Here is a 69,615-nt window from a genome sequence, read left to right as displayed (position 1 = left end):
TAAATGATAATTACATATTTTTTTAAAATAAGACGAATGGTCAAACGTTGAAAAGAAGTCAACGGCGTCATACATTAAAATATGGAGGTAGTATCATTATTGTGCCAATTCACTGTTTCACTGCAAATACTGTACAATAGTAAATATCGATCTCATCTGCTCGATACCAATCAGACTATAAGACCTCCTAAAATCACGGTATATTATACTACACCTTTGGCTTTACTTAAGTCAAGCTAAGGATCCAAATTCTACCTTTACACACCCAAAACATACCGTAATGTCTTGTAACCCCAAAACTAAAACAAAGACGTAAACAGTAAAGTAGTCCCCCTCTCGAAAATATGCTAGAGTGATTTTTTGTGTTCACGAATTTTGTTAGGCCCCAAAATTTTTTTTACAGTAAATTTTATAAAACCATAGATGTTATAGTTTAAGATTCACGAAACCACACATAATTTTCAACACATGCCACATTAGCTCAGGCATTATGGTCTTATAGTTTCACAATGCCACACATTTGACCAATTATCATTTAACCCACCATTTAACTGATTGACTAGCCGAAAAAGTTAATCCCTCCATACGGATCAAAAAATACAAGCAAAAACAAGATAGATGTTACTCAATTGCAGATGAATGATTAAGCACTCGAAATTGGGGTCGACGAATTGAAATGGCCTGAAGTAATCTAGCAAACCCCAACTCTAAATTATGACGGCTACTGAATAAATATAATTAGAGATATTCTATGGTTGGCCTTAGGGCGTCCACCTCTTGAGCTTAGTCCACAATACAATTACAAGGCATAAGGCTCAAATCATACTTAGACTGATGATGTATGTGGCTTATTTTACAGATTCCCGATAGCTCGATAGAAAAATTAATTTGACATGGAACTAAAATCATATAAAAGTAGACTCCATAAGCTTTCCAACAAGTAATTATGGGCCCCGAGATTCTTTCTAGATCCACGGCTAGATTCATTTGAAGTTGATACTGTCAGGAGGCCAAACTTAATCCAAAACGTGCAATACTTCATCTCTGGGTTCTATGGACAAAAAGTAACGTGGTAATGTTGGAGTAGGGAAGGCCTTGGTTTGGTCCCAATCAATTTTTTTGATTATACATGTATTCCTTTCTCTCGATATATTTCCCTTTACCTAAGCAAGTACCTCTACAAATGAAAATACACAAAACTCGCAGTGTTGTTTAAATATATAACACGTAAATCACACATAGAAAGCGTGTACCATTGATCGATGAATACATAAAATAACCATAATCATATCCGAGCTAGTGACGTCCTCATCAGGAAGGAGTATATAGATCGGACGGTGGAGAAGCGGTGGTGCTGGTACAATGAGGATCAGGGAGTAGACGAGGTGTAAAGGTTAGGAGGTACAACATGAATCTAAAAGCGATCTAACGGTACAATATTCGCAAGATTTTTTTTGACATGTCAAATAGGCTATCCTAAAAAAAAGATCTCCTTTTGCCTATATGCATGATGTATGGTCGTGTTTCACAGACAATCCTTGGGCTCCAACAAACCTTATCTCTTGGATGACCTAATGAGAAACTGAAACTTTCGCCTCTCCTTACGAAATCCGGATTTGGTGTTGCCACCGTACGTGCTAAACCTAGCTAGCTTGCTCCAACTAGGTCGGTCGATCGTCTCAGGGTTCGAATTCGCGCTGTTGAAAAAAAGGGACGGTGCACCGGAACCAGTACTGTACGTACACACAGCCAACAAAGATGAAACAGTGCCCGTCGTACTCACACGTTAATTGGAAGGGAATGTGAGGAGGAAGAAGGAAGCTGCAGGCTGAAGGAAGCTAGCTAGCTACATCGATCGATCGCCTGGCTAGCTGGCCGGCCGGGGCCCGGGTCGTCGTACGTTGGACCGGGCGCGCGCTGCGGCGGGTGGAAGGCAACAGCTAGCGTTAGCCAACTCCTCGATCGATCGATCGATCTCTCCTCCTTTTTTGCTGGGACACGGCGCGACGCGTACGTGCGCGAGGCCGGGGCGCGAATGTTCCTGCCGGCCGCGGCCCGGGGGCGTGCGTACGGATGGCGCGGCGGGTGGCGCGTCGCTGGTAGGCTCTTTTGCGCGCGGCTGCTGTCGCGCGCGCTGGCTACAGGAGAGGGGGTGCATCATTCCTGTGAGTTGTGACTGATTGATATCGCATACTCTCGTTTTCTTTTTTCTTTTCTTTTTTTTGGGAAGGATGGCGATTGCGATGACTTAATTTCAACCCCATTAACTATTACACAATCTATTCCAAAATATAAAGGATTTTAGATGAATGTTACACATCATATACTAATACAAAACACATTCCTCCAAAATCTCTTATATTTTGGGACAGAGTGAGTATATTGATTAGGAGCTAGCTAGGGTGGTGCCCTGCGCATTTGCACAACTTAGATTTATTAAAAAGATTCTACAAATCAATATTGTATTGCATTTTAATTAATTAGATCACTGCTAAGCCCCTGGATGGGAAAGCCCATCAATATGTGTTTGATGCCTTTCCCAACCAGCACTACCCCTATAGACACCATTAGATTATAAGTGCCGGTTTTTTAGAGCACTAATTCACGTCCACAACCCCCACCCCACCCCCCCCCCCCACCCCCTAAAAAAGTTTGAACCCCAAGCCCACAAAGCAAAACACAGAACTACGTAGCTAAATTCATGGATGAATCAATCACTAAAACACATATTAATCAATAACCAAATCGAATATTCATGGACGAATTAATCACCAAATCATAAAACTTGCAAAAAAAAAAGTTCACCGCGAATCAATCACCAAAACACGGAAAGGGGATCTGGTGGCCTCCGCCGTCGAGCTCATGGATCTGGTGACCTCTAACGGAGGGGGATGAGGAGGTGTTGCCTGCTAGAGACCGCCACTTCTCCTGCCCATCGTCATCGCAAGTGAGTCAAACAACTTAGCTCAGCTCGGGCTAAGTCATTGGTGCTGGTTCCTCTCAAAAACATTGTTTTAGTGTGTCAGTTTGCATAAATAATCAACAACGAAGTATATAGTCGGTTCATATAATAAATTAAACCCGCGCTGATGTGGGGTCATGATTGCGATGCTTCTTTTCCCGTGCATAGATGGGTGTAGAGGCCGGAAACCCTTATCAATGTTAGTTTTTGTCTAACCGATACTAATAGGACGTCATAGATGTGGAGTTACGTAATAGTGTATGGACTTTTTGTTACTATTTTTTTCTTGATTTCAGTAATGTAGTTATTTAAGTTAGGAATTCTTATTTAAATCAAATTTCTAGTTTTATATTATTTTATTTTGAATTTCAATTAATCTCTTGTTACAATTTTTACATCTATTCTTTTTATTATTATTATTATATTTCTATTTTCTTCTCAATTATGTTGGGCATTTGAGTTTAGAAACTGTATTTGGAATTGAACTGCTAGTTAATTTATTTTTATTCTGAATTTTATTCCATCTCAAATTTCCTCTTACGTGGACCGTTTATTTCGTATTCTTTATTTTTTTTTTCTTTTTATATTTCTCAACGCGGCACACAACTGACTTATTATCGGTAAAGAAACAGAAAGGCGACAGTACATAATTTCAACAACACTATACACAAACAGTGTTGAATATATATAGCTATTGAAATGTTCAACTCGTACTGCCCTGTGTTTATCAACACACAATATTTTGTAATTTGCACCACTTCTTTTTTTTTTTATCGTTGAGGGGGATATATAAACAAAAAAAATCTGGGAAAAGCCCCGACCACACTGAACAACCGTGGAATGTCGCGGCCCCGCTCACTCGCACTGAGCGATGCATGTGATGCCTCTACAGTAGCTGTCGATCGCCGGGTCATTAATGGTGTGTGGGGGCGGGGGTAGTACGTACGTCCATCCTTTTTCCACACACACAAAAAGATGGAGAGAACCATTGCAAGGTGAGCCAACAAGGCATCGATCACAGCCAGTTTGTAAAAGGTTGAGGCCCCACCTCTGCAACAAAACAGCCAGTTAAGGCCCCTTTTAATCACAGGAATAAAAAAACAGAGAAATAGGAAAAACATAGGATTCTAACATGAATGTAAGTGTAAAACAGATGATTGCAAAACACAGAAAAAACGTAGGAATAAGCGTTTGATTGGACCACAGAAAAAACACATGAATTTAAGAAGCGATAAATACTCAAAGGATTTTTTTATGAGGTTCTACCTCCTATTAAATTTCCTCCAAAACTTGTATGGGAATAGGCATTCCATAGGAATTTCATAGGATTCTATAGGAATCATTTCTTTGATTCAAAGGGCTTTGTAGAAAAAATTACTATGGTAATGAAATCCTCTAAAATTCCTATGAATTTTCTTTGAATCAACGGGACCTTAATGTGTAAAAGGCACCTGCATAGTATTCCTATGTTGTAATACTACGTAGTTGGAGTATATCCAATTATTACTACATGTCTACGTAGACGTACGCAACGTACAACGTGCATGCCCTTAACTCCTATGTACTCCCTCATCCGTTTCATATTATAAGCTGCTTTAGTTTTTTTTTATTTTTTTCTAGTTACATTTTTTTTAGTTTTAGAAAAATTTAGTAACATCTACTATCACACTAAACTAGTATCATTAAATAGAACTGAATATATTTTGATTGTTTTGTATTGAAAATGTTACTGCGAACTTAATCAAATTTATAAAATATTTGACTAGAAAAAAAATCAAAACGAATTATAATATGAAACAAAGGGAGTAGTAGTCTAAGTTAGCTCATCAGCTAATAATCAGGTATTTATGTATCTTTTGCACAACTTGAATCAAATTAAAGCTCAAGAAGAACTTCATCGAATTGTTGCTCTCTCGATCCTAAAATATAGGTGGGGTGTTAGTTGTTTCCTTGTTGGTTTATGGGCAGCACACAAAACTTAATTTTGTTAAATTTGATTGGGTTTTTTAATTGTAGTTTATTTTTAAAATTAGATTTTAAAACGTTAAAAACAGAAGTATTGTTGATTTTTTTTTCTCATTTTATCATGGAGGGGTAGATTAATTAGGAACGTTGTCGTCTAGTCGATCCACTACTAATTAGGAGTACGCCCTGGCAGATATTTAGGAAGAAATAACAGTGGAGCTGAAGAAACAAGACAAAACTTTAACCTCTATTTTCTATGGTTTAGTGGAGTGATCTCATGATCAGAGCGTAGTAGTGAGGACTCCGCGAGCCCCTCCACCCTTAGACCTTGTTCGATTAATCCCTGTGAGGGAGGGATTCGAGGGGATTTATTTCCACAACTATTATGGTGTGGAATTATTCCTCCTTAATTTTCTATAATTCTCTTCAATCCCCTCTAAACCGAACAAGGCCTTTAAGGTCATACTTGACACTACCATGTGCTGCTTGTGCTGATGATCACGTGCCAAACACTGAAGTGACCAGCAATGACGACGGAGCGAGCGAGCTAGCTAGCTAGCCCTAAGGAAGCCGAGAGATGATAGATCGAGATGAGCAGCAGCAGGCAGCACCCGCGAATCGCGCGCTCGTCTCCGCTCAGGTCCCAGGCACTCGCATCTCGCGCCCTTTTGCCCCCAAAGAATATATACTCCCTCCGTTTCAAATTATCTGACATCGTTAACATTTTAGTACATATTTGACCGTTCGTCTTATTAAAAAAAATTTGTGAAATATATAAAACTATATGTGCACATGAAAATATATTTAACAACGAATCAAATAATATAAAAAGAATAAATAATTACTTAATTTTTTTAAATAAGACGAATGATCAAACACGTATTAAAAAGTCAACGATGTCAAACATTTTGAAACGGATGGAGTAGTATTAATCCACTACTGGACTGGACCAGCCTGCAGCTAGCCTCCGCGCCCACAGATCGATCCATCCATCCATCGAGACGCCGCCATCGCCATGCACACGGCCGGCCGGAGACGGAGGTATTATGTGATTATTACTATGTCCCAAGATATATATACATTGGTCCCGTACGTCTATCACAGGTGCCACTGTACTCAAGTGTGCTTCCATCCGCTGATTGATTGATGGATCCAATCGACGTGTTCTGCGGGTTTCTCCCCCCTATATATGGCTTTCTTGCTCTCTTTGCTTTGGATCTCGATCTCTACACATGGACCCAATACAAACTCCACCCATTTGTCGATCGATCGTCTATCATGGATCAACACACATATATCATGGATCGTCCCTGTCGATCGACCAGCTAGGCGCCGGCCGGCCACCACCCACCCGACAATGACTGATTGACACCAAGTATATATGCAACCTCTTACTCCTGTTCCTCCTCCCTCAATGCCGATGCCTCAACCATCATCCCTACCTCTAAATTTAACGCCCCGGCCCTCCTCATCGCGGCCATCCCTACCCTACTTACACCTACTCCTTCCGGCTTGCACCCCTAACACGAAAAAAAATTAATCTGCCGAATCTACTGCATGTCATTTGAAATTCATCCTTTTAACGTCAGAATGATCAAGTTCGTCGCTCGAGTTAATTGATCGAAGCAAATCCATATTGACGATATTTTTCTACCTCTTACTCCTAGCTAATACAACCTCCATTCTAATATAATTATATTTTTCTAGGTTATCTAACAAATACTAAGGTTAATGATGTATTTCCCTCGGCTCCCCAAGCACCTGATTGACTAAAGTGCGTACATCATAATCCGTGATAAAAATTACTTATGTTGTAGTACTAATTGTTTATCCTCATTGCTCGAGAAGTGGTTTTTATCACCAGTTTGTAACCCTCTCTAGTTTCGGTTATACAACTGGAGCCACGAATCCGGGATTAAAGATACCCATCTAAAGATGCCTAGACCCCCTCTAGGCCAGGTGTAACATCAACCGGGACTAAAGATGGTAGCGCCAGGTACCATCTTTAGTCCCGGTTGCTACTAATTTTTTTTCTTTTTCTTTCATTGTTTTGTACTGCATCCATCAATTAATTTTCACCCCAAATCCCCACAAATCATCCACAACAAAATCATATACAATATACAAATCATACACAAAATCATCCCCAAATCTACAAATCATTCACAAAATCGTTCACAAAATCTAGAAAAATGCCACAGCCCGCAGATGGGGGAGAGAAGGAGGAGGGCTCCTGCCGCCCGCTGACGACGCTGCCCCAGCCGCCACCACTCGACTGCCGCCTCCCCTCCCACTGGATCTGGCGGAGGGGAGGCCGCCACGTTGTTAACGCCAGAATTTGGTAAGCCCAAAGTAATCATCGATCTAGAGTCAGTATCGGCTTCAGAGTCTTGGAATCGGCCGATGGGAGTCGTCAAATCGCCAGCAGTTGTGTTCTTGGTGGAGTCGGATCAATTAAAGGAAATTTATCTAGAAGAGTCCAAGTTCAAGGAGGATGCGGCATGGCAAGTGTATCTATTAATTAGGAATAGTTTGTTAATTTTCTTTTATCTTTAGGAAAGTGTGTTTAGTGTCCGATAAGGACTTTATGTTTTTCTTTTATCTTTAGGAAAGTTTCTTTCTTATCCTACAAGGACTAGTATCTCCCCATGGGTATAAATATGTACACCCGGAGTCGTTGTAAGATATCTCTCGATCAATAAAACTACTCTCGGCGCACCGCCACCCTCTTTACCGAGGTTTTTACTTATCATCCGACGGAACTTGGCACCTAACGCAGGGCTGCATCGGTTCAGTTAAGATGGGAGAAAGAAGACAATAGAAAAGGAAGGAGATAGATGGAAAACGTGACGGCAGTTGCACAGTCTTAATTTTGTAAAATTCCAATGGTGCGGTTAAAAATAGACGAATTATAATGATATTTTTAAGAATAGACAAATTTACAATGACATGAATTCAATTAACTAAGTAGACGAAATATTTTTTTTGCTCTTCGTTTATAGCATATCAGAAAAGATAGATCATTTATTTGCACGAGAGGTAGCATCTATTTTAGAAGGGAAAAAAAGGGGATATAAATAAAGTAGGAAAAAAGACATAATACCATTGGAGTACGTTCCGACAAAAGCATACGTACTCGGTGATCTGCATGCTTATCTTTGGGCCTTAGTCTGACAATAATACCATTGATTAGGTTGCCGAGACGGTTAGGCATTAAACAACCATGTCTGAAGCGTCTCTCTCTCAGTACTCTCCCTGTACATCAGATTCAAATGATGATGGATGAGTAGGGCCTCCGCTTCTGAGAGCCTATGGGCGACACATGCATGCAACATTTGCTCCCTTTGTCCGTATAGTACTATTGTTTGTATATGTCTTGTATCCCCCTTCTTCTGTGTTTCTCCTACTTCTAGACTGAGTTCGGAAGGTGGAGTTAAACCCTGTCTAGATGAGACTAAAACTTTTAAGTCCCTATCACATCGGATGTTTGACACTAATTATAAATATTAAACGTAGACTATTAATAAAAACGCATCCATAATCTTAGACTAATTTGCGCAACGAATCTATTAAGCCTAATTAATCCATGATTAACATATGTGATGCTACAGTAAACATTCTCTAATTATGGGTTAATTAGGTTTAAAGAATTTATCTCGTAAATTAGCTTTCATTTATGTAATTAGTTTTGTAAGTAGTCTATATTTAATACTCTAAATTAGTGTCTAAATACAGAGACTAAAGTTAAGTTCCTGGATCTAAACACCATCTTAGACTTCTCGTACGAAAAACAGTGTTGTACATCAAATTAACGTGTGATTAGTTAAGTATTAGTCTAAAAAAATTGAGATTTTTTAAGCAATTTTCCTATAGAAAACCTTTGCATAAAAAGCACACCGTTAGCAGTTTAAAAAATATGCGCACGAAGAAGAGAGGTGAGAGTAGGAAAAGAAGGGATAAGAACACAGCCTAAATTCGAGCAGGCTCTAGGATGTTAGCTCTAGTTTGTACCGCTAAGAGCATTTTCAACAGGCTCTCCAAATCTAACTCTCCAACTGTCTATTTGCCCAACTCTCCATCTAATTTAGCTAGTCAAACTCGTGTTTACTCCAACAGCCTCTCCATCTACTATCTCCATTATAAGTCTATGACAAATAAGACCCATATGTCAGTCTCTTCTACCCTTCTTCCACCCGAATCCCCCATACATCTCCCTTGTTCATCCCCTCTACCTCGGATGCAGTCACGCAGCGACGGGCCGACGGCGGAAGTCGACGGCGACGGCAACTCATGGAAGGCAGGCCGCGCGAGGTGATGGCGGATGGCGGCGGCGACTCGTGGGTGCGAAGGCGACAGCGGACGCGGGAGGCGGGCCGGGGGACAGTAGCGAGTGGCGACGGCACTGAGCCAGCGGGCTACAGCGTGTGGATCCGCTCCTCGCCGGCCTCCCTCGCTCCTCCCTCACTGCCGCCGCCGCTTGGGCCACGTCCCCATCCGCCGCCGCTCAGGCCGAGCTCGGGCTCCATCCCCATCCGCCCATCGCCGCCGCTCGGGCTCCTCCTGCCAGTGCCGCTCTAGCCGAACTCGCCATCGAGCAACACCGCCACCGCCACCGACCTCGCCGTCGAGCAACGCCTCCACCGCCACTCCCTCCATCCTCGCCCCCATCTCGTCCTTCCACAGGTTGATGCTGGGCAGAGGCGGTGGTAGGAGGCCGGCACCCACCACCGTGCCGTCCCGCACTCGCCGTGCCACTGCCGTGCCGTCGGTGTGCCCTCCCGCTCTTGTCCTCGCCGTGCCGCCGCCACCGCCGTCGTGGACTCGTGGTGGATTCGACTGGAACCTTTTGATGGGAGAGAGAGGGGGATAGAGTTGTGGGGCCCACGTTGGCTAGTGAGTTTGGATGGCCAAATTTGGCCAGGGAGTGGAGAGATTTGGCCAGCTGGATGGCTTGGCTATCCGGTTGGAGAGGCTATTGGAGCATATATTTTTTTGCTAGAGTTGTTAAATTTTAATTTGGAGAGGCAATTAGAGAGGCTGTTGAAGATGCTCTAAATGGTTGTGTGTTTTTGCTGATGAAAAGCGTCATGTATCTTAAGTAGCTCTATGCATGGGAAAAATATAGTTTAAAACAATAGAAACCCGAAATTAAACTGCTGTAGGATGTAATAGGCGTCTGAGATTCGTTTACTTCATCCAATTATTTTACAAATGGTTGAATATGATAGAACCATTTTACTCATAGTTTTTTTAAAAAAATCAAACTATGTTTTTATTTTGAAATTTACTCACAGTGAAGTGGACAAATATTGTACGTCCATTGCTGCATCCTTGTGATATTGTGATCCACTGTGTTTTGTTTTCTATTTAATATCTTCATGCATATAATCAAGGTAATCAGTATCGAGATACTACGTATGATCGTTTTTCGATTTGTATTATCATCGTATCATATTTTGGAAAGTACATATTTTTATATAAAATATATACGGAGTAATATGTTGTATAAATTAAAGCATATAATATTGATTTTGATAAATTTAATTGGTTTTTAGTAAACTTGAGCAGATTTATCCATATTATTTTCAATCCACCTTATTTTAAATAATATTTGTTACTCCTTCCGTTACAAAATATAATGGATTTAGGGTGGATGCGACACATCCTAGTACAATGAATCTGGACCGAGAATATGTTCATATTTATTGTACTATGATGTGTCACATTCACCAAAATCTCTTATTTTTTAGACGGGGGGAATATGATTGTAGGGATCGTAGTATCGGGATACTATCTAAGATTTATTAGGATGATGTGAAAATAAAAGTAAGATCGAGATACTACGAAAATTAGAATACTAGGTAGGATTGGTATCATTTCGGTTTCGTAGGATCATACTATTGTAAGATACTAGGATATGGATCGGGATATTAACAATCTTGCATATAATCCCTCTAATTATCCTTCGGGCTTCTGCGCTTGTATATATAGTTGAGACGAAACTCTCCCGGTTTGAAGTAATATATTCATATGGACACACAGCAATCCGAAAGTGTTGTCTCCTTTTGAACACACATGCTTAGGACATAGAGGACCACGACCAATTTATAAACCCCGGCCCTATGGATATTTAATTAGACCAAGTACTCTTTTTCTGCCTTTTTCACTGCTGTCATTTAAGAAAAATCACTACTGGGATATTTATCTATGGGGCCAAATTAACCTACATGGATCGGATAAGCCTCCCATAAGGAAATCAGAAAAGATATGTACTGTATTGTAAAGGTGATATAGCATCTTGATCGCCTGAAAACAGTAGGAAAACGATTTGAAAAAAAAATATCTTGTACCGACACAATTCTTAATTTCCTTGTTCCACAATTACGGCATAGAGCACGACATTACACTGCACATTGAGTCCGACGTGCAGACAGAAACTCCAGATAATTAAGGCCGCAAGATGCACGGAAATGAGATGTGATCAAATGGCCATGTCGATCGATCTCGATCGACCAAATATTTCAGTTCTGTCCTAACTTTAATAAATCCAAGCTCTCGTGTGATTGGCGACCGGTCAGAATGGCCCAACCGTTCAATTAATCGATCGAAACTATCGCATAAATGCATGCAGTGCGATTAATTAGCTTGGTCGCTCTGTTAACTGATTGTTGGCCCAAGAAAGAAATTGATAAAATATAGCGTACGGCAAATTTATATAATATATAAATTTAGGACAGAATATAAAAATTAATTAATTAATGAACGTACGCCAACAAAAAATATTCACATGCACCGTCCTTTCTTCGATGGTACAAGGATATCAGATCGAACTAATTAACCTGTCTCGTCTGTGTGCCCACTAACCTTTTTCTTTCTTTTTGACGTGATGTTATATGACTACTCATCTGATGTATGTTACTAATTTCTTAATATTATCTGATTTAGTCCTGCTGTTTCTAGTGACAGTAAGGGAATTAACGTGACCGTGCGTACCAGCAGCACCGCTTTCAATGTACAAAACATGTCTCGATCCGTATACTGTACGTTGCAAACAAAGAAAAACATACAGAAATTCTTAACCACAAAAATATAAATTACGCGATAAAAATGGATTTTCGCTTCTGTTTTTTCATAAATAATTATAGTTCCGATGACCAAAGCTCACACAGATACACACACATCACACTTTCGTCACACCACACGAACACTCTTGCATATCTATCCGGCTGGTACACATGATTGTTTAGAATATGAAACACAGGTGTTATTAAGGCATGAAACACCTCTCCAGAATGCAACCTAAGCCCATATGCACTAAAACACAGGTGCACGCGTGGAAATTATCCAGTCACCGATTTTAGCCGCACAACCTAAATATCTACTAGCAATGGATTTTAGCCACCTATAAAAATTATGCAGCATTCCTGCATGCCTTTGGTTAGAGGCAATGGGCTTAATCACTTATAATGTAGTCCCCTGTAAAAACTGTTTTTAGGTTCTTGAAATTATAAGGGGTTGAATCCATGCACTGCCTCTAACCAAAGGCGTGTGGAAATGTTGCATAATTTCTACAGGCGGCTAAAATCTATTGGGTTGTCAGGTTCTTGAATACTTCCTTAAAAAAGGTTCTTGAATGCTTGTTTATATTCTCTGTTGATTAATTCAGTGCAGTGCATGGTTTGCACTTAAAAGACACTAATTTGGGATATACTCCCTCTGAGGAAAAAAAGGGCAGCTTTTAAGGATGAATGTATAGCCATATGCATATCCACATTTATCCCAGACATTGTCTTTTCTCGATAGAGGAGTACATGTTCTTCGAGTGAAACCTCACATCCAAGAAAATAAAATAATGAATACATATAAGCCTAAATATTATTATACAATAATGTCATCACAAGATAATTAAGTGCATAAATTTTTTTGAATAAATGTATAAATTATATATATATTATATTACTAAGAGTGGTCGAAAAAGAGTTATCATGTTTGCTCCTAAGGACCATTTGGATTGTGGTAAACCCAGATTATAACGGTGTAGACTAATCTCATAGTTATATATAAAATAAAATTGTGTTCATAAAAACATAAAAAATTGTTATATGCTAATTAAACAATTGTATTTATTTTATATAATCGCATACAAAATACAAATTAATATATGGAAACGTAAGCAACAGTAATAGAAAAATAGATGTAATTATGTAAACATAAGCTAGAGTTACATATCATATATAATTCTATTTTAGTAGTAGCTAGCTCCGCAGAGTACTGCAAGGAAAAATCTGCATGTTTAATTTAATTAATAGTAGAAACTACAACAAAAATTGTGCTCCCTCTATTCCCAGAGCTGCACAATCCTAACACTTAAATTTTATCTCACAAAGATTGTAATTATAGAGTACTATTTATTTCTCAAATCACTCATCATTGAAATTTCTTTTATCTTGCACCCTAAACTAGGGCTGTCAAAAAAGCTCGAGACGCACAAGTTGCTCGAGCTCGGCTTGAGCTCCAAACGAGCCGAGCCCGAGCCTCTCCCAAGGCTCGTGAGCTTCTTCGAGCTGAGCTTGAGTTTTCAACGATTCTAGTAATATATGGTTTTTGTTGTTATTTAATAAATTATTATATTAAATATGTTATTTCTATACCTTGTATTGACGTTATATATTTATTTTATTTTTTTTCTTCTTCTATTAATATGATGAACTAGAAATTAACTATTTTTCAAAAAATTATTCTTAAAATATATATTGTTCTATTTAAAAATCAAGCTCGATAGTCGAGCTCGAACCGAGCCCGTCTGAAAGCTCGAATATTTTATAGGCTCGGCTCGTTGACAGCCCTACGCTAAACTACCCCCGCTCTCTACAACTCCTCATTTAACGAGAGACATCCAAGCCATTTTCATTCGTACTAATTTCTCTTTCAAATGCTATAATTTCAAATTTTTTTGTACGACAGAAAGTAATATACTAATATATTAGGGTGGGGATGGATTTCAGTTGTGGGACAGAAGAAATAATATTTTTTTCCCTTCAGGAACAGCAATTCCCTACTCCACAACAACTATTGTTCCCTTCCATTATTGGCCCCCTTTTCTCATCTGCATTACTGGCCGACCACTGTATCTAGATTTTAAGTTCAAACCACACCCTCTCTCTCTATCTCTCTCTCTCTCTCTCCTCTCTCTCCCCTTCTCTCTCACACACACTCCGATCCAGGATTGGAAGACAATCCTATAGACGACTAGATTAGTGCCCCTTCTTCCCCTCCTTGCCCCCTTTAATCCCCCTCACTAGTAGATAATTAGGGATATTGTGATTAGCTTGGAGATAAGTACACCCATGGAGCAGCAGCTTCCTCTTCTTGCACCTGACTCTAAGGCTGCCACGTCGTCCCCCTTGTGCCTCACCTTGGACAACCCAACCTCCACATCCACCTCGCCGGCGGTGCCGTCGTCGGCGCCGCCGCCGGCAGCCGCCTTGGAACCTTCTAGACAATCTTTCCATGAGAGGGAAACGGATGCAATCAAAGCCAAGATCATGTCGCACCCCCTCTACCCGGCTCTCCTCGGAGCCTTCATAGATTGCCAGAAGGTAAACTATATATACTGAATTCCTCACATCCTAAGCACACACATGCATGTGATTAATATAATTCATGGCAATTGTTGCCTCTCTTTCAAATTCTTTTTTCTTCCCATCTTCTTTTTGAATTTATGTGTGTGTGGAACTGGTTTTGATTTTGTGAAACCTAAGGTCGGAGCTCCGCTGGAGGTCGTCGGCCGGCTTTCCGCCCTCGCCGGCGAGCTCGACTCGCGTGCAGAAGACAGGCACCTTCAAGGGCAGTCGTCAGACCCGGAGCTCGACGAGTTTATGGTAATAATAAGAAGATGAAGATCTCTGCATGCTCTCAATTGTCAAATATAGCCAGTTATAGAGTTCTCCCGAACAAAATACTACAAAATTCACCATTAATTAGTACTGTTTAATTTACAACTAACGCCTTATTTCACAAGAAGAAGGGGGGGTTAAATTTGCGCATATATTCGTGAGCAGGAAACCTACATTGATATGCTGGTGAGCTACAGGCAGGAGCTGACAAGACCAATTCAAGAGGCCGACCAGTTCTTCAGAAACATGGAGGCACAGATCGACTCGTTTACACTAGGTGATTATGCTTGCACTTGAACAGTTTTTCTCTTTCTCTTTTCTTTTCTTTTCTTTTCTTTTCCTTTTTCTTTTCAGAGATGTGCAGTTTCTGAAAAGGATATATCCTGTTGCTGAGCAGGCATCCTAGTACATGTTTATTTGTTTGTTTCAGAAAACGAACACGCTATATATAGTGCTGCCTATGTAGCGTGCCGTGTGACCTGTTATCTGCGCACATATTTTGAAGTGGTTTTCAAAGCAAAAAAGGAACAAAATGCTTGTTTTGAAACCGTGATTCAGGTGGGCTATGAAATAATAAAGTGAACAGTTATGCGCCATTTATGATGTTTAAAACGATCTTATCCCTTGATAAATTCAGAGCGATGTAGAATGGTTAATTAATGTGAAGACATATAAGCCACTCAGGCATATGCATCTTTTTGTCATAGAACTGCTTAGCAAATTATGCTAGCTAGGGCATTTTGTTTGGACATTTGGAACGAAGAGAGTTCAGAGAATCATATCCCAGAGCAACCATTTCCTATAAGTAATATAAATAGTCTTTTCTCCAATGAATCGATGTCGCATGAAATTATTGAGCATATATACATAGTCCCCCTTTTGCAAGCCAATTAATTAAGAGATCTCCGAAGAGAAACGCACGTTCTAATTTTCTTGAACCGCTTGCATGCATGAATGCCTAGACGTACGGCTCCTCTCTAGAACTCCCGCCACAAATATAACCCCTTTTGCTCCAAAAAAAGGAGTCTGAATTCTGAAATGATCGCATCCCCTTTTAATTAATTTACTTGCTGCTTTCTCTGGCTCGCATGTGGATCAGTGCCCAGGAAATGGGTCCAACCGATGCTGCAGTCATGCACAGTATCACCCTGACGATTCTTGCAACAACTCCAGCTATTTCTCTCTGAATTAGCAGCAGCATACCTGCAGTGTATCTGCAGCTGGGTTGGGAGCCCCATCTGATAAAGAAAAAGAAGTCCTAGGAACACATCTGCAGAGAAAGAGAGAGAAAAGTAAATTAATTAAGGACGACACATCCATCACGAGTTCACTGCCTAGCTCTGGACTCATGTCATGCATGCGTTTCATTAATCTCCAAATTAATGAGTGATCTGTGCATGCGTTTACAAATTAATATACATGGATATGATGCATGCATATATGCATAGCCGGCCATATGTACATTGGTCATCAGCGCACACACACACACAGACACACAGACACACACAATATATGATAAGTATATGCAGCCATGAGAGATAGTATTCAGAGATAGATCGACGTACGAGCTAGCACTGTGCACGTTGCCGGGCAGTGCAGTGCAGGCCGGCGTGGCTGATATCTGTCTCTGCACTGATCATGGCATGTGAATCCCTGATTGAGATGTTCGCTGCCCGTGCTGTCTCGTGTTGTCTGGCCGGCTCCGACCGTTCATTAGCCTAGCTTTGCGTGTGATTACTATTGGATCGCATTTGATAAGCCTGTTGCATATTACAGGCTGGTGTGGGGAGCCACACTGACTCAGCTCTCTTTGGATTGTTTATATATGTACTAGTGTTCAGTACTCCTAATAGGGTGGTAATGACATGCAAGTTATAGGCTTATTTATATATATATATATATATATATATATATATATATATATATATATATATATATATATATATATATATATATATATATATATATATATATATCAGCTAGCTAGTTTGAGTATTAGTATGTACTAGCAGTAATTGGATGGTAATGGCATGCAGTTCTGCTATATATATATTGCTTATAGACTTATTTGGCATTCAGAAAAGGATTTTAATTTATGGGGAAAATGCCGTAAACAGAAATGAAGTTGCTATAAAGCTAGTTAATGCTTGTATTTGCATGTACAGTGATCATGCGCATGCATATTTTTCAAGATCAGTTAAATTAAACCTTACAGTACTCCTCTGAGCAGCTAGCTAGGGCTTCCCAAAATCAACATTACACCCTAGCTGATGATCATTCTCGAAAAGATTAACATATACCGTGGAGACCATACCTCCAAAATATTGCACACATCTAGCTAGCAGTTTTTATGTTTTGTCAAAAAAAAAAAAGCTTGCTAATGTGGCATTGCAAATAATTTGACAATGCTAATTAATGTACAAGCTAGTAATGCATATATGCGACAAAGAAAGATGCATGTAGAAGCACAGGTAATGTATATTACAGATCAAAGTTCAGATACTATATCTGACATATTAATTACGTTGTTAGGGCATATACTTATGTGTAGTGAAAACAGTATTCACTTGAAAACATATGAAAAACCAATTATTTTAAGCACAAAATCCATAACGCTGTAAACTTGAGTACATAATTAATCTATAGCATACACTAACTTAAAATTCAAGTCTACACTTAAAACTAGTTATAGGAGAAGAGAAAAGAAATTTATGTGATTAGTACATTTGTCATTTTTATGATCCTTTTAAGTTATATTATGTTAGTAAATTCCCCTTAGGGCTTGTTTGGTTAATCCCCATGAGGAAGGGATTAGAGAGAATTTATTCCACATTTACTGTGGCATGGAATTTTTCCCCCTCAATCCCCTCCAAACCGAACAAGGTCTTATTGTTTCCGTAAACACTGGTAGAATTTGAGCTCTAAGTTTGCAATAAAGGATGGTTGCTAAATTAAGAACTAATTTCAATAAAGGATGGTTTCCATTAAAAATTTATTTCATGTTCATATATTTTGTGTTCATTTTATATAGTTAGACATGCATCTAGGGGGTCACCATATATACCAATTGCATGTCCATTAAATGATATACTAGAAATTCTATGTTGAAAACAAACTTCAAGTATGATTTGATGTGCTTAATTATTTATCCACCCATGCTTGCCCTCATCGCAAGAAGGAGATTTTTTATCCCACAAGAGTATGTCCCTTCTTTTTTGTGCTATAAAAAAAAGTTGAGAATATAGATCAATATGTAATATTTTACTTCACAAATATAAACGTTTGAATTTGACTAATACAAGCTGAGGAAAAACAAATTGAATGTGAATAGTTCTTATGCAGTTATGTTCTAGCTAGAGTTCAGTTTTTTTTTTTTTTGCAACTTGTACTCCGTCTATTTTATATTATAAGTTGTTTTCATATATTTTTTCAAACCTTTTTAAGTTTCACTAAATTTATAGAAAAAAAATAGCCACATCTAAAACACCAAATTAGTTTCGTTAAATCTAGCATTGAATATATATTGGTAATATATTTGTTTTGTGTTAGAAATGCTATTATATTTTCTATAAACTTGGTCAGACTTAAATAAGTTTAACTAGAAAAAAGTCAAAATTACTTATAATATAAAATAGAAGGAGTATATATGTCGAATTCAAACTTACATGTTTTTACATTATCAATATTTTTATACCTAATTAAATAACCAGCAAGAAACGCGACCGATATACATCAAAAAGATTTCCCCCTGATCGCAAAAACATTACGTGCAGATGACAACGGCTCAGAAGGTGGCAATTCCTCCGAAGACGAGCAAGAGGCCGGCGGCGGCGACATGGCGTCGGCCGGCTTGCCGGAGATCACCAGCCCCTGCGCGGAGGACAAGGAGCTGAAGAGCCACCTCCTGAACAAGTACAGTGGCTACCTGAGCAGCCTATGGAGGGAGCTCTCCAAGAAGAAGAAGAAAGGCAAGCTGCCCCGGGACGCTCGCCAGAAGCTCCTCCACTGGTGGCAGCTTCACTACCGATGGCCCTACCCATCGGTACGACGATCTTGCTTAATTTTGATCTGTGTAAGAAGAAGAAGATGGCTGATCGATTGCAGTTGCTGTGGCGGTGCAGGAGCTGGAGAAGGCGGCGCTGGCGGAGTCGACGGGGCTGGACGCGAAGCAGATCAACAACTGGTTCATCAACCAGCGGAAGCGCCACTGGAAGCCGACGCCGCTGGCCATGGAGTACAGGTCGTTGCAGCCCGCAGGCGCCGCCAGCTACGGCGGCGCTAGCGCCGGCGCTTCCACGAGCGGCGGCGGCTCCGCCGTCGTCCGCGGCATGGAAGGGCAGCACTTCACCGGAGGGGGCGCCTACCCCCGCGGTGGCCCGTGATCGATCGATGGCCCGCATTCATGTTTCATTGATCAGTACATGGTGTGGGTTTGGTGTGCTCATAATGTAGTATAACGATTTGGTCACATACATATATACTCCCTCCGATCCCGGAAAAAACCAACCTAGAAGAGTGAACGAGATATTTCCTAATACAACAAATATAAATAGTTGTCCAGATTTGTTGTATGCCTCGTCCACTCCTAGGTTGGTTTTTTTGGGACAGAGAGAGTATGCTGCATATATATACACATATATAAATAGATGCATCTAGCTAATGCCAGAGTTTAATTAGTTATAAGGGATGGTGTAACAATGGAAATGTTTCACTTGCTAACGCACATATATATGATTCAGTCATATATATATATTATCCACTATACATGGTAATGGTATACGTATAAATTATACAGATTTTTTGTGCCGTTGTAATTGATACACTTAATTTCAAACAGTTTATGTGTGTTATAATCCATTAATGTTATGTCAGAGCAGAGACTTGTGATGGTGTTTTATCTGTTTTTGTTTGTTCATGTGTAGGGTATCTGCGAATATTGGTTATGTTCTTCAGAGAAAAGACTGCTATTGTAGTGGGGTGCCAATGCAACAGCGCCAAAAGTCTGACCTTTATCGGCGAAGTTGTCTCCGATGATATTATGACCTGTTTGGATCCAGTGACTAAATTTTAGTCCCTTTCACATCGGATGTTTGACACTAATTAGAAGTAATAAACGCAGACTAATGACAAAACTCATTCCATAACCCTGGACTAATTCGCGAGACGAATCTATTGAGCCTATTAATCCATGATTAGCCTATGTGATGCTACAGTAAATCTGTGCTAATTATAGATAAATTAGGCTTAAAAATTTTGTCTCGTGAATTAGCTCTCATTTCTGTAATTAGTTTTATTATTAGTCTACGTTTAATACTTTTAATGTCCAAACATCCGATATGACAGGGACTAAGATTTAGTCCCTGGATCCAAACAGCAACTATGCTAGAACCGATTATTTCGGCAACCTCAAGGTGTGTAAGGAAAAAGTTTATTCATGCATATATACGCAATGAAAATGTTTATTCTAAAACCCCAAAGTTCCATGAAGCTTTAAAAATCAACCACATGAACTTCATATTTTTTTTAAGAAACACACAACAAACACAGGTGGTCAATGGGTGTACACATGAAGTAGGATTTTATATGATGCCGCAAGAAATTATAGATAGAGGACAGTAAGGCCCCATTTGAAACTAAGGATTTTTGGATCAAGGAATTTTTTTAGATTCAAATCCTATAGAAATTTTCTATTTAGCCCTTTAAATAAAGGGTTGAAGCTTTTCCAAATCATATATAAGAAATTCCTAATGAATGGTTCAATGCATAAAGATTTTGGAGAGAAGTTAAATAGAACTCTAACATCTTGAACAATTTTCTCTAAGTTTATCTTTCTCATTCGATTCCTGCCTTCTTCGTGCAGTCTATTCAAACGATTATGCTTGTTTTTTTCTTTATTTTGCAATCATCTATTTTACAATTGCATTATTCATGTCAAAATTATTTGTTTCTTCATATTCATTCATTCCCCCAATTATGTATTTCAAATAAGCCCTAAGATGGTGTCTTTGTATCATTGTATGGGCATAGCTCAAACACAAACTAGAAAGCTAAACATTACATATTGGGGTCTTGGGGATGGAATTATCAACACGTTTTTTAAGAAATATATATGACCAAAGAAGTAAGAGGAGATTAGAAGGATAGGGTAATATTTACTGTTGGTCCATTCATAGGCATTATACATTGACACATTAATTGTGGGGAGCGTATCCTATGCACACAGGCCCTCGCGTGTACACACCGTGTACACCAACTAAAAATTATCACAAAAAATTCTAAGAAAATTCATACATGTACTTTCAATAGTATTACATCTACGTGCAAAGTCGCATCTTCAAATTCATTCTACATATAGAATAACAAAAAAGATAAAATTCTGACAAAATTGCAACCTTAAAACTGTCAGATTTTTTGTTTTTTTTGTTACGGCTAAAATATAATGAATTTGACGTTAAGATTTTAACCCTGGGTGTAATACAATTGAAAGCATGTGTATGATTTTTTTCTAGATTTTTTGGTGACATTTTTTAGTTGGTGTGCACGTGTGTACACGTGAGGGCCTGTGTGCATAGGATATGCTGCCTTAATTGTGATCCATATAAGTTATGTTTATGTGCCATAAATGAAGATGGATAACTTTATATAAAATTCACCATGGGGACTGCCCTAACTAGGCATTATTCAATTCCAAACCATCAAAACCACAAACTATTACACTTGTAAACGTTTATATGGCTGTTTTAATTAGCTGACATGGCGATCTAGGAAAGAGGCTACAATTTTTTTTTTGACTTAAAATTAATAAATAGCTTCAGAATTTGTTGTAAAACCATCCCTTGCTTTCTCAAGTTATTGTAACCTTTTTTTTTGTGTGAACTAACTATACAAAAACTTGACAATAGAAAACACTTTCGAAATAAAAGCATGAATTTACAAGAACAAAATTATTTTGCTTCAAATTAATTTTATGTAGGTTTTAAGTACTCCCGTATGCAAGTGCAAATTTTTTTTTTTTTGAAGCCAAAAGAAGAATTTACAATTATATCTTCAGCAATAACACACAGCAATACACACCACACAATTTTATATGTATATGTAGATATTCACGCTTGCATAAATAGTTGCATATTCTTCGCGACAATTGTGATATATATCCCATATTTTTGTGAGCGTATATATCATGATCAAGTTAATGATAAAAAAAATGAATTTGACTAGCCCATTATTTAGTTAATTGTTCTAGTAGCACGGCGTTCTGGGCTTAATTAATTAATTATGTAGAATAATAAACTTCATTTTTCTTCTTATTATCACACGGTGATGTTGAGCACGAGCGGCGCGTCATCCTTGTCGACGGTGAACTCCTGGGAGATCTTGGCGCCGGCGGGCGTGACGACGTCGACGTGGTACGCGCCGTGGTGCCCCCGGAACCTGAACTCGCCGTTGCCGTCGGCGCGGCCGTGCGCGCGGGTGAGCCACTCCCGCTTGAGCTGCAGCAGGCGGCGGCCGGCCTCGTTCACCTCCCCCTCGGCGTCGACGAGATGGGCGTCGTCGCGGCTCATGGAGAGCTCCCAGAACCCCCAGAGCACGACGCCGTCCACCGCCGGGTGCGCGTACGCCTCCCGGAGCATCGCCTCCAGGTCGTCGGCGCGGACGTGCTCGTTCGCCGAGGACACGTCCAGCTCCGTGAACCACAGCGGCAGGCCCAGCACGGCGAGCCGGTCGAGCGCCGCGCGCACGACGGCGCCGACGGGCGCGGTCACGTGGCCCTGCAGCCCGACGCCGCCCACCGCCGCGCCCTGCTCCTGCAGCCCGGTCACCTGCGCGATGTACGCCTCGGGCGTCGCGCGGACGTCGACGCACGCGCCCTCGACGTTGTAGTCGTTGACGAACAGCAGCGCGTCCGGGTCCAGCTCGCTCGCCGCCCGGAACATGGCGGCGCGCGCGCCGGCGCCGAGCTTGTCCTGGTAGAAGGACCCGTGCAGCATCTCGTTGTTGACGTCGTAGTGCCGGAACTTGCCCTTGTACCGGGTGAGGAGGCCGTTGATGCGGCTGGCCACGGCGGCGGAGAGCTCGTCGGCGGGCAGCGCCTTCACCCACTGCTGCACCGCGCTGTCCACCTCCCAGAAGATGCAGTGGCCGCGCACGCACATGCCGTGGTCGGCGCAGAGCTTGAGGAGGTCGTCGGCGTCGGCGTAGTTGAGCTGCCCCTTCTCCGGCTCCGTCCAGTACCACTTGAGCTCGTTCCCGAACACCGCCCAGTTGAAGTGCTTGGTGAAGAAGTCCACGTAGTCCTCGTTGTCCATGTTGGTCCGCATGATGCACGCGCCCAGCGGGAAGCTGTTCGACACCTGCCGCACCCGCACCTCCACGCCGTCGGCGGCGGCGGCGCCGCCCGCCGCCGCCGTCACCTTCACCACCACGTCGCGCTTGCGCACCTTGTCGGTGAGCTTGCGGAGGTGCTTGGCGCGGGCCTTGCGGTCGACGGGGAACACGCGGAGGCCGGCGACCATGAGGTCGACGCCGGGGTCGGGGCCCTGGATGTAGAGCATCACGCGCGACGGCGGCGTGGACGACGACTCGACGCGGAACGACCCGCCGATCTCGTACCACCGCTCGTCCAGCGCCATGACCTGCCCGCCGTTGAGCCACTGGCTGTCGACGGCGACGGCGACGTTGATGTTCTGCGGCTTGCCGGCCGCCTGCTGCCCGCCGACGCGCACCCACGCCGACACCTGGTACGTCGCGTACGGCGTCACCCTGTCGGTGATGACCTGCGCGGGGCCCATCCACGTCTGCGCCCGGTTCGTGACGTGGATGTGCTTCCCGTTGAGCGGCTCGCCGCCGTCGCCGTCGTCGCCGTCGAGCGGCGACAGCGACTGCCGCGCCATGGGCGGGAGCACGCGCGGCGCGCCGCCGTGGACGGAGAGCGCGCACGAGCCGAGCCCGAACCACCCGTTCACGCCGTCGTCCAGGTCGCTGTTCTGCAGGATGTTCGCGCCATATTCCAGGTTCTGCAAAAAAGAATTTTAAAAAAAAAAACACGATGACGTACGGGTGCTTTAAGATTCGTGCTCCATCAGTGATGAAGCAGAGTTGGCCGGCGGCGAGGTGAGGTGACTGTCAGTCTGTCACCTTGAAGTCCGGCGCCGGCGCCGGCGTGGCCTTCTGGGCGTGCTTGACCACAAGGCTGTCGAGCAGCAGGTCGACGCCGGCAGGTGGGCCCTCGATGTAGATCGCCGCCTTGGCCACCGTGCCGTTCAGCAGGAACTTCCCCTGCAGCTGCATCCACTCCTTGTCCGACACCGCCGGCGACCTGCACCGCCGCCACCGATCCATCAGAAGAACCGGCGATCGAGGAGAGGATCGATTCGAGAGATGTGTGTGCGTGTGTCGTACTTGGCGACGCTGATGTATTGCTGCCGGCCGTCGGTGTTCTGCACGGCGACGGTGGCCCGGACCTCGCACGGCGACGGCGTCGCGGCGGCGCCGGAGAGGCGCACCGTGGCGGCGACCTCGTACAGCAGCTTCCGCTGCAGCCGCGACGTGACGTCCTGCTGCACGCCGTTCCACGTGTCCGTCCTCCCCGTCGCCGCCACGAAGTACTTGCCGCTGACGGGGAGCACCTTGCCGTCGTCGAGCGAGTCGTGCAGCTCGATCTTGCACCCGCTCCCGGACCAGTTGTCCAGCCCGCTGTCGAACTCCGGGTTCAGGATGATGTTGTCGTCGCCGGCGCCGGCGCCGCCATCGCCGACCACCCGCCCCGCGTCGCCGCCGATCGCCATTGCACACAACAAAACTAGCTCGTCGATCACAACCAACTCGTCACTGCTCGTGATCAGTCAACTAATCAACCACGCTTGAGCTGGCTAATTACCAGATTACTGTGATCTGATCGCCATTGCCAAGAACTGGTGACCTATATATAATAACGACGGCCCAAACTCACAAACTCAAATTCTCAAACCCCAGGAAAGTGAGAGGCCAACGAATTACCAAAAGAACAAGAAATGTGCCTGGGATTGCAAGCTACACAAGATCATCAAATTCCCCCCACACACACCACACCGGTCTAAATTTCACCTTGACGATCACTTGATCTCCCCATTTATCCATCGATCGATCTCGCCCCGATCCGGGCCGGTTAATCCATCCATCCATCCATGCAGGGATGTGATATGCCTTGTACAGGATGGTTGCTTCAGCTTAGGACTTGACCCAGACACGCATGGTGCATTACAACCCCGGCCGGCCGTTAGCTTGTGCATGAACGATCCATCTATAGGATCCATCACCGATTAGCCTTGCACCGCACTATACGGCTGCAAAGGACTCTCGATCGATCGAGGAGTGTGGATTCGCAGTGCAGACGTTGGAGTGAAGGCAAGGACGAAGAATTAATCCCTCTGATATACACTTTTGTCACTTTCCATAAGCACGAAGAAGGGGATATTAGCTAGATTGCGTCCGAGCAAATGGGGATTAAGAGCGGGGAGATTACGGCATATGGCAGTGTCAGTGCGTGTGCTTTGCATGCGCGGACTGATCAAGTTGCATCCTAGTATGAATGACTACTGGATTTGGGCGTTTGGCCGTTGGTCGGTGTCACCGAAAAGAGTGAGAAATGGATGACGGTCCTGGAGTCCTGGTAGGTTGCTGAACCGGGCAGGTTTTTATATGTAGCTTGTGAGGGGAAAGTCATTTCATCCCTCTAGGGGATATCCCTCGTTTCGTGCATATTACCTAAATAGTCATAAAAAAATATAAAAAAAATTGGCAATATAGATTAATATGAAATATATCACTCCACAAATATGCAAGTTTAAATTCAACTTCTACAAGTTGTAACAAAAATAACAAATATAGTTGCGAATGTGCGATAACTATTTTCAGTTTAATTTGTTATTTTTGTTGCAACTTGTAGAAGTTAAATTTGGTCTTGCATGTTTGTGGAGTGATATATTTCGTATTAATCTATGTTGTCATTTTTTTTCAAATTTTTTGATAACTATTTAGATGACATGCAAACAACGAAGGGATGTTCGCTCAAGGGATAAAAATCCACATCCAGCTTGTGAGTAGTGTACAGTTTTTTGAGAATGGAAGTGTCTGTTATATGTGTGAACAGTGGTATAACATGGCTGAATATTCTATACTAGCTGATTCATACCTGTGTTCTACATGGGGTACCTTAAAAGGAACTGCAGGGGAGATGCAATTTGATTTTGAAATGAAGTTCATGTTTCAAAAGAAAATGAATCAGTAACTTCTTACAGTGGTTTCAGTTTTGACATACATCGATGGAATAAAATTTGCAATACCAATATTAAAGAACATATTTTTAATATATATATATTTTATATATATATAAAATATATATATTATATATATATATATATAATTTTCTGAAGTTACTAGTATGAGACATTCTAGTATAGAAATCTGAATACATATCATAGTACTACAAATTTGGATATATCATAGTATTACGAAATTAGATAGTAGATATTTATTTATTTTATGATGTAGGGAGTACTTTGTAAGGACTTGTATTACTTTTGTTGTCGTCTCCGATTAGGAATAAGTTCACTTCGACTCCCTTAAAAGTGACCCGAATCTAATCCGTGAACCTCATCCACAAAACCGTATAGGACAACTCCCTGAACTATTAAAACCGGTGTAAATTGACTCCCTCAGCGGTTTTGAAGGGCGGTTTCGCTAGCGTGGCGGTATTGACCTGGTCGTCCTTTCACGTGGCGCTAACATGGCATTCAAATTTAAAAATACTAGATGATATCCCGCGCGTGGCGGTGCCCGGGTGGGCCTCGGTTCAATCTTTTGCTGCGGGCATGATAGAGAAATTTTAAAAATGCAATATGGGTATAGCATTTGCAACAGAAAAGGAAAAAAAACTATTACCATATAATTGACTCGTAAAAACTTTATATATATAGTGGTCTGATGAAGATGGCGAGTTCATAAAAGTTGCATGTTGTAGGCTTGAGACGACGGTTATGCAACTCTTTGCCAATTATGGATGGAGATTCACAAATAGGCTTCAATAAATGTGTTCTCTTAATCTTAGTTTGGTTTTTTCTTTAATCCTTTGTGGATGATGTTGTTGTTCGGTTAATTAAACTTCACTCATTTAGAGTGCTAGTTTGTAAAAATTGGCTGTAGCTCTTTGAGCAAAGACCGGGATGTTATATTCTATTATTAAAAAAGTACTTTTCCACGTTTAGGACTCTAAAGGCCCAGTTCCACCTCTGTTGATGGCTGTTGGTGTTTCCCTCCCATTCCTTGCACAAGGTTGATGAATGGAGATGTCTAGAACTGAAATAAGGGCATCAGGGCTGAGCTAGGCCGAACATATATGCAGATAGCCAAGGACAAAGCGGTGGCGTAGTCGAGAGAAAAGCAGGAGATGGCGCTCTCATGAATTGCGAGAGAGCGCGCAACAGTGGATGCAACAATTTTATGGTTCATCTCTGTAGGCAAAATTTGCTACAGAACATTGATCAAAGTTTATGTGAGACATCCAAAGAACGTGTATCTTCTCGTGGACACTATAAAAATATGGTAATTAGCTGCTGGACACTTGAGGCATTATTTTATTATTTCCGATAAAAACAGAGAGAGACATTGGTTAAAGATAAGTTTGCCCATGGGCCCATTTATCAATCTCACATATCATCTCTTTCTCTCCATAATCTCTCTCTTCCTCGTCCCCTTCGGCCGGGAGCGAGGCATCCACTGGTGGAGAAACCATCTTTACTCCCGGTTGGGAACCCCTCTTTAGTCCCGGTTTTCCAACCGGGAGTAAGGATCCGGGACTAAAGATGTACATAACCGGGACTAAAGATACATCTTTAGTCCCGGTTGGTACCACCAACCGGGATTAAAGAGAGAGGATCTTTAGTCCCGGCTGATGTTACTAACCGGGACTAAAGAGACAATAGCGGCAGTACCAGATGTTCCCCTTTTCTTTTTCTTTTTCCCTTTTTATTTTCTCCCGAATCAAGTAGGCAAATCCCCAAATCAAAATAACATCCCAAATTCACATCACCAAACCCACATCACAAATCATAAAGTTACTTATACACACAAATCAAATACATCACAATATCCTAAGAAATTACTCAAATACATCACAAATCCAAACAATGAATCACAAATTTGTAACTTTTCAGTCAAATACATCTCAGTGAATCATCACAAATTTTAAAAAAAAAAACCAATGCTGCTGCTGCCGCCGCTCGCCACAACCGCTGAGCGCGGCCCCGCCGGCCGCCAGCCGCCGGGCGCGGACCCGCCGGCCGCGGCCCCTCCGCCCGCCGGCCGCCGGGCGCGGACCCGCCGGCCGCCGCCGCCCGCCGCCCGCCGCGGCCCTGCCGGCCTCCGCTGGGTGCTGCCTTGCCGCCCGCCCCGGCTGCCGCCGCCCGCCGCCGCGCGCGACGCCGCGGCCCCGCCGCCCACCGCCGGCTGCGGCCCTGCCTGCCTCCGCCGGGCGCCGCCCCGCCGCCCGCCACGGCCGCCGCCTCTCGCCACCACGCACGGCGCCGCCAGCCGCCGCCCGCCGGGCGGCCGGATGGGAAGGGGAGGAGGGGGGAGGAGGAAGGGGAGAAGGGGAGAAGAGGAGGAAGGGGAGGAGTTGGAGGAGAGGGGATGAGGAAGAGAGTTAGATCTGAGGAGAGGGGATAAGTGTGGAGGAGAGGATAAGGGATAGGGATTATATACTACGTGTTTAATTTTAGTCTCGGTTGGTAGTACCAACCGTGACTAAAGTGGTGATCTTTAGTCCCAGTTATTGACACCAACCGGGACTAAAGATCCTCGGCCCCCTGACATACATCTGACAAGGGATAAACCGAGACTAAAGATCATCTTTAGTCCCGGTTGGTAACACCAACCGGGACTAAAGATCAAAATTTTTATAACCGGACTAAAAACAATCTTTAGTTCCGGTTCTTTTTGGATCCGGGACTATTGTGGATTTTGCCGGACCGACGAAAGATGGTTTTTCCACCAGTGATCGCCGATGAGCACGACGAAAGAGGGGCGGCCGAATGGCGAGGCAGACTGAAGGGGCGGCACGGCGTGCGGTCGCCGAGCAAGAGTAAGAGAAGCACGGGAGGCGCGCAGGCCCGCAGCGGCGAGTCGCGCAAGCTGGAATGGTATCCGACGTGCTCAGCCAGTGGGACTAGCCGAGCTCGGAGAGGACAACACAGCTGCTGGGTGACGAAGGCGCACTGAGCTCACCATCTCTATCCATATAGCAACAAATGAAAGCGCGCGGCGGCGCCTGATCTGGGTCGTGCTGCCCACAATGTACTTCCGCGTCATGGACAACGCACACTTCGACAACCTCGTCTGCCAGGCGTTGTTCCGGGACGGCGCATTGGCCGTCGTCATCGGCGCTGACCCTGTCGTCGCCACCGTGGCGGCAGCGGCTGGGAGAGGCCGCTGTTCGAGCTGGTGCACGCGACGCAGACCCTCATACCAGAGACCGGCAGCGCCATCCTGGGGCTCCTTTGAGAGGTGGGCCTGATGTTCGGCCTCATCAGCGAGGTGCCATCCCTGATCACCAAACATCAAGGCCGGGCTCCTCAAGATGGTCCGGCGCCGGCGTCGACTTCACCGACGATGATGACCGGAACGCGCTGTTTTATGCGATCCACCCGGGCGGGCGCGCCATCCTCGACAAAGTGGAGGGTGTGCGGGGCCTGAGGCTGGAGAAGACGAGGGCATCGCGCAAGGTGCTCGCGGATTACGGCAACATGGGCAGCGCGTGCGCCTAGTTTTGGGCGGTGGTTAGCCGGCGAAGCGTGCGGCACCACTGGCGAGGGGTGCGAGTGGGGCGTTCTCCTCGGCTTCGGCCCATGCCTCACCATGGACACCGTCCAACTAGCCCGTCACTGACTGCTGGCTCACCATCCTCTCCGCCTTTGGCACCCTCTTCCGCGCCCACTGTCTCCTTTATTGCCCGTTGCTGTTGTCGTTTCGCTAGAGCACCGTTGGCGCACGCGGTGAGCACGCGCACCAGCTCCAGGCCCTCCTGCTCCGCCTACCCTTGCGTGGTCTGTGCCCGACAATGACGACGAGTCGGGCCGCCTCGAGCGAGTGCGACAACGGGTAGCAGAGGTGGTAGACATTGGGCGACGCCACTGAAGAAGAAAAGAGAAGAAAAGAGAGGAGAATAAAGAAAGGAGAAGAGAAGCAGGACGAAGAACAGTGTCCAGGGGCATTTCGGTACTTTCAACACTCTTTCTCTCTTTGTTTTCACTGGAAATAATAAAATAATGACTCAGGTGTCCAGCAGCTAATTACCACATTTTTACAGTGTCCACAAGAACAGACACATTCTTTGGGTGTCTCACAGCAAACACCACAAACTTTGAGTGTCCTGTGGTAAATTTTGCCATCCATATATTGTTGAATTTTTTTTAAAAAAAAACTCTAGATTGATGAATTGGGGAACCGTGGACTGGGAACCTTAGATAAAGATAAAGATAAAGATGAAGATGAAGATTAAGTCATTTATGCAAAATGATGTGGTAATAGCATATGATTGATTGAGTTGAAAAATGGATTACTTTGATATTTTAGAGAAACTTTCATATAAAAAGTTTTCGCACGAAACACACAATTTAACAGTTTGAAAAGCATGCCACGAAAATCTTTATCTTTATCCAACTCTTGTTGGAGAAAAGAACAAGTCTTTATACAAATGATAATACAAATGAGTATGTGATAATACAAATGTACCCTTTCATTCAACTCATATGTGCTCTGAGCATCCCAGCAGCTCATTCAAATTTGATCCTCCATATTTCCATATGAATGGCCATAAAAAGTATTCCTTCTCCATATCCCTTCTCACTCCAACAGATCATTCAAATTGTATTCTCCATATCACATTCTTCCATATTTTATTAATATCTTCTAACTAACCATGCATTTATTTGTGCAATTTCTTTTACAAGGGTTATATTTTGAATGACTAAATATATGTTTGAAATGAATATATTTGTAATCATAGCAAAATAAGTAAAGTGTACAACAAGAGAAAAGTTATAACAAAATAATAAATATTTCTATTTGTTTCTCATTCTTCCCCTTTTTCCTCTTCCTTTCCATCCACTACCTCCTCTCTTCACCTCACCATCCACTCTCTTCACCTTATTTTCTTCTCTTCCTCTTTCTCTTCCTTCGCTGGTAGCAACTCACGAGCGGAGGAGAGCCAGCAGGTGAGGAGCGGCGGGTTAGTGAGGGGCGGCGCTAGGCGAGCTACCGAGGGGCGGCGGCGGCTGGCGAGGGGCCTCGCGCACGCCGGAGGAGGAAGGCGGCGGGCGCAGGTCGACGGTGATCCACATTTGGTACGTCTCGCTCCACCAATTGCTGAAAAAAAAAAGCAAAAACAGGCACGGGAAACTCACCTTCGCCGGCTGGGGACGACGGCGATGGAGGGAGGTCGTGCCGGAGGTGAGGTCGCGCCGGAAGGGAGTTGGTTGCGGAAGTCCGGATGGGGCGGGATCTCGATCCAGAGGCGGCTGTTGCAAAATAGCATGAGGAGAGAGATACACTATTTTTGCATATTCTCTCTCCTAGTATGGCGCATGCGCCACTTTTGGAGGACCGGTTAGAGCATCTGTTGGAGGCAGTTTTTTCCCTTCTATACGCCAAATGATGGATGGAGGGACGGTTAGCGTATCCGCTGGCCATGCTCTAAGAGAGATGGTACTAGGCGGGTGTACAAGAGGTACCACCAAGTGGCCAAACATATAAGCTGTCAACTTAAACTGGATCAATAGCTAAACATACGAGTCATCTAATTATTACGTACCTCCCTCCCTCAAAAATGGTAAAAACTCTATAAAATTATACTCCAAGTTCCTCCACCTCGAAACCTTGTACCATCATAAGTCACTCACAGACAACAATGGATATACTTCCTCCGTTTTATATTATAAAACTTTCTAGCATTGTCCACATTAATATATATATATATATATATATATATGTTAATAAATTTAAACATATCTATTGGGACGGAGAGAGTATATGAATATGGACAATGCTGTAAAGTTTTATACTCCCTCCATATTTTAATGTATGACGCCGTTGACTTTTTGACAAACGTTTGACCTTTCGTCTTATTAAAAAAATTTATGTAATTATAATTTATTTTATTGTGACTTGATTTATCATCAAATGTTTTTTAAGCATGACATAAGTATTTTTATATTTGTACAAAAATTTTGAATAAGACGAGTGATCAAACGTTGGTTATAAAGTCAACGACGTCATACATTAAAATACGGAGGGAGTAATACGAAACAGAGGGAGTATATAGGAACCAGTCCATGCAAATTCGTGATGTTTGGCCTCCTCAGCCAGGCCCGGCGGAAACGGGCGATTCCCACTGGGCTGCTCGGCCTGGTTCGACCGACCGATGCGCACCCGCGCGTGCAACTCGAGGGGATGGGAATCGCTCCCTCCCCGTCTCACTTTCTCCCTCTCGTCAAAAAACTAGGGTTTACCCTAGGCTCTGCCGGCGGCGCGGCGCGGCGCTGCTCTCCTCGTCACTCCGGCCGCGAGCGGCGGCCCTCTCCCTAGCCGTGGCGGAGGCGGCAGCAGCGGCGAACCCTAGCCCCTTCCGCGGGAAGGAGCGGACGGCGAGGCGCGCGGAGGGCGGCGAGCGGCGCAGGGACTTGTAAGAAGAAGCAGCGGGCGTTCGGGAGGCAGCTGTGCCCCGCGGACGCCGCGGACGGCCTCGATCCGCTTTGGCGCTCGTCGTCGAGGTAGCATCCAAGTAAGAATTGCGAAACCCCCCATGTCTAGTTCCATGCTTTATTAGTATTTGTTCCTATCTGTTTGGTGAATCATGCAATTGTTCAACTCATCTTGATGGTGAAGAATTGGGGACTTGTTTCGATTCTATGATCTGAATTTTTCTTTTATTTGTTCAGTTTTGTAGTTCCAAATTGATGATGCAACTTAAAATTGCTATATAGATAATAGACTTAGCACTTGTTTTCCTCCCAAACATGCAGCTTAAGTGCGATTTTGATTCCACTGGTGTTTTTTTGGTACCCAAAACTTACCTGTTTTTTTTTCTTTTCTAGTATGCAGCTTCCCAATCAGGTCCTTACTGGTATTTTTACAATGTAGCTTGTGTGATCGTGTGCGCCTTATTTTCACATTGGATAAGTACTGTTGATCTTTTCTTATTTACTCAGTGTTGTAATTTTCAATGTTTCTAGCAAACATAATGTCTTAAGATTGTTAACACATCCACTTTCACTTAATGGATGGCAGGGTGTAGTCAATTTGACACTTTGAACTACCCTTGCAACATTTATTTATGGAAGTTGATGATGATGTGGAGGAGGATGACATGGATTTCAACCCTTTTCTCAGAGAAGGTTCTCCATCTGAGACCTCATCGAGCCTTACCTCAGAGGCAGAATGCGAGGAGACTAGTTTTGATGATCAAAGAAGTAGTGAGGTATATCCTCATGGTAATTTTGTCAATGAACACACGGGTGACTGTGCACTCCCACAAAGTGCATTGCTTTCTGAAGATACCTGCAAAGAAACTAATCCAGAAAGCACTTCATCCCAGGTTCCTTGTGAGAATGGGGATGGTTGCTTGAATGGATTGGAACAAGAGGCCTTACCAAGTGAAGTTGCTTGCTCTCCGTCATTAAAGGATTCTCATAACCTCTTGCTTGAAGGTAGTGAGGAAGATGCGATCTGCCGGCGGACTCGAGCAAGATACTCTCTAGCGAATAAATCACTAGAGGAGTTAGAGACCTTTCTCCAAGAATCAGATGATGATGGTGACCTGCAGAATGTTGATGAGGAAGAGGAATATCGTAAGTTTCTTGCAGCTGTCCTATCTGGTGGAGATGATGGCACACAGGCATGTCAGGGAGATGAAAACCAAGATGAAGATGAGAATGATGCTGATTTTGAGCTCGAAATTGAGGAGGCCCTAGAAAGCGATGGTGATGAAAATGCCGAGAACTATGAAGACACAAATATTATGAAAGAGAAAGACGGCCGTAGGCGTCAGACCAGGAAAAATAGACCGTGCACAGAGTTGTCAGGAGCAGCCAATGAACATTATGGATCGACCAAATCTTCTTTACGACCAATTCTGCCATATATCTCGCCTGAACTGCTTGCTTCTGGCCAACCTTATGGGTGGCAGTATCCTTCACAGAGTACCTTCATCCCTTCGTCATTGATGCCAGTAAATGGTGCTGCTTTAGCAAATGGATTTAGTGACCAGCAGCTTGGTCGACTGCATATGTTGATATACGAGCATGTTCAGCTCCTGATTCAAACCTTCTCTTTATGTGTTCTTGACCCATCTAAACAACAACTAGCTACTGATGTTAAAAAGATGATAGTTGAGTTGGTTGGCTGTTGTGATCGAGCACTGGCCAGTAGAAGCACTATTCACCGGCAATTCTGTTTTGAACCACAGCATCTACGCTCTTCATTTGGTTTTTCTTCTTCTGAGACCTTACAATACCAATGGATGCCATTAATTAAGAGTCCTGTCATGTCCATCCTGGATGTCTCACCACTTCATTTGGCTCTTGGTTATTTAAAGGATGTTTCAGACGGTAAGTTCCTCAATATAGTTGTATGAGCTCTTGCATCAATATTCTTCCTTTTGTTTGTCATCACTTAACAATTATTCTTATTGGCAGCTGTTGTGAAGTATAGGAAAAGCCATGTAGATGGCACTGCTGACAAAAATCGCTTTAAGAAAGAGCCTCTTTTTCCTACAACAGTATTTAACACTTGTAAAGATGCCAACAAAGTTTCTCAAGGCAGATCAAATAGTGTGTCCTCATCACCAGATACATCTGGGAAGTCACAGCAGAAGAAAACATTAGCTGCTACCCTTGTTGAGAATACAAAAAAGGAGTCTGTTGCCCTTGTTCCATCTGATATTGCAAGATTAGCAGAGAGATTCTTCCCACTTTTCAATTCTTCACTATTTCCTCATAAGCCACCTCCTACAGCTATGGCCAATAGAGTGCTCTTCACTGATGCGGAGGATGGGTATGCTTACATCTTCTCTGACACTTCTTTTTTTTTAAAAAAAATATAAATTCATACGATGTGATTACTTTTTTATTAGTTCTAATCTATTGATCAAGTTTGATCAACACTTCCTTCCTATTGGCCTTAAGAATAAACAAGATCAATGTATGCTGAGTGTGCACTGTGCAGGTTTGGTAGTATTTGATCAAGCACGCACACTATTTCTGTTTTACTGGAATTGTATGAATTTTAGTCAATTGACTGAAATTGTTGTATTTGACCATTCCTTATATATTAAGATTTCCTTTTAATATGGTTAGTGGTATTATGTTTGCTACATATCACCACTTACAAGACAAAAAATAACATAACAGTCCCTTTTTCAATGCATGGTTTTCGCATACCTAATGTGACAAACTAGTGCTATTTTTGTCTTGACAGTTGTTTACGTTTTAGTTTATGTCCTGTCTGTAGATTATTAGCTCTTGGACTTTTGGAATACAATAACGACTGGGGAGCAATACAAAAACGATTTCTTCCATGTAAATCGAAGCATCAGGTATGATTGTTAGTATGTTTTTTTGTTTGTTTATCATGAAGTCTTACCTGGGCATGGAATTTTTTTCCTGTTTATATTTTCTTTCAGTAATCTATCATTTTCTGTGATTCATTAGACATACCATCTAATAAAATACTTCATCCGATTACCTGCAAAATTAAATAGAACACCTTCTAAATATTTGTAGTTAGAGTATTGTTGACATGCTGGCACTAGTGATGACCTAAAATTTGAAAAGGAAAATTATATGTACTCCCTCCATTTCAAATTACTTATCATTTTAGCAAATCTGGCAAATTACATTGTTACCCTCATTAAGTACATCCCAATTGTTTCCCCAAAGCAGCCATTAAGTCTGATTAGTTGAGACTTGAGATGAGCCGATGAGAGGTTGTGACTGCATTGATGAAGGATAGGGAGGGAATGCCACCTATAAAGTACTTTGGTATGTGAGAATGACAAGTATTGTGATAAACAAACATTGAATACTAGGGAAGGCAAGTAATTTGAAATGGAGGGAGTATTGTGTTTTCTTTGTGTTTCACAAGTGATCTGTGAACCGGATTCTTTATCTCTAATCCCTTCTGCAATTAGAACACCTAAGCATTTTGCTACATTCCAATTATGGTATATGCTTACTTTAGCTGGTAAAGGTCTTTAAGGCTTTTGTGGGGTATGAGGCATGCTTGTTTGCTAAAATAATTTTTTTGGTGTAGATATTTGTGAGACAAAAGAACCGCAGCTCCTCCAAAGCTCCTGACAATCCAATTAAGGTAAATATTTTGGCCTCCACTGGTATAGTATACAAGATGATGGATTGATAAAGGGCTCAAGGATTTGTGCATAGTATGTGTAAACAATTCATTCTGTTATCCTATTTTGAAACAGCTCTAATAATGAACAGAATCATTTTAAGACTGTGTTCGCAACTTCGGGTTGGGAACCCAACTCCTCCGCACGGAAAACAGAGCGGTCCGTTAGCACGTGATTAATTAAGTATTAGCATTTTTTTTTTTCAAAAATGGATCAATATGATTTTTTTAAGCAACTTTCGTATATAAACTTTTTGCAATAAACGCACCGTTTAATAGTTTGAAAAGCGTGCGCGCGGAAAACGAGGGAGATGGGTTAGGAACCCAGATCAACGAACACACCCTAAATCCTAATTTTATACTACTCTTTTTGGTAGTGAAGTTCCTAAGCAGATCTGCACTATCTTGTAGTATGATTTTGTCTTCCTTTTTTGCGCATTATTTTTACCATTGTGCCTATATGCCAACACTGACGTAGGAATTTACTTTAATTTTTTTTTGACTAAATTATAATGCGCGACTTTTGCACAATGGACCATATCACAGTTGTTTGACATCATACTGAGTGAGAAGCTGGGGAATTGTTCTTTGAACTGTTTTCATTGAACAGGAGTTCACTAGGACAAATATTTCTATACTTACAGAGAGCTCTATAGTTTTTCACCTTTGGGTACTTAAAATTTTGAATAACTACTCTTGTAGAATTGTGTGCTCTAAATATGTTTGGTCAGCATGCTCCCTTGTACCGAATGGCAATACTCTTTGGGGAGTGTAGTTAACAGGACACTTGGTGCTGTAGTGTCTGCTATGCTGTGGCTGGAATGAAGCAGTGGCGGATCTAGCATTTAGGATATGGATGGTCCGACCTAATTTTTTTTTTAAACACCGTAAATCTAACGATGCTAATATGTGCAATACATGTATAGATAATAGAATAGACCAAAAGTACACCATGATATATTAATAAAGTATCTTAAAACATATAAAATGTTAACTTAAAGAAGCTTATATGCCTATAAAAGTTTAAAGAAGATTACCATACTACTTCGTCTTGGGTGTACGCCTTTCGATGGCCATGAAAGTGAAGGCGGAGGCGACGGGCGGCGAGACATCTTCCTCAACGTCGTGTACTTGAGTGTTCTCCTCTATATATCACAACGGGGGAAGAAGTCTATTTAGAAGCATTATTCTTTGCTGCAAGTTTTCGAAAAAGAGATGCAATATATCCATATTTTTCCATGCTTCAACAATCAACAATCTACAATATAGTACTACAATTTAATATCACAATGTACATTGTACCAGAGTTAAAATTTAAAAAATTAGAAAAGGTAGAAGACCTAAAATTGAGCGGTGGCGGAGAACAGCCAGCTGCTGGCAGGCCACGGGCGGAGGCGATTGGCACTCCTCCTTGTGGTCGCGGGCGGCAGGACGGCCAGGCCAGGCGGCGGCAGCACTCGGCGCGGCGATCTTGGCTTGCAGAGCGCGTCGTTTTCGATGCTAGCGTCGCGGAGTCGGCGTCTCCTCTCGGCAATGATGGCGAGTCGCGCCTGCCCCTGTGAGTCGACGCGGAGTCGTGGAGCCGGAGTCAGGGCGTCGTGTTTACACGTCGTGACTCGTGTGGCCGTGCGAAAAACGAGGAGTCGCGATCGCGATACTGATTCTTCGGTTTCCAATTCCTGTGCGCCAGCGCCAGTGTTTTTTTTTTTTTTGATACGTAGTGGGGTCAGTCACCCTTTCTTATTTTTGAAGGTCTATGGTCTTCAGTAATGTCAACATACTTGCCTTCTGAACTTGTCATATTTTCCCATATTAACACAGGACGTTCGCCGTATGAAGACCTCTCCATTGACAAATGAAGAACAACAGCGTATCCAGGAGGTGATTATATTTTTTACTCCAGCCTACTTTCTTTAGCACGTGCTTATCACTGTTGATGCCAGGGACTCAAGGCATTCAAAAATGATTGGGCATTGGTTTGGAGGTTCGTTGTGCCACATAGAGATCCTTCACTGCTCCCACGCCAATGGAGGTCTGCCACTGGCGTCCAGAAATCCTACAATAAAAGTGAAGCCGAAAAAGAAAAAAGGCGATCATATGAGGCTAAGAGGAGAAAACTTAAAGCTTCAATGCCTAATTCACAAGCGGTTCATGGGCAGGAGGTTAATTTTTTTTATCAAACCTGCGATGTATCCATATTATATTCAAATTGATAAATTCCATGTCCATGTACAATGTTGTCACTGAACTAATTTTAGTACTTTCATGATAGGCTGACAACAATGGCTCCGAGGGTGCTGAAAATGATGATGATGATTTGTATGTCAATGAAGCATTTTTGGCAGACACAGAGAATAGGAGCATAAACTATCAGCCTTATCAGCTGTCATTACCAAGAAATGCTGGAAATGGCATGATGATGCAGTCAGGCAGCAGCCTCTGTGAAGAATCTGGTGTTGCAGGTGACTCTGCTGAACAGCAGAAAGGAAACAGCACTAATTTTGATGTGACAGCTTCATATTTCCCTTTTAGTTCTTGCACTTCTGATGGCCTTTCATCTAAGCGAAAGGTACAAGGTGGCTCTTTGGACCAACCGCAGGCTTCGCAATTTTCAAAAGAGAAAGGTAGCTGTGTGGTCAAGTTAGCCCCAGATTTGCCTCCTGTAAACCTTCCTCCTTCTGTCCGTGTGATATCTCAGGTGGCATTCCATCAGAATGCAACACAACTCAATGGCACCTCAGATAATGCGGCAAAGGATCTGTTTCCTGTACCACCTCCAACCTTTTCAGAAAGTGTTTATAGACAACTAAATCTGTTCCCTGATCATAGTACTAATGTTAGATTACATCAGAGTGGGATTTCTAATGGAAATACGACAGAAGATGGTGCTGAGCAAGATTTTCAGATGCATCCTTTGCTTTTTCAGTACCCAAGAGAGGTGCTTTCATCATATAATCATCCGGTTCAAAACCTTATCAATCATTCAAGGGATCTTTTCCCCTTTGAGAAAGTCCAAACCGAGAAAAGTAACAATCAGACTACAGATTGCATTGAGACGAGAACTCCTGTAAATGCTAATACTATTGATTTCCATCCTCTCCTGCAAAGAACTGAAGTTGATATGCATGGTGAAGTACCAGGAGATGACTGCAATCGCCCTTATAATCAATCTGAGTGTAACATGAGGGAAGCCCCAGCAGATGATCAGTCAACAGCTAGGAAAAAATCCACAGGCCCTTGTGAGAAGGAAAATAATATTGACTTGGATATTCATTTATGTTCTTCAAGGGACTACATGAATGGAAATGATACCGGAGGTACCAGTAGCAAATTGAATGATAGGGCAGAGGTGTCTAGGAAGGACAAAGCTAGTGTTTCAGAGCTGGAGGATGGAAATGTTTGTTCCCATCATGGCATTGAAGAGCCTAATGAAGAATCAATGCAAGGCATTGTAATGGAACAAGAAGAATTAAGTGATTCAGAGGAAGATAGCCAGCATGTCGAATTTGAACGTGAGGAAATGGATGATTCTGATGAGGACCAAGTTCAAGGTGTCGACCCCTTGCTGGCTCAAAATAAGGTAATATTGCAGTTTACCATGTATCTGTTATTCTTGTATCATTTTATTGTTCGTTTCTGGTTGTAGAATTCTACTGATTTCCCCCTTTTCTACAATGGTTTCACCAATGGCTTTAACATATCTATTGCACTCTGTTGCTTATATCACGGAAAGTTACCTTTGTATGATTGCTTGCGCATTTCTTGGACTTACATGAACAAACAAGTGAAGCATCACATTGTCACATGTTCGATCAATAATTGGTGACAACACTGCAATTTTCCCTGAAAGATCTCATGCTTGAACCTTTCTTCTATGAATTAATGCTTGCAATATGTTTTTTCTCCTCTTCCTTTTGACATGCTGATAGGCTGATAGCTATAGATGTTTCCTTGTGCAGGAGGTTTCAACATCAGTTGGTTGTGGGGAGTATGAAGGCAGTAATAATCAGAGCCAGAACCAACAAAGGTTAGTACAGGTGGGTGGTAAACAGGGTGCAGCAACGCAGAAACCACAGAGGCTTTCTAATGCCAGACCAGCAAGAGAAAAGCTGAAGGGGGATAATGCGAAACGTCCAGGATCTAGAACAACCCAACGATCATCCACGTCCCCTACAACTGAACCTAGCCAAACGAAAACTAGAAGGCCTAAAGCTCAGCAGGTACAGATTGGTGCTGAGCGCAAGTCCAGTGATTCAAGAAGAAGCAGAAAAAAACCTGCTCCAAGTTAAGGTCTTTCCAACATTTCGTCTCATTTGCACATCAGTTACCTGTTTGCCTGGCCGCAATATTCTCCAGATGATAGCACGGTAATCTGCTGTCATTCGCACTTCTGTGAACGGAGCAGCAAGATCAACATGCGAAGGCGAGACCTTGTAAGTACATGTCCACTGTTGAATAGCATGACTGAAGCGGCGATCCATGATTCACCTCTGACACCATTGACACATTAGCCTGCCATTGGCTCGTGAGAAAGCGTTCTACTTATGGTGGGCACACAGAGATCGTTGAGTAGTTAATTGCTTTTGATTGACTTGACTGAGTTTGTGTCCTCGTCCTCTCCACTCTCCAGGAAAGTCTCAGCGAGTCATGCGTTGTGTTACAGCTTGTAACATGAGCCAATGTGTTAATAGTTTTGTGAAGTTGGCGTAGCGCCATGGCCATTGACGCTATAATGTTAGTAAAGTTGATTAGTGCATGGCTTATTTGGTTGCACATCCATTTTCCTACCTGCACGCGCACATATCTTCAACCTGTACGCTTGTTATGTAGAGAGCTCACTGCAATTACATATTGCAAGCTTGTAAATATTTTTCAAGAAGGCATTTCATTCCTTAAACTGTTAAACATTTTCCCCAACTGAAACCGTTGGCCGAAATTGATTTCGCCCTATTTTTAGAGAAATAGCATACACACAACAAAAAGTACTGATGTATCTACAAGGGTTAACGTCGTTGTGAAACCGCTAATGTTTTTTGTTAGTGAAAACTGATACTAGTAGTTAGTGAAAACTGATACTAGTAGCTGTTTTTTTTTTTTTTTACGATTTTACTGGTTTTTGGTAAAGTGGTTATTTTAAACGGCCGGAAAGGTAAACCCCGGGAGTACAATTCAGTCGTTGAAAGAAACAGAAAAAATCATCAGAGCCTCATAGGCAGAAATCACCTGTAATATGCACATGTATAAATCATAGAAAAATCATCAGAGCGTCAGAGGCAGAAATCACCTATAATATGCACATGTATAAATCATTGTTGTATGTATGAAGTATATTTCCCTATTTTTGGCATAGCTAAATTAATCTTTCACACAAAATCTATGGCTGTCCAGCGTAATTATGCGCTCATGTCCACTCGTCCAACAACAGCATGCTAAATTTGCGTCTTGCAAAAATGATTTTTTTAGTGTACCTTTGAATGGAATATGAGCCATTGAAGAGGTGAGATCTAAGGGTGGAAATTCGTTGCTACTACACCTAAAATAAGAGTGTAGTAGTGTAGTACAAGAGTAATTGTGGAAAAATTACCGTGGTATTCTTGTAGATTCAGCATCAAGAGGGGTGTATTATGTAATTGCGCGTGCACTGTAATTGGGCCGGCTCAACTGATTCTACGCTCCGATTTGGGATTAGTTGATTAATTAACATACTATACCTGAAGAAAAAAAAAAGGGCTGCAGATCCTCGTGGCTGTGGCGCTGGTCGTCGTGGATGGCTGCAGATCGTGCTGGATGTGGCGCATGCAGTGGAGGTGTCGACTGGCGGCGGCGGCCACATCGGTAATGAGTACCAGCGTTCGCCTGTGATTGACGGCGGAGGCGGAGATTAATCATCACTTGGGCTGCCAATAAGATGGGCCTCCCAAAGTACAGGGCCAGATGTACGTACTTGGACTCAAGCTCCTAAATGGGCTTCACTGATCCAGCCGATAATACATGGACTTTGAAATAAAATTGGACAAGCATCTATATCCTCGCATGTTCGGTCCGGCTGGTTCGAGAGTTTGATTTTTTTTTTAATAAGATAATTAACCCAAAAAGTCCCGGTTGTAATCCAGACATAACATAATTTCTCCTAAAATGGTGGTTCTAGTTTAATTTATGTGATCACGATGAAAAACATGTGTTTTTGTTGCTGACCCGATCAGGACAGATCGAATGAAATCTGGACGTACCATACATTGTCCTAAAATGGTAGTTCTAGTTTAATTTATGTGATCACGACGAAAAGCACATGCTTTTGGTTGCTGACCCGATTCGGATAGATCGGATGAAATCTGGACGTAACATATATTGTCCTAAAATGGTATATCTTGTTTAATTTATGTGATCTTGACAAAAAAAGACACGTGTTTTTCGTTGCCAACCTGTTCCAGACATACCGGATGGAATCCGGACGTAACATATATTGTCCTAAAATGGTATATCTTGTTTAATTTATGTCTTTACGATGAAAAAACACATGTATTTTGGGTTGCCGACCCGGTCCAGTCAGATCGGATGGAATCCAGACGTAACATATATTGTCCTAAAATGATATATCTTATTTAATTTATGTGATCATGACGAAAAAACTGAGAGGTTTTTTGTTTTCGACACGGTCTGTGCATTGCCTCCACAGACCTACTATCTGGGAGCTGTTTTGCACTGTGTTTGGAGTACACGCAATGCATTTTGTGGCGAACTGTAACTACCATCACTAACTCCGTGCACATGAACATGTCAAGAAAATTCTCAAATTAAGCGCACATAGCAGACAATTAAGCGCACAACCGGCGGCCTCACAGGATGCAGGGAGTAGCACCTGATGTAGCCAGGGAGCAGCGTAGTACGGAGGTAGGGAAGAAGGGAGGAGCGTGGGACGGAGGCAGAGAGCGGCGTCGGTGAGTGATTGAGGTAGGGAGTGGCACCGGCGCGGGAGCGGGACGGAGGCACGCCGCACGCGCATTGGCAGAGCGGCGGACGGGGGCTCGATCTAGGCGTGAGAGATGAGGTGGAGTTGCGGCGGAGTGGAGCGATGGAATTGGGGAAATAAGAGAGATCAAGAGAAAGAAAGAGATCGATGTGATGCGTGCGCTAGGATTGAAGGGCATTTAACTATTTGCCACATGTGGGTCACATATATATATATATATGACATGTGAATTTAGTGGCAAATAGTTAATTACCGCATATAGAGCTTATTCGGTTTGTAGGATTTTCAAACCGTAGGAATAGAGAAAACATATGAATAATATAGGAACGCATGTGCAAACCTATGGATTGGAAAAAATTTCCTATGGTTGTGTTGCAAACAATCCAAAGGATTGAAAGCATTGGGTTGGAGTGGATTATTTTTTTTCCTTTGTTTTCCCCCTAAAAGTGGAGGGATAGGAATTTTTCCTTTCATGCATTCCTTTGAAACGAATGATAGTATAGTGCTCATTCCAAAGGATTAGATATTCCTATACTTTTCCTTTACAAATCCTTTGAAACGAATAAGCCCCTAAAAGTGACAGATTGGATTGAAGCCTAGGGTTTCTTGGTTGCTATGCTACCGAATAGGCCTGGTGACCTATGGGCCTTGTTGGGCTATAATCAAACCAATAAACTTCTCATTATGCCGTGTTTAGTTCCCAAGTTGTCTTCAAACTTCCAACTTTTCCATCACATCAAAACTTTTCTACACACACGAACTTCCAACTTTTCCGTCACATCGTTTCAATTTCAACCAAACTTCTAATTTTAGTGTGAACTAAACACAGCCTTAATTCATGGGCTAGATGGCTGTTGGTTTGGCTCGTTTTGGCTCGCGAAGCCAACTCGAGCTGGCTCGTTATAATAAACGAGCTAAAACCTTGACTTGGCTCGTTAATAAATCCAAACGAGTCGAGTCGAGCTGAGCCGAGTGAGCTAATGAGTCACGAGCTTTTCGTCCAGCCCTAATCCACTCTAAGCTCATGTTTTTGCTATGTCGCGTAGTATCAAGGCAAATCTCGAAGCTTATGCCACTTGTCTATTCAATTAGTGTAGGTTAGATGTGTGTAAGTAGATAACCAACACAATTTTATCTAATAATCCAAATCTATTCTTGTGTTTTTCTTACGGTTCAATCAAACACTCATTATTATATTTTCTAATTCTTTTGCATATATGTATTTCTATCATGTTTTTTTGTTTTTTCTATTCCTATTTTTTATCAATCCTACGTTTCAAATGGGCCCTAAAAGTATTGCTACTCATCCATCTAGTATTCTAGTGAACTAGTATAAAAAAAGGGATAAGTCCATTTTACACCCTCAAACTTTTGTGTTTGTCTAAAATACACCCTCAGACTACAAAACCGGGTATCTAACACCCTCCAACTATTAAAATCGTGCAAGTTACCCCCTAAAACCAAATCAAAGTGGTTTTTTGGTTACGTAGCATCTACGTATCAATCCAAGTCAGCAAAATTATTGAAGCAAAATCCTCTCCTCTCCTCTCCTCTCCCTCTCAGCCTCTCACTCTTTCCTCCTCTCCTCTCTCTCTCTCTCACCGACGGGAGCTGCGCGGCGCAGCGGGCTGGAGCGGCGGGCTCGGCACCGGCAGCGGGCACGGCGACGACGACGGGAGCGGTGGCGGCGGCGGCGGTTGCAGCTGCGGCTAGGTCGGCCGGCGTCCGAAGGTCGTGGGGCAGCGGATCCGTCGGCCGTGGAGCCGGCCGCTGGCGATGACGACGACGGTTGTGGTGACGCCGGATGCGGCGAGCTCGGCCGGCGGCATGGCCTAGGGAGGAGCTCGCGGCACTCGACGGCGACGGCCATGGTGCAGAGTTTGCTGGCTCGAGGAGCAGCAGGAAGAAGGAAGAAGATGGGGGCGTGGATGTCGCGGGTGTGGTTCTTGATGTTCCCGGCGAAGAAGTACAAGATCGTCGTCGTCGGCCAAACCAATCTCCATGCTGCCCAAACCAATCTCCCCCAATCCGACCTTTCACCTCCTTGGCAGTGGCAGCAAAGGGGCTTGGAGCTCGTTGGGTGGCATTACTAGCGGCGACGGTGGAAGGGCGTGGAGCTCGAGGGACCCCCTCCACAACCGCTCGCCACCGCCATCACCTTGGCCACCACCTATCTCATCTGCCGATCTCAATCCGCTATGGAGAAGGGGAGATTTGTGGCAGGAAAGCGGTGGCAGTGGAAAACGGGATGGAGGCTGAGACAGAGGGAGCTAGTCGGCAACTTCGGCTGCTCCATTGAGATTTTCAGGGAGGAAGGGGAAAGAGCAGAGAGGAAAGAAGAAGAAGAAGAAGGGGGGTGTACTGACTAGTGGGACCCCCTCTCCCCCTTGGTGACGTGGAATTAAAGTTTCCGGTTTTAATAGTTCGAGGGCGTTAGATATGCGGTTTTACAGTTAGAGGGTGTGTTTTGGACAAGGTAAATAGTTGAAGGGCGTAAAATGGACTTATCCCTATAAAAAATGACCTGGTCATTTTTGAAGCTTCAAGGTGCGCTTTTGCAATGTTTAAAGTATTGTGTTTATTATTTAAGGTTGTTTTTTATACTATATTGTCGATGTCCTTATTACTGTTTAAGATGCTCGAAGAAAAAAAAAATAATAGGTTCTCTGCGTATACATGGACATGCAGTACGTTTCTACTACTACGCACACGGGCAAACTAGTACCGTCTGGCTGTACACCGAAAGCAAGCTGTGAGCTGACAAAAGAGTGAGCATCAGTAGGCGTAGGTGTAGACGGGGGTTGGTCTCTCTCCGGTGTCTTCTTCCCGCGAGAATCCACGCATAAAACGGCCGCACGCGCACGCGCAACAACTCCTCTGCCACCGTCGTCAACCCCATCATCTGCACGGCTGAACCGGGGGACGGACGACGACGACGACGACGACCGGAAGAGACGGCTGCTGGCTGGTTCGCCCATTCTTCGCCTCATCTCACCCGGTCGCCACCCAACTTTTGCCTCCCAAATCATCGTCGAAATGGCGGGCCATCTGCTCCTGCTCCTCCTGCTCGCTCTCCTCCTCGCCTCCTCCGTCCTTGCCAAAGCTGCCGCCGGCTTCACCGAGGTCAGTAAGATGACAGATCGAGCTTGCAAAGATTGGTTAGCTAACTCTATAGCTGGGAGGCTGACAATGTGTAATGGTTGTGTGTGTTGCAGGAGAAGGGCGTTGCTGGGATCAGAGGCGTGATAGGGTCGAGGCCGCCGAGCTGCGAGGGGAGGTGCAGGTCGTGTGGCCACTGCGAGGCGGTGCAGGTGCCCATAACCCCACAGCAGCTGCAGAAGAAGAGAGGCCAAGGCGACGACAGGAGGAGGAAGAAGAAGCAGCTGCTCGGCCATGGCGACAGAGCTGCTGCTGCCGGTGGGAGGGCAATGCCTGATTCCTACGACGACCACTCCAACTACAAGCCGTTGAGCTGGAGGTGCAAGTGTGGGGGAATGATCCTGAACCCATGAGGAAAATCGATCGATCTCCTCCACCGGTTTGATGAACGAACCTGAGGTCGATCTTGTGGATATATAATAGTACAGGGGATTTCGGGATTCTTGTTTGCTGATTTCCATCTTTGAATTTGTTGATGATCCTTTTGTTTTTTGGGGGCGAGAATTGAAGTTAGCTTCCAACTTGCTGCCGTTTATACGGGCCCTTTGTAACGATCACTAGCTGCTACTCTAGCTTTGGTGAAGTCATGCTCTTTTGATTCAAACATGTGCAGGATGCCTGGTTTATTACTATGCTCGCACTTCGTTGCAGAACACCTGAGATCTCTTAATCTTAAGGTGCGAGGATAAAGCTTTGAGCAAAGCATATCTAATTACAACTGCGGCAATGTGAGAGCTGTTCCGGTTAGGAGTACAGGGATTCTCCTTGTGTTATGATGCTGAGCTTGACTAGACGTGATCACAAATGGACGAAACCTACTATAGTACTAGTAGTAGGAGCACTACTTCTACTCTAGCTACTCCTCGAGCCCAGTTATTCCATCCATCGGATTCCTTCTACAGGTAGGCAGAAACTAGCAAGCCTATAAGTTTTTTATTTCTTTTTTTTTCTGAAATAATTACAGAAGGCACTAATAAAAAAACTAATTATAAAATCCGTCGGTAAAACAGCGAGACGAATTTATTAAGCCTAATTAATCTATCATTAGCAAATATTTACTGTAGCACCATATTATTAAATCATAAAGTAATTAACCTATATTTAATATTTTATGTGGGTGTTTAAACGTTCGATGTGACATATTGTAAAATTTTAGCGTGAGAAATAAACAGAACTAAACAGGGCCTATAATACTTCCTAAGTACTGTACTACCAGCTTAATACTCCGAGAAAGACGTTTATCAATGTTTGAAGTACTAGTACTGTACTAGCTGCGGCAAGGGGTGGTGTTCAGCTTATAATACTTCCTACTTCGGCTATGTCTAGTTCAGCACAAATTTAGATTTTAGTTAAAATTAAAAATGATGTGACTAAAAAGTTATATGTGTATGATAGGTTGATGTGATGGAAAATGACTGAAGCTAAACACAGCCTTCCTCTATTTGCTAGTAGTGTATTATTGACTTTGTCCCAAAATATATTTTTAAGTTTTGACTGATATACAGTTATTCTGATTTATAGTCAGAAATGTTTATATTTATATTTTTGACGGTTGAAGCAGTTGTGAACTGATCGTTACAAAGTCTCATTTATTCTAAAATAAGCTAATTTTTGAGTAATTATTATATCTAAATTTACGAAAGTAGTAGAATATATAGATATACTGGGAGTAGATAAAATAAATAATAATGGTACTGGAATTTAATAAGGTAGAGGTACTCTTTTCAATTTTTTATTGGTGCAAGAGAAAAATAAACTTACTTGAAAAATAAACGGCTTCAGTACTGAGATTTAATAAAGTAGAGGTATCATACTATTTTTAATTTCATATTGGTGTGAGAGAAAAATAAACTTACTTTAAAAATAAACGAAGTCAGTACTGTATATATTTTTTTTACTACGTCCGTTTTAAAATTACGTTCATCTTTCAACCATCTCACATATACCAATACAAAATAAAACGACTAGGAGCCTCATCGATTACTTATATTTCCTAATAAATCAAAACAACTCATTAGAGAATAAAAATTAATTTATAGGTAAAAATTTTATATATTTGTTCATAACGATTTAAAAGCCAATTGAAAAAGGAAATTACATTGAAAACATCTTTGCATCAACTTTAAAATCAAGTTAAAAAATTCAAATTTTAGGCATTTCTTGGCTTATTAGGCCATCTGATGGGGCTCTAGAATATCCATGCTTTATCAAATCTCATTATAACTACTTTTTATTTTTATCTTTTCTCAATACAATTATTCCTTACTTTTATATACTTTGATGTAATGTTTACTCCAAAAATAAATTTATTAACTTTTGTATATATTTTTTTTTATAAAAACACACCCTAAACCCGTTTAGGGTGTGTTTAGTTCCTAAAAAAAAGTTGGAAGTTTGAAGAAAGTTGGGAGTTTGGAAAAAAAAGTTGAAAGTTTATGTGTGTAGGAAAATTTTTGATGTGATATGATGTGATGGAAAGTTGGAAAACTAAACACGGCCTTTAGTGTTTGAAAAACATGCAAGTGTGAAAGGAGCGAAGTGTTCCCAAACTCAGCCGAAGTAGTTACTCTCTCCGTCCCATTCTAAGTGCAGCCATGATTTTCCGTGACCAACTTTGATCGTCCGTATTTTTTTTGAAAAAAATTTAAAAACATAAGTCACACATAAAATATTATTTATATTTTATCATCAAATAATAAAAAATATTAATTATAAAAATGTTTCAAATAAAACGAACAATTAAGGCCATGTTTAGTTCACACCAAATTTCTCCCAAACTCCCAACTTTTCATCAAATCACATCACATTCAAAACTTTCTTACTCACATAAACTCCTAATTTTTTTTCTAAACTACCAACTTTCTCCAAACTTCTCCCCAAATTCAGAAACTAAACACAGCCTAAAGCTGGATACGAAAACCCATAGTCGCTCTTAAAATGGGACATAAGAGTACTCCCTCCATCAAAAAAAAAGACAAACCTTGGTTTCCATGTCCAACGTTTGACCGTCCGTCTTATTTGAAAAAATTATGAAAAAATTAAAAAGACAAGTCCCGCATAAAATATTAATCATGTTTTATCATCTAACAACAATGAAAATACAAATTATAAAATAATTTCATATAAGACGGACAGTCAAAGTTGGATACGGAAACTCAGGATTTGACTTTTTTTTTTTTGAGACGGAAGGAGTATGGCTAGTGCAACTACCCCTATTAATTATGCAATGTGGAGTTAGCTACTAGCTCTAGTGTAGGGAGACAAGATTTGCATGGCTAGTCTAGATTTTAGATAAGTTGTATGTTAGATCGAGTATTATATATGGTGACGCAGGGGTGTTTGGCCATAAAAAACATTACAGAATCCGTCGGTAAACGGCAAGATGAATTTATTAGGTCTAATTAATCTGTTATTAGCAAATATTTACTATAGCACTATATTGTTAAATCATAGAGTAATTAGGATTAAAAGATTCGTGCCGTAAATTAGTTAATCAGTGTAATTATTTTTTTTCTATATTAAATCTTCGTAGTTCCTTCCTTTAAAAAAAAAATCTTCATAGTTCCGTTGTCGTGTCACCCGGCGCAACACGCCACCATGACCTGTCCTGTCCAATTGAAAGGCCTTTTCCATAGCTGCTTCTGCTGTAGCAGCAGAACGAAAGCAGCCAGAGGTCCAGAGCTTCAGCTTCAGCCTACTACTAGTACTCTACTACTCCCAACTCCATGGCCTTCGTTCGCCTGCACGACAGCACAACCAAAATGCGCAGAAACTCCCAATACTCCTGCTACTGAACACAGGAGGGGACATTGCAAGAAAATTATACTAGCCCCAGCATATACTAGCCTGCACACAGGAGAGGCAGCAGCTGAAGAAGGAAGCAAAACAGTCAAGCTTTTTTGCATTGCAAGCAGCCGATTCTGAATTCTGAAAGCTGTGATTCCTTGCTTGCAAGGCAGGGAGTCGCACACGGGCAGGCAGGCAGAGAGGCAGTGGAGAGCGTGGGTGGCTGCATCCTGCAGGCAGGAGGAGGGGAAGCGTTTTGCTCCAAAAGGAAAGCTGAAAAGGCCTTTGGCCTCGCGCTGTGCGTGGCCGTGTTGATGTCGAGTAGCGCCCGGCCGGCGGGCGTTCCCCTCCAAGCTGCGCGCAAGTGGACAGTGGTGGCCATGGCCATTGCACTACTGTGCAGCGATATGGCTGGGCGCTTTAAAGTAAGTGCACTGCACTGCACTGCGCCGATGGGCTCTTTCTTTCTGACCTCCTCGGTTGTTCTTTACACGAGCAAGTTGATAGTATAGCCAAATACTAGTAACTCCAAATCATCTATAGCTAACCTAATAGCTAATTCATACAATAGTAGTTGTTTACTAAACAATTAATATCTGATCCTACCTGTCATACACATATTACGTCTTTAAGTTCGTGCTGTAGCTGACTACAGATCTATAGCCTGCTGCTCCTCTCTCTCTTTCTTTATCTCTTTAAAATATATTTATAGCTGGCTTATAGCATGCTATTATACCTGCTCTACAGGGCATTTTGGTTTTCGATGGCATGTAATTTTAGTGCCCTTAATGAAAGGATTAAAAGGTTTTATGTAATTTAAGGCTGAGTTCTTCAAGTAACTTTCCCAAATTAACTTTCTCATTTTTCGAGTGCATATTTTTCAAAATATTAAATGGTGCGATTTCTAAACAAAATTATATAAAAATTGCTTTAAAATATAACTAGCATAGTGGCTAGCACAGATTACGCAGGTAGCATAATATATTTTCTCTAGTATAATAGCATATATGTTTTCTCATTATATTATTCAAATATATTAAAATGACAACATAATTTTAAATTTTGCAATAACTTTACGAAACTACTAATGTGTAATATTCATATTGTATTTTATATACGTGTTAGTTATTAATTATTTTTAATATCAGATTTTAGTTATTTATAAATTATATATATTTCTATATGGACTATAGACTCGTCTTTTAATATTTCTTTTTTAAATTTCGAATTTTCTGTAAATTGTATTTCTATATAGACTCTAGGCTCTTCTTCCAATATTATTTATTTTTATTTATGAATTTTTATTATTTCTAATTATATTTCTATGTGGACTCTAAACTCATCTTTCAATATTCTTTAATTTTTAATTTCGAATTTCAGTTACTTCTAAATTGTATTCCTATATTGACTTTAAACTCATCTTCCCATGTTTTTCTTAATTACGAATTTTAGTTATTTGTAAATTGTATTTTTATATGGACTCTAAACTCTACTTTTAATTTTATTATATTTATTCCGAATTTTAGTTAGTTTTAAATTCTTATATGGACTCCATACTCTATTTCTAATATTCCTTATTTTGTAATTCCGAATTTCTTTTTTTCTTAATTGTAGTCTCCTCTTCTAATATTCCTTATTTTTAATTCCGAATTTCAACTATTTCCTAATTGTATTTCTATATGGACTCTAGTCTCCTCTTCTAATATTCTTATTTTTTAGTTCCGAATTTCAGGTATTTCTAAATTGTATTTCTATATGGACTCTGTTTTTTCTTTTTCTCCGATTAATGTGAGAATTTCTATGCTATGAGAGCGAACGTGGAGGCTCCTTTTTCTATTCCTTTAATAATATAATAGATATTAATTTATTTTTAAGTTTTTTAAGTTAATAGTACTTAATTCATCATATATTAATAAATCATTACATATGCTAATTTTACTAGAACTCTGTCAAAATAAGTGTACTTATTAAGTACTTTTTTAAAGAACTTGGAAAATAGATTAAAATATTAATGAAAAATTACCTTTTTGACCTTATGATATACTCCTTCCGTCTCATTTTAAGCGCACTGCAACTATGAGTTTTTTTTTCCAGATTTGATTGTCCGTTTTATTTGAAATTTTTTTATGATTAGTATTGTGTTGTTATTAGATGATAAATAAGACGAACAATTTAAGTTAGACATTAAAACTAATGATGTCAATTAAAATGAGATAAATAGAGTACTCTATCCGTTAAAAAAAGGCAACACCTCTCCTAGTACACTGTCGCTGTGGAGGTCCTTATATACGCACGTCCCGTCTCGTTTGGTCCGATCCGGTGCGGTGCGGGTGCGGTCACGTCGTTGGCCAGAGGGCCTGTCCCTTCTCTCGGGTCATCTCAGCGACGTCGCCACCTGCAGTAGCCTCCATGGTAACCTGTGCGTCGTCACGCTACGCAGATGCTACCCTCGCTGCCGTAAAAAATCCGTCGATCGATCGCCGAGATGATACCGATGATCGATGGGAAAATGTGCCTGATACCGCTGGCTCGCTCGCTGCGCGGCGAAACAGGGCTCCCAGCATGTGACTCGCCAAGTCGAGTCGCCAGGGTGTAGTCGGTCAGGCCAATTGCAGAGATCGATCGATCGGTTGGTCAGATACGTTGTGCCGGACTGCCGGTGTGTGTGACTGCGCGTGGTTGTGGTAGATCGGAAGAATTCAATTCAACGGTGCATAGACACAAGTTCCAACGAGAGAAGACGAGAACACAAAAGGAATTAAACATAAACTAAACTTTAATCCATCCAAGTTATATGGGATGAATTTGAAGTATTAAACATAGACTACTTATTATAAAACTAATTATATAAATTAAAGCTAATTCGCGTGACAAATCTTTTAAGCATAATTAATTTATAATTTGCGTATGTTTACTGTAGCATCACATAGCCTAATCATGGATAAATTAGGCTTAATAGATTCGTCTCGCGAATTAGTGCAGGGTTATAGAATGGGTTTTTATTAATAATCTACGTTTAATATTTATAATTAGTGTCCAAACATTCGATGTGATAGGGACTAAAAAGTTTTATTCTCATCTAAATAGGAAAGATTTTGGGACTGAAATTTCTCCGTCGATTGGCAGTTGTGTTCTTTTTTTAAGTGTTTTCTTCATCTAGAATGTAGCAATTTAAGATGGGATGAGATCCATCTTTAGACAATATATCTAGATATACCTTATGTCCAAATATATTGTCTTAAGATCCCAGACGAAGGTAGTAGTTCCTAACTCACTTTCTCGTCTCTCCTGTGTACGTTTCCCAAATTCTTAAAAAATATTTATATACGAAAATTATTTTTAAAAAATCATATTAATGTACTTTTTTAAAAAGAAAAAAAAGTTTCTTATATTTTGTAACAAGGCTAGTAGTACTCCGTGGTATATGACCAATTGTTGGTGTCCTGCGCCAGAGTGACGCCCCAGAGTAAATTGGACCGGAATATTGTTGAGGCCCGAACAGCAGGCCTAGATTTAGTTGGGCCCGACCTGGATAGCGAGGAATGAACCAGCCCAGAACTAGTCGGCTAGGTCGGGATGCGATGAGATCCCGATGTACGTGTTGGACTTGGACCCAGCCCCGTTGGTCCAGCCCAATACTCCCGATATTCAAGTTTGAGGCAGGCCACTAATCCGTCGCAGCATTCGAGCCCATTTTCGTTTCGAATCAACGTATCTGCTTTGGTTCACAGGAAAGATTTAAATATCCACGCATTTCAAACGTGTTAAAACTAAAAGGCCATATGATTTTTTTTCTCAGTCCTGCGAACACGCCTACGAGGTTACTAGTGAGTCTATGGTGGCAACTTATTACTCATTTTCTGTTAGCTAAACAAATACGCTTTCTTATTTTTTTTAAAAAACTAAATAGACCCATTTTTATTTGTTATAATTGATATTTAATTAATCATATGGTAATTACTTGCATCGTTTCTGTGCCACGAAAAATCCAACTCAGTAGGGTGTGTTATTTTCTTCCACTCTCTAGTTTTTACTTTTTGATTTTCTGCACACGCTTCCCAAATCATTAAATTGTGTGTTTTTTAAGAAGAATATGAAAGTTCATTTGAAAGTATCATATTAATATATTATTTGATCTTTTTAATATTTAATTAATCATGCGTTAGTAACTATTTAGGTTTCGTGTGCCTAGGAAATGGTATCCAAACCCCTCAAAATAACACAGCAAAGTCTGTGACCCGCGTGGTAGATCCAGCCATCCAGGAATTTTAACAATCGTGCACAAACATTTTATAACAATAGTAATAATCTGTACGACTGTACCTTATTTGCGCTTGTAGGTGTCAACGGTCGGTTTGGAAAAAAAAAAAAAAACTTCCAACGGCCGGAATCCTTCTTCCATCTCCTCATCCAAATCCCAACGGTCATCTCTCCGCCCTTCCCCCCACTTGTCCCCTAGCTCCGCCGCGATAAAGTCTTGTAGCCGTTGGAGATCAAAATCACCAAGCAATCCCATCCCCCGCGGCGCCCCTTCCCCCCCAATTCTCCGCCTCGAATTCACCCTCTCTCTCTCTCTCCCCCCGAATCCACAGATCGAGATGGCTGCGGCGACGGCGAGGTCTCCGTCCCCCGGCCCCGGCGCGAGGCCGGGCTGCGCCGTCAGGAGGAGCGCCGACTCCAGCCCCGCCGCCTCCCCCTGCGGTAACGTCTCTTTTTGATTTGTTTCCGGTTTCGTTTTCGAACAAGCTTTCCGTTTCTGCGGCGAGCGGATCTGATCTGATGGTTTCGTGGTGATTTTGATCGAGTCGTGTTTTTTTTTTTTGTTTTTGGTTGGATGCGGCAGATTTGGCGGCGCTGAGGAGCTCCGCGGTGTGCAGGAACGCGTCGCCGCGGGCGTCGTGGTGCGCGGAGAAGGAGAACAGCGGGCAGCGCGACGCGGCGGCGAGGGCGGCGGCGGCGCCCAAGCCCGCTCGCCCCGCGGCCGGCGCCGCGAAGAACTTCATGGCGCCGACCATCTCCGCGGCGTCCAAGGCCTCGCCAAGGAAGAAGGTGCTCGGGGAGCGCAACGAGCAGCAGCAGCTCTACCCCGTGGCCTCGTCCCCCGTCAAGCCCATGGCGTCCGAGGCGGGCGCCCCGCGACGCCTCCGGCTCTCGTTCGATGGGGCGCCCAATACTGCCCCACCCGCCGCATCCACGCCGGTCACCGCGGCGGCCGGCTCCAGGCACTCGTTCGGCGGGGAGGAGGAGCGGAGGGTGGAGAATCCCCCGTGCAAGAACCACCACCACGCCACGGCCTTCGACGACGCTGCTTCCGCGGAGGCGGACCAGGGTGCGGCTCCGTACGATCCCAGGACGAACTACCTGTCGCCGAGGCCTCGGTTTCTGCACTACAAGCCCAACCCCCGCATCGATCTGTACCGGCAAGGCAGCAGCGGTGGCGTGAGGCGGCTCGAGGACGGGTTCGCCTCCGAGAGCAGCGAGGAAACCGTCACCACCACCACCACCAGCAGCAGCGAGGAGGAGGTGGTTCTTGTAGACGAAGAACAACAAGCGCATCTGTCGTCTGAGCTCGGAGATGGCGCCGCTGTTCCCGCGGCTGATGCTTGTGCCCTGCCGCTGGAGCCTGCGTCGGGTTCACCGCGGGCTCGCGTGCTGACGCCAGAGCCAGCGACGCGTTCCCCGCGCGCTCGTGTCCAGACACCGGCGCCGGAGTCTACGGCGAGCTCCGAGCGAGCTCGTCGTCCCAGGAAGAGGTCTTCCCTGAGGTTCCTGGTTGCTCCCCTTGCGCTGGTCGTGTTCATGGCTGCTGCTCTCATCTGCGTGCCGCCGCCGCCGGTGGATTCTCCGGTCATGCCGCTAACCGCCCTGTCGAAGGTGTCGGACTTTCTGTCAGTTCAAGAATTGCATCCTGTGGAGTTGGCTGCTTGGCTGAAGCAATGGTCAAGCAGTTCGTTGAATCTGGTCACATCCTACTGGGAATCCCTTGTTTGGGCGCAAGAGCAAGAGTTCTTTGGTCCGCACTTCGCAGCCAATTTGAGTGCTGCAGCTGCAAGTGCGCACGAGGGTGTTGATCTCTACTGCAACTTTGTTGAAACAAGGCCAGTTCTAATGGAAGATATCGGTGCCAGTGCCTTTGAGCAGGATTCCAAGATCCAGGAGGCTGTTTCAGCAAGTGATTCTGAGTTGATTTCAGAGATCAGTGATGTGGAGCAAGAAGATATCACTGATAAGGGAGATGTGATCGATGATGGGTTCTTAGCAGAGGAGCTTAATGTTGAGATGCCGGAAGAAGACGCTGAGATGTCACAAGAAGTTTCAGGTAGCAATGGTGAAGAGATGGCATCCTTCAGTCAGGATCTGGAGCCCTCCCAACCTGCAGGAGAAGCTGAGCCACTAGAGAACATTGAAACTAGCACTTCTTCCTTGAAGCAGGATGTTCAGACTGATGATTCTGAGGGTGATCGTGCTGCCGACGGAGAGGAGAGCCCAGAGGCGGATCATGGAATGAAGTCAGAATTGGGGATGTGGCCAAGCTACCTGGACAAAATCTCAAAGCCTGCTGCTGCTGGCGCAGCTCTGGCTGCCGTCATTGTTCCAGCTGCACTGGCCTTCCTCCTCATGAGCAAGAAGCAAGATCAGGCTGTCGCAAATGCTGCCGCTGAGGCACCAGCTGATCAAGCTGAACCGGTTGTCGAGAAGACCCTATCTGGTTCGGGGAGCAGCGAGGGTCATCTTCGTGTGAAGGGTTCACAGCTTCAGACTCCTCCTGTGGCAGATGAAACCGAGAGATTCGGCGGCGGCTCCGGCGCTTCAATGTATAGCAGCAGCTTGTCTTCTGGCTATGGCAGGAGGAGGAGTGCCAAGGAGGACGAGAGCCTGAGCCTTGATCCAGTGTCCAGGAGGGATTCTGCCGCGCAACCCACATCGTCCTATGGTAGTTTCACCACCTACGAGAAGATCCCTGCCAAGAAGGTATACAATTAAGCGGTTGCTGTTTATATCCTGAATTCATCCTTTGAAAGTTTGTTTGTGCTAGGTTGCATGCTTAATTAATTTAACTTTGTTTGTGCAGAGAAACAAGGATGATGAGGCGGTGACCACCCCAGTCCGGCGTTCCAGCAGGTTGAGGAATCAGGTTAAATCACCGGAGGCGTAAAGATGGGCAGCCCCAGTGCTAACTACGATCTGTAGGGGACCTAACTATCAGCTTGATTTTAGCACTTGCTGCTTTAGCTTAACTGCTCCTCAGCTTTCATTGACATTGCTTTAGCACTTGAATTCGACTGATGTATGATGATAAATAACAGCTCTCTGCTGTTCTTTTCATCGAAAAATGGATTACGATTTCTGTTTTTTCCCCCCTTCTTTTTAGTTGTGTCTGTTGAGATGACTGCTTTCGTGCAGCTTTGTTATGTTTGCTACCTGAATATGAATGTATTAATCCAGGACATCGCTTTGTTACCATTCTGTCAGTTTCTTTGTGACCGTGACATCATCTATTGTCTTCCGTATTAATGTTTCAGAAACATGCTTGTTTTTCGTTTGGAGTATTTCGATGGATTTACGATTATGGTACTAGTAGTTCTGTAGTAGCCACGACAAAACACTTTGAAACTTCCAACTTTCCATCACATCCAAAACTTTTCTACACATATAAACTTTCAACTTTTTCCAAACTTCTAACTTTTTTTTAGGAACTAAACATAGCCCAGGTTAGATTCATATTGAAATCAGAACCAAGCCTGCCAAATTCACTTAGCATTAAAATTTCAGATTTACTATGCAAACACTTGGAAGCTGTGCTGTAACAATCGTTCGTGTTTCTGCAAAACCGTGTGCAAATTCACATAAAACTGCTCGAATTCATATTCCATTGTGATGGGTGTGAATTTCAACGCTGCTAATATTTGACTTTTGACAAGTTGCCATCCTGTGGCGGGAAAAACAAGCTTAAAAAGAAAAAACAAACTCAAACAACATTTGCCTACCGGACCCACATGTCAGCTTCCAAGTAGCCCAATCCGTTGGCTCCCTGACAGTCGGACCCACTTGTCATCTGCCCCAATTCGGTTCAACTACCCGCAGGAGTCGGTCTCCTCGCCCTCCTCGCATCGCATCCTCCGCCGCCGCCGCCGCCATCACCCTCCTCTCCGCCGCATTAGCAGTAGAATCCTAAGCCATAATGGCAACCTCCGCCGCCGCCGCCGCGAGCACCTTGCCTTACCTCGTCGCCGCCGCCTCCTCCTCCGCGGCGGCGCGCCGCCGCGGGGCCCACCGGATCCGGGCGTCGTCGGCGGCGGCGGAGGTGGAGGGGGCGATGGACGTGGTGTCGGAGGCGGAGCTGCGGGAGAAGGGGTTCATGGGGCTCCGGAAGACGAAGCTGGTGTGCACGGTGGGGCCCGCGTGCGTGGGGGCTTTGCCGGCGCTGGCGCGCGGCGGAATGGGCGTGGCGCGGGTCAACCTGTGCCACGGGGGCCGCGGCTGGCACCGCGCCGTGATGCGCGAGGTGCGGAGGCTCAACGAGGAGGAAGGCTTCTGCGTCTCCCTCATGGTCGACACCGAGGGGTCCCAGCTCCTCGTCGCCGACCACGGCGGCGCCGCCTCCGTCAAGGCCGAGGTGTGCTTTCTCCATTTTCTTGTCGATTTGGTTCCCGGCATTGACGTCCGGGGATTATTTCATATAATTGCGCAACAATGCCCCACACCTTCAAATGTGCATCCTAGAAACATCCAATTTGGTATTTTGGTTGTCCAAATTTGAAATAAAAACAATTGGTGTTTTCTTGGGAGTAATTTTGTCAAATTTGATTGAGTTTGGTCTAGCCGGTGACCAGATTTGAATCATAACATTCGGGTAGGATGTCCATTCATTTGGGATTGTTTTGCTAAATGACAATTGTTGTACAGAGACATTGTTATGACTTTCATTTAGCAGATGGCCCTTTGGCATTTGATTTATTTGTATGCATATTTTATACATCCTTTATATTGCAAAAGACTAAGATAAATTCAGTCTTAGTTAGATAGTATATTCCTTAATAAAAGGATAGCTGCTAGTGTATTTCTCGAAAGAAGGACAGTGGCTAGCCCTTTCAGCCTTTGTAATGCTAAAGCAGATAAGTCTTCACTTATGTTCCTCCATTATGCCGAAGAAGCTGAAGTAACTAGATTTTGTGCTAACAGCATTCTTAATAGGACATATTCATGGTTAAAAAGTTTTACGGACTTGGTACTACTAGAAGTACTAGATTATTATTTCGTGCTTATAGCTTAGGTTTCATTAGAGTATGGCACTGCAAGTAAAAAAAGATGAACTTTGGTCATCTCGATCTTTGTAATTTACGCCTTCAACCATTCATCAAGTTATTGTGTGAGGTAGCAAAATTTATCGAATTAGTCCTGATCTATTACCATACACTGTTTGAGTTTTGGTTAGTATCTACTCTTCATTGATACTATCATTTATCTGTAATTGTCTCAGCATCTCAATATCTTTGTGAACATATTTTTGTTACTCTCTTTCACACAAATCATTCCATTGTTTCCTTGTTTCCATTAAATATTGCAGGATGGCTCTGAATGGCTATTTACAAGTAAAAGAACCGATGAATCTCATCCATTCACAATGCATGTTAACTTTGATAAGTTTTCTGAAGGTCTGAAGATTTGCATGGCTTTTGCTGGTTTTCCATAACAGGAATTTAAATGTTCTTTTCACAAATTACATACCATTTACAGACATTCTAGTTGGTGATGAGCTTGTAATTGATGGAGGAATGGCAACATTTGAAGTTATTGAGAAGGTCGGAAATGATTTGCGCTGTAAGTGCACAGACCCAGGTTTGCTTCTTCCTCGAGCCAAACTGTCATTCTGGAGGAATGGAAAATTAGTTGAAAGGAACTTTGGGCTTCCTACATTGTCAGCAAAGGTTAACTTAAAATGCAGTACTTTATTATTGCTATTTGTTCGCTTTCAATGTAGTGTCGCTTTGTTTTTTCCTGAAAAAAACAGCATGTTTTCACTTATTCATGAAGTATTTCTATTAATTGAATTATTGCATTTATACTGTTTCCTTAAAGTTGCCCATTTTTCTTGTTTTTTCCCCTGAAGACTGCAACAATTTTTTTGGCTTATTCATGAAGTATTTCTGTTAATTGAATTAATACATTTGTACTGTTTCCATGTGACAGTTCTTAAGAAGTGATAGAATTTCTGGATATTTCCATTTCATAAATTGTTCTCTCATAGCATGCTTGCTGCGTGCATATATTATCTTGTAGGATTGGGCTGACATTGAATTTGGGATAGCTGAAGGAGTTGATTGCATCGCTCTTTCATTTGTAAAAGATGCTAATGACATCAAGTATCTCAAGACTTACCTCTCCAGAAAATCATTAGAGTGAGCAGACAACTGACATATAAAGTCCTTTTATAGTTTGCTAAACTGAATTTTCTTTGCATTATTGTAAAATGGTGTACAATTATTTGTTTCACAGGATTGTTGCGTAATATATATGTGTCAATTTATTATTATTATAGATGTCTATGTGCTAAAGGAGAGTCCTAGAAAATTCTGGAGCTGCTGCAGTTAAGCTTATAAATCAATGCATCACATTGTCTTATCTAGAAATGCAAACCTGGTAGAAGTGCAGAACGAAAGAAAATCGATGCTATTATTTCACAGCAGAGCATATTAAGTCAATTGTTTGGAAGTATTCAGCTGCAATACAGAACCATAGAACTAACTTGTGTTACTGATGTATTTATGCCAAAGTTACCACCCTATTCAGTTTAGGATTTGCAGTTATGTTACTGTTGGATAGATCTTTATGCAACTGCTAGCTAGTTGCTGTACTAATACAATCTTGCTATATACCAGACACATCAAAATATTCGCGAAGGTTGAGAGTCTTGAATCACTCAAGAACCTTAAAGACATCATAGAGGCATCTGATGGAGTTATGGTAGCACGTGGTGATCTTGGAGTTCAGATTCCTTTAGAACAAATCCCAGCCATCCAAGAGGCAATTGTTGATCTTTGTCGACGGTTGAACAAGCCAGTGATAGTTGCCTCTCAGCTTCTTGAATCAATGGTTGAGTATCCAACACCAACTCGTGCAGAGGTAATCTATTTTTTTAAGGAAATAAAGTTAATATAACCACGATGTACGGATAATACATTTCAAAAAGAAATTTTAATTCCATCTACCTAACCTTTTTGTGCTTCTCCTTGATGACCTGGCATTATCTTTCTGAAGGTAGCAGACGTTTCTGAAGCAGTACGGCAATATGCTGATGCCGTAATGTTATCGGCAGAGTCAGCTATAGGTGCATATCCCCAGAAAGCTCTAGCAGTCCTCCGTGCTGCTAGTGAGAGGATGGAATCATGGAGCCGTGAGGAAAACATGCAGAAACTTCTTCCACAACATCAGCTTGCAATAGCTTTGCCTGATAGGATCTCAGAGCAAATTTGCACCAGTGCTGCAGAAATGGGTATTTTTCTAATTTTCTTGTTTATACATCCTTTCCAGATATCCACTACCTTTTTATTTCGATAAGCAAATATATATTACCTTTTTATAATATCATCTGATATTCGCTCATGGTTACTCTCCCTGCAGCAAACAACCTTGCGGTGGATGCCATCTTTGTTTACACAAAGTATGGTCACATGGCGTCGCTTCTTTCGCGCAACCGGCCCAACCCTCCCATTTTTGCTTTCACTGATAATGCCAACTCAAGAAAGAGCATGAACCTCTACTGGGGAGTAATTCCACTTCAGCTACCACTGTCAAATAACATGGAAGATAACTTCAATCAAACCATCAAGCTTATGAAGTCGAAGGGTTCAGTGAAATCTGGAGACACAGTCTTGGTCGTCGCCGACTCTGATCTGAACCGACCCCGTGCTGCTACCTCAGTTTTCCAATCCATTCAAGTTCGAATAGTGGACTAGGTTAGTCATTGCTGAGCTAGTTGCTAGCAGCTGCAGATCTGGATGGATATTTACAAATTATACGATGATTCTTGAAATTGTTCTGATGCGAACTTCTTGTGGTATTTGGATTAGGGGTCTTCATCTGCAATAAGTATCGAATGAAAGTGTTGCTTGTGCGCACCTGGTATTAGTTTGTATACATTCCAATCATGAATCATCTCCCCTTTTTCATACTAAAAGGCTTCAAAAATAATTCTATGTTCAAATGTTAGCGTTATGTGCAGAATCTAAAATGTACGACGTTCTAAACTGTGGCCCACTATGTTTATATCCAAGCCACCATGTAATCATACAATTTTGATTCTGATACCTTTGAGTCGTTCTGATAACATACGAAGTGTATGAGTTCATGGGTATTGGCATTGCAAGCATAATGCCGAAGAGCCCTAATTTAAGAATAATACATACAAAAATTTAAAGATAAGCTTTCGTAGCTCAGTTGGTTAGAGCACCCGTTTAGTAAGCGGGAGGTCTTGAATTCGACTCTCAACGAAAGCATAATTTATTTGCCCATTTGATTTTTTATGAAATTTTTGCCACGATTTTGTTTGAGTTTGTGCTAAGGAAAGCAATTAAATAACCATGGGTTTGAGACGATTTACTTGAAGTATATATAACCACGATTTCATTCGAGTTTGTGTAAGGAAATCAAATAACCAGGATTTTCTTGAGTTTGTCTTTAGGAAAGCATATAACTAATTAACCACAATTTCGTTTGAGTTGTGTGTTAAGGAAAGAAATAACCACGATTTTCAAACGCTGCGCGCGCCACACATGCATGCCTGCAAGATAAATTTGTGCACTTGTGCAGTGAAATCTATTAGTACTATTCACTGTATAATTGGTAAGAAACAGCTAGCCTGCCATAATCTGCAGAAGCTTGCTACAACGCCGTTTCGTCTATGTTCATTTTAAGTTAAAGTAGAAAAAGCTGTTCCTCTTTAAAGAAAGCAGTAAAACTGTGGAACATATACTGTTTTATAATATATGACGTTATATATTGAAAACGAAGGGATTATTATTATTATTATTATTATTATTATTATTTATGGTTTTTATGGTCATGCCTCATACTTGTCTTCATTAATTTGCAGAAATGAGCTTATCCATGCTTGAATGCATCTCCCCGTTTTTGTTATATGGATGTGAACATTACAACCTAATATCGCTATGTCCACGGACGTAGAACAACTAGAGGAAAGTTCAAGAGTGAGTTGGTGTGCCTACATCAATTAATGGAGGAGCACGCAGCAAAATGATTCCTACGTACCCCCGATCCATAAGGATAGGCAATCATATCTTCATTGACTCAATCGGACTTATAGGTTGATTCTTAAAGCATCATGGATTAAAGCGGATATAGCACAAGAAAGATCATCGGGGAAGGAGGACAACACCTACGATAGGAGGTCTAGGATTGGAAGCCAAATTGAGCTTGTGCCTGTTAGAGATCGAGTTGTAAGGATCCTAACCATTGTAATATGAGTAATTTTACACTCCTTGAGGAGATAGCGGGAGATAACATATTTTCTAATGTAAAATTTGGTACCTCCAATACTAAGAGGTATGGAAATTTACACTAATTATTTTTTACCTCTTTGTATCTCTCAAGGACTACAAAATTTCTCTTGTAATGTTACATCTAGAAGTGATATATGCTAAGCTTCCAATACTTTTGTGCTTGTAGTCTAGAGAGTTTATTAGAATAGTCAACGACGTAGGGCATGCGCTTGGACTTAAGAGAGGAGGAGAGCAAACAGAGAGCACTCCGTAATATGCTGGAGGTAAATTGTCAAACTATTTTACAATTCAAACTTTACCAAACATGCTCTAACATCACTTTGCATTAATTCATTATTGTGGAATGGCATGTAGAAGATGTTGCAAAATGGCGGCTCGCCTTGGATGTCATTTAGGTGGAGTATATGTTTTTATCCCTTGCCACCTCTATGCAAATCCCTTAATTGATATGTCCAAGTGTAGCTAGAACATCCCTATCGAGCTCAAGACACCAAGAAGGCGATGCTTCTTCATCTCATACCCGGAAAGGCCACGGCTCCAAGTGATGACGATGATGAAGAGGAGAAGGACAATGGCAAGGATTACATCGTACATTGTGCTGACGAGATTGGGCCATCTCAGCTTGACAATGCACCTCAACCATCTCAACCCACTCAACAATACAACACTTGTTGTAACCAATCGATAAAACTTAATACATTGCAAATTATTAGACTTCCCTTCACATTCTCAAAAGTAAGTCCTTACAATATGTAGGTACACTCTTTGGATGGATGTTATTCAACATCAACATAAAAAGTGAAGACATGTTTTTACAAATTGTGTTGCAATGTACGTTGATTACTAATTGCTTGTGATGGACTACGTGTTGTAATATCATGCAATGTGAAAGACTATGTTTCTATTTGTATCGACTATATGTTATGGTAATGGATATGTTATAAATTGCTATGGTCAACGATATCCCATGTGTATAATTGGGATATGGTGATTTTTTATGAGATGTGCTATATTGTTATATCTGTTGTGCTTACACAAATATGTATAAATGCATGTGGTTCATGCCAAATTTTACTGTCAAGTTGTTCTAGGAATAATATCTTCCTAACAAAAAAAAAATCCAGGTGTTGCCAGGCGTGGCGCCAGCCTCACCATGTGCCTACCTTCCACACCTTGGCACCAGAGGCCGCTTGAGGCAGGAGGGGAGGTCGCCAGTAGGGGTGAGAATTCGGTCAGACCAAACCAATAGTTTGTTTTTTTTTCAAAAGTTTATTTATCTAGAAAGGATAAATGATTGGTTCCTAGAAAATGTCAAGGCTGAGCGTTTTTGAGTCAGTTAGAACCGAACTAAACAAACTATCAGAGACCACGTCAAAAGGCAAATCATAAAACACGATAGTTTACATTGGATTTAGAGATCTAGAACAGATATGAGAGACAACATACAAGCACCAAATCCAAAAACAAATCGCCGAATCACCATAGTTTTTACAATGGAAAGAGAGAACAGATCTAAGAGCAATTAGACATGCATGGGAGAGACATGATGTTGCCACCTAAGGATAGCAGCCGGGATCCACCACCAGCCTCTCCTGACTCCATCGCTCGAGCCATCACTGCTGGTCCCTCCATCCTCGACATCGGTTGTGATGAGCAGACAGGGTCGCCCGGAGGGAAGGTCGGAGCGGTGGATCAAAGGAGGAGGAATGGAAATCAAGGAGGCGGAGGAGGAGGCGAGCCACTGGGTGACTGCTGCTTGCAGCCTCATAGGGGCGCAGGTTGGCAGGATGGTGGCGACGTTTTATGTGTGGTGGGAAGTGGATGCCGAGTGGGAGAGGACAGGAGGGGAGGGGAGGGGAGGGGAGCTAACCAAATATTTCGGTTTTGGTCAATTTGGTTTCGGTTTATTATGCCTACCCCTAGGCACCAGGGCCTTGGCTAAGATGCCGGTGGGGGGGGGGGGGGGGGGGTCGGTGCCAGCCTCCTTGGCGTCAAGCTGCAACACCTCGACGTAAGCTTCATTGCAATTGAGCCCTAGCCACCGCATCAACCAACTAGGCATGGGTGCCACGAAAAGGGCCAACGGGGGGAGGGGGTAGAGGGTCGGCATCGAGCCATTGGACCTCGGCGCTAAAAAAGGGTTCGTTCCTAAAATAAAATTTTCAGGGTCTATTTATGAAATAAGTATTCAAAAGGGCCAAAATGTAAAGATTTCAGGCTTGTGAGCACTCGTCTTTATGTCATGTACTCTAGTAAGTAATAGTGTACATGTATAGGCTTTTAATGTTGATATTTTTCTATCCATATATGAATCAAAGGTTTTATGAAATCGAAATCGATTCTTTCTTAGATATATAGATAGATGGATGGATCTATCTTTCTATTCAGATATCTTTTGCAATTATTCCTAAATCCTTGATTTGGCCAGGAAATAAAGCACTGCTTTGGCCCTAGGAAGCGAAGGGAATGAGCTCGGCTGCTTCTCCTCCATGCTTCTTTATTTCTCCGTGCCCCTTCTGCATGCACTTCACGCGCCATTGGCCCTTTGCTCTCTTCTTGTTTCTTCATTGGAGTGTTCGGATGGACTTCGCTGTTCTTTCCCAACGAAAATGGAAAGGGTTGTATCACATCGAGGTGTCAATCCGTTTTCCGCCCCAAATGAGATGGGGAATTAGTCACCTTTGTCCCTTCATCTTTATGAAAGGAATCAAGGCCCAAACAGGCTCGCGTTGTTCCGGTAGCGCCTCAGTATACTATCGTGCACAGTAACTAGGAGTCATATTACACCTAAGGCCAACTTCCATTCACCAAACCCAGGTTCATCTCGTGTAGTGATTGTGGACTCGTACAAGGATATGGAGTCGACGGTTGATGTATCAGACTCGACCCTGTCTTTCGTAGCATGCATTCCCATCCGTGTTGCAACTGATTTGGTAAGCTACGTGTCCGGTGCAAGGAAAATTGCCTTCGGTCTTCCAACCTTACTCATGGCAACCTTCTGGCCGCTCAACAACCTATAATGCTAGTCACTACTCCCACTGGGGCTAGGAAGTAAGCCCCACAACCCAAAGTGGCGAAGAACAAATAGAATTTTCTACAAAAGCCTGCTAACGGGGTATTCCCGCATATGAGAACATTGTAATTGAGAAGGTTATAGCCAAAATAGGATTCGGAATTGATAAGTATTGTGTTCCTTTAAGATGTACAATTAATTAAGTTCTGTCAGGCATCCACAGTTTCTCCATGTATAATCAAATTTTGGAGGGTTTGGTTCCTAAGGAAAGAATTCTTATATGATCATTTGGAACAAAGGAATGGTTTCCCCAAATTCCTTATTAGTATTGTCTCAAATCATAGGAATTTTGAGGACTCTCAACATGAGGTTCTACCATACTAGGTAAAATTCCTTTGTATCTATATATATCTCTTCTGATCTGATTTTTGTGTTTTTCATGTGCTCCATCTTTCTGTAGTTTTTTTTTAAAGTTTTTATCTATAGGATTGGAGATGACAAGGCACTCGTGACTGCTACCTTTTCCATATTCCCATGTTTTAAAAATCCGTCATTCCAATGACCAAACAAAGGAGCCCTAATTGTTTGTTTTCCAACTTCTAGCTTGAATTTTCTAATTTTGATTAGGTTAATTATTATTCTGCAGGGAAATGTCCATTTAATGCGCAATTGTTAACGTGTTTTCACTTTCAGTTATTTCGGTCGTATCAGTACGTGAACATATTGACATATTACTAGCTACAGATTGAACAAGTGAATGTTCATTATATTGTACAAACATCTTAACAAGTCTTAGTAATTATATATTTATTATTTCACTGGTACTCTGCTAGTACCCAGCCTTCTCACCTCTCAGATCCAACAGCCTATATATGTGCTACAGCAAACATCATCAGAGCATCTTCAGTGCCCAGTACTACCTAACATAAAGTACACTACTGCAGCTTCAAGAGACTTCGCTATATACATGAGCTGATAATTTGGCCGGATATATACATCATTGAGTATGTTGCTGGATTAAATTCCATTAATTATCCAAAAAATAGCTGACAGTAGCTTATGGAGATACTCCTATGAAGCAGAGATTTAATTAATTTCTGTCTCTGCAGTGAAAATTAATTCAGAGGTACATATATATACGTAGTTATACATCACTAACATACAAAGGGCCATCATTGCCATTTCATATATAACCGACATCGCAATATTGGTTTTTAATCCAGCAGCAGGGCAATCGACTGTGATAGTATCACTGCCACGAATATGCAGTGCAGCACTGTATATTCTGTGCACTCGTGCAGTACTTGAGCCCTGGAGATGCTATTATGTATGGATCTTGTTTTAGATTCTGATCCTACTGTATATTATATATATATGTATATATTTAAATGGTTCTTTCCACAAATTTCGTTAGTTCCAACACACATCGACCGTGCAGTAAACAATATATTAGAGCAAATTTAATAATATAATCAACTAGTTGCCAACTCATTAGTTGTAGATATATACTACGTCATTAATATCTAATCCACCAATTTCTCTTATATAGTTTATTGGAGCTCGTGTTACATCTGGCTACAAATATATAGTCTGTTTTTCTTCTCTCTCCTTCACATATGCACAAATATGATATGCCAATTTATACAACCTGCTTGTGTTACTATACTACACTCGCTCTTAGGAAGTACTACCTCCCTCTTAAAAGATTGTAGTTTTGCACTATTTATATTCAACGTTTGGCTGTCCGTATTATTTGAAAATTTTTTATGATTAGTATTTTAACTGTTACTCCCTTCGTTCCAAAATATAAGCACTTTTAGCTATGAATCTGGACAACTGTGTGTCTAGATTCATAGCCAAAAGTTGTTATATTTTGGGACAGATGTAGTATTAGGTGATAAATATAAATAGTAGTTTATATGTGACTATTTTTTAAATTTTATAATAAATTTCTTAAATAAGATGAATGGTCAAACGTTGAACACAAAAACTCACAACTATGTACTTAAAATGAAATGGAGGTATATATATTACTACTAATAAGGGAGACATGGCACGTGTGGTTTTAGCATGGAATCTGATGCATCTCCCAAAAGGTGGTAAATGTGGAGGGCCATGCATTGCCTGCGGGAGCAGCATCCATCAATCATACTACGTACTAGTTTTGTAGGTTTAGTACTGATGCACCATGCACAAACATGGCCAAGGACCCGACCCCTGTAGTAGCACGTTTCTCTGTAACTCCACCACGACGGTCGTTGGGTCCTAGCTAGCTTTTCTGAACGACATGGACTAGTGTTATTTTCTTCTCTCTCTCTCTCTCTCTCTAGCTCTCATTTTTTTGGGAGGAGATTAAAGGCAGATGGATTAATTAGCTGAAATTACGTACATAGAGTTACAATACATTCTTCACTGTATATATGAACGAGAGGATATTAATTGGCAAGCTGCTCATCTATCCATGCTGGAGAGCTTGTAAACACTACTAATTAATTACATTACATTGATCCCTCTTAACCTTCTGAAATTCTCACCTCAGAGGATCGAGATCAGTTATATCATCTTGTTCTACGTTTTCCAAAACTAGGATTTCGGAGATGCATGTTGGCATTTTTTATCCTAATAAATCATTTAAGTACTAAAAATTTCAGCAAAATCTATAATCTTTCAAAGCAATTCATCCTTTTTATCTCATCACTAATGTGTCTCAGAAACCAGCTTGAACTAGCCCACCACTATAGTATGTGGTGATGGCCGCCATAGCTACCAAAAAAATGAGTAACTCAGCTTTCTTGGCTTCTCTCACCCTCTGCGCACAAAGGACGAGGCATTTATTATATAAAAAACCCATCGCTTGTATATTATTAACATACATCTTATCTAACATTAGCTATGGTAAAGTAAGGCAT

At 42.3% G+C, this 69,615-nt stretch overlaps 7 protein-coding genes and 1 non-coding gene across 10 annotated transcripts; 7 read left to right on the top strand and 1 right to left on the bottom strand.

Annotated features, from left to right (window-relative positions):
* Positions 1-14,066: 14,066 nt before the first annotated feature.
* On the top strand, positions 14,067-19,748 carry LOC127767757 (homeobox protein knotted-1-like 4). The gene is made up of 5 exons (XM_052293194.1): positions 14,067-14,526; positions 14,689-14,808; positions 14,989-15,100; positions 18,597-18,865; positions 18,945-19,748. The coding sequence occupies exons 1-5, from the start codon at positions 14,275-14,277 to the stop codon at positions 19,203-19,205; spliced, it is 1,014 nt and encodes a 337-aa protein (XP_052149154.1). The 5' UTR covers positions 14,067-14,274; the 3' UTR covers positions 19,206-19,748.
* Positions 19,749-21,861: 2,113 nt separating this feature from the next.
* LOC127765844 (endo-1,4-beta-xylanase 1-like) lies at positions 21,862-24,854 on the bottom strand. Its single transcript, XM_052290804.1, has 3 exons — positions 24,223-24,854; positions 23,959-24,139; positions 21,862-23,837 (listed from the first exon to the last, which is right to left on the bottom strand). Exons 1-3 carry the CDS (start codon positions 24,606-24,608, stop codon positions 22,134-22,136), a joined length of 2,271 nt encoding a protein of 756 aa, XP_052146764.1. The 5' UTR covers positions 24,609-24,854; the 3' UTR covers positions 21,862-22,133.
* A 4,295-nt stretch (positions 24,855-29,149) lies between these two features.
* On the top strand, positions 29,150-29,621 carry LOC127766365 (chalcone synthase-like). Its single transcript, XM_052291427.1, has 2 exons — positions 29,150-29,248; positions 29,388-29,621. The coding sequence occupies exons 1-2, from the start codon at positions 29,150-29,152 to the stop codon at positions 29,619-29,621; spliced, it is 333 nt and encodes a 110-aa protein (XP_052147387.1).
* Positions 29,622-32,323: 2,702 nt separating this feature from the next.
* On the top strand, positions 32,324-41,233 carry LOC127766113 (uncharacterized). 3 transcript variants are annotated; one of them, XM_052291165.1, is made up of 10 exons: positions 32,324-32,635; positions 32,949-32,967; positions 33,142-34,460; positions 34,548-34,905; positions 35,362-35,446; positions 36,163-36,219; positions 38,080-38,139; positions 38,202-38,420; positions 38,531-39,838; positions 40,218-41,233. In XM_052291165.1, the coding sequence occupies exons 3-10, from the start codon at positions 33,188-33,190 to the stop codon at positions 40,545-40,547; spliced, it is 3,690 nt and encodes a 1,229-aa protein (XP_052147125.1). In that variant the 5' UTR covers positions 32,324-32,635; positions 32,949-32,967; positions 33,142-33,187; the 3' UTR covers positions 40,548-41,233. The 3 variants fall into 3 exon arrangements, with proteins under 3 accessions (XP_052147125.1, XP_052147124.1, XP_052147126.1); XM_052291164.1 differs by lacking the exon at positions 32,949-32,967; XM_052291166.1 differs by lacking the exon at positions 32,324-32,635 and having other exon boundaries at positions 32,949-33,033.
* Positions 41,234-44,844: 3,611 nt separating this feature from the next.
* Positions 44,845-46,991, top strand: LOC127765514 (EPIDERMAL PATTERNING FACTOR-like protein 2). Its single transcript, XM_052290428.1, has 3 exons — positions 44,845-45,775; positions 45,917-46,351; positions 46,444-46,991. The coding sequence occupies exons 2-3, from the start codon at positions 46,265-46,267 to the stop codon at positions 46,738-46,740; spliced, it is 384 nt and encodes a 127-aa protein (XP_052146388.1). The 5' UTR covers positions 44,845-45,775; positions 45,917-46,264; the 3' UTR covers positions 46,741-46,991.
* A 7,657-nt stretch (positions 46,992-54,648) lies between these two features.
* Positions 54,649-57,634, top strand: LOC127767099 (uncharacterized). The gene is made up of 3 exons (XM_052292321.1): positions 54,649-54,874; positions 55,017-57,145; positions 57,246-57,634. The coding sequence occupies exons 1-3, from the start codon at positions 54,772-54,774 to the stop codon at positions 57,327-57,329; spliced, it is 2,316 nt and encodes a 771-aa protein (XP_052148281.1). The 5' UTR covers positions 54,649-54,771; the 3' UTR covers positions 57,330-57,634.
* Positions 57,635-58,237: 603 nt separating this feature from the next.
* LOC127767100 (plastidial pyruvate kinase 1, chloroplastic-like) lies at positions 58,238-62,376 on the top strand. The gene is made up of 7 exons (XM_052292322.1): positions 58,238-58,790; positions 59,742-59,829; positions 59,912-60,102; positions 60,455-60,573; positions 61,054-61,297; positions 61,433-61,667; positions 61,796-62,376. Exons 1-7 carry the CDS (start codon positions 58,356-58,358, stop codon positions 62,128-62,130), a joined length of 1,647 nt encoding a protein of 548 aa, XP_052148282.1. The 5' UTR covers positions 58,238-58,355; the 3' UTR covers positions 62,131-62,376.
* Positions 62,377-62,596: 220 nt separating this feature from the next.
* TRNAT-AGU (transfer RNA threonine (anticodon AGU)) lies at positions 62,597-62,670 on the top strand. Its single transcript has one exon. It is a non-coding gene; the product is annotated as a tRNA-Thr (tRNA).
* The last annotated feature ends 6,945 nt before the right edge of the window (positions 62,671-69,615 follow it).

Source organism: Oryza glaberrima, chromosome 3 (genome assembly GCF_000147395.1).
Source record: "Oryza glaberrima chromosome 3, OglaRS2, whole genome shotgun sequence".
Classification (NCBI taxonomy): Eukaryota; Viridiplantae; Streptophyta; class Magnoliopsida; order Poales; family Poaceae; genus Oryza; species Oryza glaberrima.
The sequence above is the reverse complement of the archived record's forward strand: the minus strand, read 5'-3'. Positions and strand labels throughout refer to the sequence as shown.

What these genes read in the sequence shown, in the direction of transcription:
- LOC127765844 (XM_052290804.1), bottom strand. Translation starts at nt 24,608, where the DNA reads ATGGCGATCGGCGGCGACGCGGGGCGGGTGGTCGGCGATGGCGGCGCC. An exon ending in CAATACATCAGCGTCGCCAA is followed by an intron (nt 24,140 to 24,222) that starts GTACGACACACG and finishes GCGGCGGTGCAG; the next exon opens with GTCGCCGGCGGTGTCGGACA. An exon ending in CGCCGGCGCCGGACTTCAAG is followed by an intron (nt 23,838 to 23,958) that starts GTGACAGACTGA and finishes TCTTTTTTGCAG; the next exon opens with AACCTGGAATATGGCGCGAA.
- LOC127765514 (XM_052290428.1), top strand. Translation starts at nt 46,265, where the DNA reads ATGGCGGGCCATCTGCTCCTGCTCCTCCTGCTCGCTCTCCTCCTCGCC. An exon ending in CTGCCGCCGGCTTCACCGAG is followed by an intron (nt 46,352 to 46,443) that starts GTCAGTAAGATG and finishes TGTGTGTTGCAG; the next exon opens with GAGAAGGGCGTTGCTGGGAT.
- LOC127766113 (XM_052291164.1), top strand. Translation starts at nt 33,188, where the DNA reads ATGGAAGTTGATGATGATGTGGAGGAGGATGACATGGATTTCAACCCT. An exon ending in AACAACAGCGTATCCAGGAG is followed by an intron (nt 38,140 to 38,201) that starts GTGATTATATTT and finishes TGTTGATGCCAG; the next exon opens with GGACTCAAGGCATTCAAAAA. An exon ending in AAGCGGTTCATGGGCAGGAG is followed by an intron (nt 38,421 to 38,530) that starts GTTAATTTTTTT and finishes CTTTCATGATAG; the next exon opens with GCTGACAACAATGGCTCCGA.
- LOC127767757 (XM_052293194.1), top strand. Translation starts at nt 14,275, where the DNA reads ATGGAGCAGCAGCTTCCTCTTCTTGCACCTGACTCTAAGGCTGCCACG. An exon ending in CGGAGCTCGACGAGTTTATG is followed by an intron (nt 14,809 to 14,988) that starts GTAATAATAAGA and finishes ATTCGTGAGCAG; the next exon opens with GAAACCTACATTGATATGCT. An exon ending in ACCGATGGCCCTACCCATCG is followed by an intron (nt 18,866 to 18,944) that starts GTACGACGATCT and finishes GTGGCGGTGCAG; the next exon opens with GAGCTGGAGAAGGCGGCGCT.
- LOC127766365 (XM_052291427.1), top strand. Translation starts at nt 29,150, where the DNA reads ATGTACTTCCGCGTCATGGACAACGCACACTTCGACAACCTCGTCTGC. An exon ending in TCGTCATCGGCGCTGACCCT is followed by an intron (nt 29,249 to 29,387) that starts GTCGTCGCCACC and finishes CGGCCTCATCAG; the next exon opens with CGAGGTGCCATCCCTGATCA.
- LOC127767099 (XM_052292321.1), top strand. Translation starts at nt 54,772, where the DNA reads ATGGCTGCGGCGACGGCGAGGTCTCCGTCCCCCGGCCCCGGCGCGAGG. An exon ending in CCCCGCCGCCTCCCCCTGCG is followed by an intron (nt 54,875 to 55,016) that starts GTAACGTCTCTT and finishes TGGATGCGGCAG; the next exon opens with ATTTGGCGGCGCTGAGGAGC. An exon ending in AGAAGATCCCTGCCAAGAAG is followed by an intron (nt 57,146 to 57,245) that starts GTATACAATTAA and finishes TTGTTTGTGCAG; the next exon opens with AGAAACAAGGATGATGAGGC.
- LOC127767100 (XM_052292322.1), top strand. Translation starts at nt 58,356, where the DNA reads ATGGCAACCTCCGCCGCCGCCGCCGCGAGCACCTTGCCTTACCTCGTC. An exon ending in CTCTCCAGAAAATCATTAGA is followed by an intron (nt 60,574 to 61,053) that starts GTGAGCAGACAA and finishes GCTATATACCAG; the next exon opens with ACACATCAAAATATTCGCGA. An exon ending in CACCAGTGCTGCAGAAATGG is followed by an intron (nt 61,668 to 61,795) that starts GTATTTTTCTAA and finishes CTCTCCCTGCAG; the next exon opens with CAAACAACCTTGCGGTGGAT.